We start from the raw sequence: 71,820 nt of genomic DNA on the forward strand, positions 1-71,820 counted from the left end.
CTCCCCACCCCCCGGTCCAACACCGCATGCAGGCTCCGCACACAGCAGCGCTCCGCTCAGATCACACCCCCTATCACAATGTTGTTTTATTATATATGGTGTTCTTATTGTTGTTGGTGACTGATTTGAGCTGTGGCGGAGGTCTGCGCTCTCTGAGGGCCAAATTCTAGTATTATCATGAATATACTAACTTTAAGAACTATTGGCATTTTGGTGGTATAAAAATGCAGTAGACAAAAGTAGGCAAAGTAAAAAGCTGTTTTGGAAGGCCTAATTTAAGGTCATTTCTATATCATGAACGCATTAATAATATCTGAAATAAGTAGCTGTTGAAGCAGTTTTCATAATACTGTAAATATCCTGTTTCTTAAATAACTTTCATGATTAATCTTATTTTGGTGGTCTAAAGTTGAAGTAGACAAAAGTAGACGAAATGGGAATGTTTGCCAAAAAGGAAGTAGACAAACTGGGAGCAGACGGAATTGGAGTAGACGAAATGGGAGTTTTGGTGTAGACGAAATGGGAGTAGACGAAATGGCCACAAACCCTGCAGCTGGAACGCAGCCGGACCGCATCCAGTGTGCATCGGGGGGTAGCACAGAGTTTGTGTTAACTATCAAACTCATTAAAACTCCCCATAATTTAAGACATGTATTCAACATTTCTGCTTGATATATGCCTCTTTACACTGAGCAGTCTTTACTGTTTACAAAGATTCCACTTTTCAAAGAAAAAAATTAAAACATTTTTGTAACGTTTCATCTAAATTAACAGAGTTAACAAGGTTAATTACTCACTTCCTGAGAAGGTTTATTCCAAGCACTTTGTCACTCTTAGGTCAACTTTTGGATATTTTTGCTTGAGTAAAGCTAAAATAGTAACACTTTTCCTTGAGTAAAACTGTTGAGCAGACTTTCCGCAGCTGCAGTTTAATCCTGGCCGTGTCGACGTCAGCCCTTCCTTCCGGTGAAGCTTCGCTCGCCGCCGCTGTGTCACGGTCAGCGTCTCTTCAGCTGTTCAGGTGTCCACCTCTGACTGGTGATTTGTCAGCTGCAGACGGTCGTTCATCACTGCAGCAGGATGATAAACCTCCCTCCTGTCGTCTCCAACATCACAGATAGATTTGAGTCACGGCGTACGTGCCTGGAGAGCTTCCACCGTGCATTAATATCGCCACATGCAGGGGTCACTGAGGAGCGCACACACAAACACACGCACACACGACCCGAAGTCCACTCCCCGCTCCTTACTGTCCCTCCTGAAGCCTGTCAAAGAGGACACAGCCTTGTTTATTATTCTAAAACGTGCTGCAGAGCAATGCTCCAGTGAGAAAACAGTCGTCCCAGGCCAGTGGGAGTCGCCTCTGTCTCACGCTGTTTTTCCCAGCAGCCTGCTTTCCTGTCATTTTAGAGGTAAGTGAATGTTTTCAGAGATGTGAGATTTTTGTTTGATGAAATAAATAGTTTGGGAGTGTTTTCATATTCTGAGTGTAACAAGGACAAATCAAAAGCTATAGAATTGGTTTTGATGTAAAACCGGCAGTGTGGTGTGGAGAATAATTGAATTTGATAAATGCAGAACTCTATATCATTCAGATAATCATAGCATTCCTGATAGATGTCATTTCATTTTGGATTAATGTTCAAACCCGGGAGTTTCAGTACTGAGGTATAAACAGCTGCTTGAGTGAGTTTTCAGTCGGGTTGGTGTTGAATGGAAAACATGGCAAAGGTTTGTTTGTTTCTCTCTCTTTCTGTCTCATCCTTCATTCCTTCACCAGCTCACGGACGCTTAATCATGTATTCATTTCCATTCCAACTGCAATCAACTAATTGTTAATAGAGTGACGTTCTATTTTTCAAGACGGAAACTTCTTTTCAAAAGAAAAGGTAAATGTTGATTTTGATTGGAAACGTTCATTCAAAGTGATTTTGTGAGTAACCTATAGAAGAGACATGATTAGAGAAACTGATGTTTCCCAGCATGCCCTCTTCCTTCTGACCTTTGAGAAGAATTCCAAGTTTTGCAGCAGGATAAATCAAATACTTATTTTTCAAGAAAACTTTTTTTATGCGTTTTAACTGGAAAATACATTAAAATCTTCAAAAGCTTTGTGGTGAAACCAAAAATGTGACAGGTAGGAAAATTGTTAGCAATCAATAGTACTTTAAAAAAAACCAGTGAGAGTTCAAGTTAACGCTTGAGAAAAGGCATGTCAGCATGGGAGCAGAATTTTAGAATAAAGGGTGACTTTAAAGCTCAAAAAATAAGAGTTGTAACCCTGTTTTTCTTTTCCCTCTTACTACAATAAAAAGCTGCTGCCTCTCAGTCTGGACCTGCTACAAGTTTCCACGCTGGTCGTTTCTTCCACTGCCGGCTCTGCTGGAACTGTTGCTACATACAAAATAAAACGGAATCAAATTAGTTTAAGACCATCTGCTGTCCTTCAGCAACAAGTCTCTGTGTGTACAAATGTTCAAATGAGTTGCGACTGGGCACAAACTGCGTAGCTCGGTGCTCATATTTGCTATTTTTTTTTCATAGAAGTGGCTTCATAATGTCAGAATTGTTTATAAAATGCTCGTTTCCTCTCAATATCCATTGTAACTAAAAGTTAAAGAAACTGCAGCTACAGCTTTTGTGCAGCCGAACAAATGAAAGCTCTGCTCTGAATAGTTATGAATTTTCTCCTCTGTAAAACTAATAAAATGTAAATTTGCACATTCTCTTATATGCTTGGTGAAATATTACACAAACACCTGTAGTCTAAAATCATTGCTTTGGGGTTATTTAGTTCCTTTTTCACATTTAGGAAATTATCTACACCAGGGTGTTTTATGCGGACAAAAGACACCCATCTTTTATAGAGCTGTACCTCTGGACTGTGGGAAAACAGCTTTTCCAGAGAGAACATGCAAACTCTGCAGAGCAAAGCCCTGGAGACGGAATTCAAATCAGGGATGTTCTCACCACACCACCATGCAGTTCTTCATCAGAGAGAAATGAAAAGAAAATATATTCTGAGGCAGTTCCAATACTTGAATGATAGTATTAAACACTTCAGATGTCACAAGATGAGGTTGAAGGTTCCACTCTGTTCGTGTTACACTGTGAATGAAACACTTCAACTTGTCATAGAAATACTTAATAGAAGCCAAAACGCGTCATAGCTGTAGAAATTAATCGAATCCTGGCTCTAATAGGAAAGTCCACATAATCCAAGTCAATAAACTTTTATCGCCTGGGCAGAAAAAAGACTCTTTATTATCACTTAGATCACATCTCCTCTGTCAGTTTTTAGGCTAAAATACTTTTTTTTTTTTGGGAAAATCACGACCAGTTTCTGTAATGGTGATATAAGTTGTGTTTTAATGCAATACAAATGTGAATATGATAAAAATAGAATGCTTTAATTCATGCAAGTAACTGGTTAAAAATAATACTTATCCCCCTTTCCCACTCAAATTAGCGGTTCGACCCACTAACAATCGGCATCTGACTCCTTCCTAACTGCCTGCAGACCCGGGGTCTAATCGACTGCAGGCAGGCTGCGTGTGCTAATAGTGTCCCACATTGATGACATCATGAGTGAGACGGAGTAAAGTGAGGTAAACAATGCAAAGGAGCTCATTTCCTGTTACTGTCCTGTGGATGAATCTCCTCTTCCCCACGGATCAAGAGAAGCTCTCTGATCGCCGTCTTGCCAATGCTGGGTCATCTTGAAGGAAATCTCAAGCTGTGTCCAAAAACAACAACTAGCGCGCTAACGTAGCCACGCTACGGTGACGTCTTCACATAAATTACCGCGTCGACCCGGGCCTGCCTTTCTCACTGAAGCCGAGCGAAGACGAGCCAATTAAAACCCAGGTCGCTTGCAGGGTTGATCGACCCGGATCGGAATGCCGTTTAAACCCTTTCCCACTGCCATGAGGATCCGGGTATTAGTGGGTTTATACGGGTTTTTTGGTCAGTGGGAAAGGGGTATTAGTTCATTCATCAAATGTAAAAACTGATTACAGTGAAGCTCAGTGATCTGTTATCGATTACTCTGGTCTCCCAGACAGTTAAGCCAAAGAGGGGTAATCTGTGTTTTAAACATAATCAGTCCCTGATATTATTTTGAAAGATGTATTTCATTCATATTTATCAGTGGTGGGCGCAGTCAGCTAATCAGCTAACCGCTAATTAGCGAAGCTAACATTTTCATTAACGGATTAGCTGTTCAGCTAACTTTGAAAAACATTAGGGGACTAATTAGCTGCCGCTAAATTTACACATTAGCGTAGTGGTAGCTCTGGGAGCCAATGTAGGCTGACTCTAGTTTCCGAGGGTACTTGAACGCCTCTCGTACGTGCTTCTGTTACTGTGCAAAGTAATGAAAAGTCTCTTCTCTGCATTTAAAAAAACGCCGAAAATTGTTTCGAAAGAACATGGATTTTGTAATGCATATATAACTCCCGATCTGTTTGTCCGATTGAAATGATTCAAAAACTGGTAGAAAGCCCCGGAACTCAAGATTCCGCTGTTTTCTCCTCCTGTCCTCTTTTTCTGCATCACGTGAATCTCTGTCGCTGAGTGTGTGTGTGTGTGTGTGTGTGTTTGATTGGGTGTTTGATTGGGTGCGTACATGCGTATGTCTGTTTGTCTGTTTGTGTGTGTGTCCATCTCTCTTGTGATTAGACCCAAGTGACAAATTATAGACGGACAAGCAACACCGTCCGTAACCAATCGTCATTGAATTTATTTTATTTTGAAAATTGATCAGATTCTCTTGCCTTTTCTGTTTCCAACTTCCTGTCTGGTCCGTTTTGCTTGATCCAGCTTGACAAATGGCGCTCTCGGCGCTTGCAGCTCACGTGAAAAATAGAACGGAGCGGGCACGCGCTGCAGAGCGCGAGCCGCGGCGCTCCCCTGCACGTTGTGTGCGGGCAGTCAGATAGGTTAACATGGGAGGCGATCAGAAACTCCGTGAGCGGCGCTTCCGCGTCTAGTGCGTTCCCCCCGTTAGGCCTGTTGCATTGCCTGCAGCGGCTGTGGGTGAGGCTGTAAGCGGTTAGCAGTCATTGTTAGCTTCAGCTAAATCTTTTAGCAGTTTATCGGTTTAGCGTCGTCGAAGCTAACTTTTCAGTTAGCGGAAGAACAGTTATCAAAGCTAACTTTTTGGTTAGCTGTGCCCACCACTGATATTTATTAATGTTTTCTGCAGTGTTTCCATTTCGACAAGTTAATTTCTTTGAAAGTTGCTTCTCTGATCAGTGATCGGGTTTTGATTGCTTATGTCTGAGCTAAACTGTGGAGGGGAACACTGCTTCTGTTCATCCAGTTAAAGGTGCTGTTGGCAGGATTTTGCTAGTCAATGCTAATTTTTCTGTGTTTTCTTTGGATTAAATGTTAGAGTATCCATTGATAATCCTTTAGGAGTGTAGCATAATTGCACTACCGCGAGGGCGCAGCGTTTCCATCTGTCTCTGTTCTGAGCTGAAAAGGAATCTTGACAGCTCCAGGCATCTTTGACCAATCAGAAGAGCCCATGAGGCTCTAACCGTGATTGGTCGGGGGGCGTTCGTTGCACGTTCTTGTTGGAGGGGCTTAACTTGCGTAAGGGCATGATGTCAGAGAAAACAGGACAGGATTGGCTGTGCTCGGTTTCAAATCGCCATCTTAGATGGGTCAAATCGCCATCTTGCTTAGGTAACCCTAAGCAAGATGGCGGAGATGCCGAATCCTGCCTACAGCACCTTTAAGCACTGGATGTGATTTCTCCTTTACTATCCCCTTCACATGGGTGTAACACTTCCAGTATGCCAACTTTGCCAAAGGAACTGATAAATGTAAATAAAAAGTAAATGAATTGTCATAAAAGCATGAGAGAAGGAAATTCTATTTTTAGACAAATTTCTGATCTTGCATTTCTGGGGTCATGTGAGTCTTTTCCCGCCCAAAAACAAAATGTTCCAACTCAATGACAGACGAAGGTCATGCTTCATTTTTTGGGAAAAGGTTCTCCTGTACAGTTTGGAAAAGTTTGGAGGTGCTCTGCAGAGCCGGCAAACAGGTTTATTTAGAAAGAGAGCAACAGGCTCCCCTGGTGTGTACACAGCTTTCCCCACCGGCAGGTTGATATATCAGCAACTGTTTGGATTAGACAGAATGTGATGTATGCAAATAGCAGCACATTGGCAAAAAGCTCATGATGTTTTCTTTTCACGTGTTAATGCGCCACTGACCGGGGAATCATTACATATTCACCAAAGCTCCGCAAAGTGACGCCCGTGCAAACGTTTCCACGAAAATACATTACGGCCAATTACGATGCACGAGGAGCATCAAACGGCCGTCACGTCGCGCACTCTCAACATTCATCTTATATAATAATCAAATGATGGCTTTGTTTCCCCCATATGATGAAGGTGACTTGAACAGTCCGTCCGGGGAACCGCGGCGGCTGCCTTTGTGTCTCCGAGCGCCGCCTGTCTGACTGCAGCTCTGCCTCTGAGGCCGACTGTGCCGATCGATAGAGCAGCCCAGCATGGGAAGTGCAAGTTCATTAGTGTCTAAATCTTGCCGCCAAGAGAAGTAATGATTCGAAACAATTCAAAAGGAGAAGAAAAATAAAAATCACTACAGATTTATTAAGTGTGACAGGCAGCAGGCTAAATAGTTACACGTCATACATGTTTTATTAGATGTGTTCAAGGACGGCGCCGCTGTTTTACATGTTTCAACTTATTCATGAGACACAGAGATTCTGAGCAGCTGTACTTTGTTTAACTCGTCCCCTTCAGGAAAGCTGCTTCATTCATTTCTCTCACCTGGGTGCAAAAAATTCAACTTGTAACTTGCAGGAGATCGATAACCCATCACAGCGAACATCATACAGTATGTGCTTTTGTTTTTGTGGAGCTGAAGTCGGCGCCGAGTGGTGAAACGGCGCCGGCTGCTTTATAGCTACATAAAAATCACATCTGATGTTCACTGTTTTGGATTACTGATCTCAGTCGAGTTCCAATTCAAACTTTTAGAAGAGAACAAGTAAAGTTACTTGATAAAGAGAATAACAACCTGAAAAACAAGTCTGAAATGAAGTAGACAAAGGAGTTTTAATGATTCTCTATAGAAACTTTATTTATTCCAGACTATAATAGACTGTCTAGAATGTGATAAAAAGATGTCAGGGACAGTCTTTTTTTTTTTTTTTTTTAATGTTTCAATAAATTAAACTTTATGGAAAAAGATTGTATGAGTTTGTCTCTATGATGAACCGGTGAGCCTCTAAACATAAAGCTGCCTTCATAAACGGCTTGGACTGGCTTCCTGGAAAACACCTGATCAGAGATGGAGACATAGGGAGGGAGTGACTGGGTGGGAAAAAAAAACAATCCCACAGAGAACAATGAACCGGTTCTGCAGAACGATTCCAAACTGTTTAACGCTCGTCTGTCTGCCAGGTCTCCGCCTGTCTGTCCAGGATCTGAGAATTTTTTAAACTACAACAAAAAAAAAGATAGAAAATGGACTGGTATTCATTCCTGCTGATCACCAGAATGGAAGTCAGCGTGAGGCCCTCACAGAACTGTCAGACAGAGAAGAAACAAACGGACGGTGTTGGTCAGTGGTTCTGTCACTGAGGGGTCAGAAAACTGCAGCCGCACTACAGTTACACTTCCTCCCTGAACGCTGTAGCTGTAAATCTACAGGAAAATACTTTGTTATTCGGAGACGTTCCACAGCTCTAAAGCGCCGGACTGAGCAAACAGCTGAGAGAATTGGTGAAGTGATTAACATCATGTGCTTCTGTTTAGGCTCCGATGCCAACAGGAACCATCTCTACACACTCTCTGTTTCACTCCGGGTCGGTCCTCCATTGCTTCGGTGAAGGAAACAATAAAACAATCCACCTTAAAATTGAGTCCAAGTTCAAGGTGACTACTCATCTGTAATAAGGAAGGAGATTTGATTTATTCTTTTAATCTTGAGCTGTACGGCCACATAATGAAACAGGCCAGTAGATTCTGCAGGCCTCCACAGCCGGCTTCAGTGTGTATAATTACAACAAAATGTCAGGATTTTGAAAACCAGTGATCGTGAAAAAATGCACATGAGGACATGTTTAAGAAACTTAGAATTTATTTTGCTTTAACTTTATCAAAAAAAAAAAACCAGAATGAATCAAACAACCTCATAAGAACACTTGATTCGTTAAATGCAGGAAAATGGCAGACCAACATTGGAACATCGGCATTAAAAGCAGCGTTCGGTGAAGAGAGCTCCGGTGAGCAGTGGCTGAGAGACCAGTGTCCTCCTCTGCACTCTGACGGACATCCTGACACTGTCCTCATTTCCATAATGTCAACTTACATAGTTCACATTCTTTCTCTCCGTTTCTCTGCTGAACCTCTTCTTCCTGCTCCTGCAGCATTAAACTGTTTTTTCTTTTCTTTCTGCATGCAGGTCCTCCAGGAATCTGTCCAAAGTCAATCTAAACATATAATTCTGAATTATTCAATGGCATCTTGCATATATGCATATTTTGATAAGCCACAATCGGGCAATTAAAAATGCGTTGCATGAATGTTTCAGCTTGTTGTTTAGCAGGACGGACATGGTCTGCCTGCTAAAGCCACGACTGGTTAGCTTATAGCTTAGCACAAAACCGTGAAGCAGAAGAATGATTTCCTCTGTGGATCAAATCGTGTTTATTTTAATTATATCAAGAATATAAGTGTGAAAAGCACACCTTGTGGCTTTTATGGGTCTGCACTCTGCACTGCACATGCCAGCGTTATACTGGAGACCTTGGAAAATGACTGCAGCTCGCCAAAAAGTGATTATCTGCATAACGTCTGCTTTGACTAACGTCAAATTTGTCTAAGTCACATTTTGGTCTAAAGTAATTTGAACCAGTAAATTGATCTCGGAGCAATTTTGAATTAATACCAACTTCAATATTTCTCTCGAACTTGTTCCAGAGAAATGTGGCCGTATGAGGAAAACGTTCGTGACAAAATGATAATAATCTCAGCAAGATGAAAATGTTAAAGAATGACAGACACAAAATCCACATTGTTGTTTTTACCAATGATTGCTGAGAAAAATACTGTGAAAATCCTACAAACAATGTCTTACATCTGCAGCTCATTTTTTTATTTTATTTTATTTGAGTTTCAGCTTTATCTGACAAATTTGCTGAAAGATTCCATCTGCTACAGCGTTTTTCTCCAGATTTCAGTGCGTTTGTAACAAAAAGCCTGCTGGTTTTGAAGCATCCCGGGGTTTTTTCCTCACGTGATGGAAGACGACAGATTAACGCTCTCTGTTTTCTGGTCTGGCTGCATCTGCGAGCCGCGCTCTGGGCCGTGAGCTAAACTGTGCACACAAGCAACTCAAGTGAGTTTTTCCTCGACGCTTCACCTCATGTTTTTGTGAAAGAGTGACCCCCTAATCTACCCCGGATCAGAGCTGCGTCCCATTCTGACACGGTCATCTGAGCTGATCACCCTCTCAGCGCCTGTGCTTCAGGCAGACACATCGTGGCACATTTCATAACCTCTCAGGAGCGAACGGTCCGCAGCGCGAAAGCTTCACCTGGGCTGAACTGCCTCGGCTGCATCCGGCAGATTCAACCAGAAAGAAGGCAAACCTTTAGAGTAAACACAGAGGCGCATTCATGAATCATCACATGAAATTAGAGGACAACATTAACAAAAACAAACGAAAACCAAACATTTTGTTCTCAGCCATGTGAGAAGCTCCGAGACTTCAGAGCGGAGTCTGAATTAGAGTCGGCAGCGTCACACAGCCAACACTCCGCCCGGCTTCTGAAGCTCTGCCTGTGTGGAAATCGAAGCAGCCTGAAGGGTGAAACAACAGAGCGAGACTCGACTGAGCTGCAGACCTGCGCCCGGTGCCTGACCTCCATTCCAGAAAGTCTGGGACGGCGTGCAAACACTGTAAACCTTCCAAGCACAAACTCCATTCACAATGTACAAAGACAAGACCCTGGGCTTTGGGTGAAAGACGTTTTACTATCTCATCAAGAACCTCGGCTCATTTTGAGTTTCAGGTTTGCTGTTGTGATGCATCATAACCTGCTGGAGTGTCGAGATGAGTGTCGTCTTCAGCTTCGGTCTGCCTCTGCGGACTGCATGTTCGCTGTGGAAGCGTTTCTGAACCCTGTCGTCTGCCCGTCTTCATGCAGTGATGCCTGCAGGCTTGAAGATCACAGCTCTGACCTTTGACCTCACTGCAGAGATTCCTCCAGATTATTAAACACGTGTGATGATGCTTTATGATCCTCAGATTTAAGTCTTTTCCAATTCATGTTGAGAAGCTTTTTTCAAATGTCCACAGATTTTAGACATGTTTTTTTTTTTTTTTTCGATCCAGTCATGTTGCTGATCAGCTTCGAAAATGTTGCTGCTGTCAATATTAAGCCAAACCATCATATTTCATGAATTGGAGACATGTTTCAATTAAAAAATCTGATATGTTATTGTTTTTCCCTGCATTTTTTTTTTAAACCGAAACAGCGGTTGATCCTGTTTTATATACATTTCAAACATCCTCTGAAGAGTTTTTCATTCGGAGCCACACCATCTGGTGGAAGCTCTTCCTTCGGCTGCTGCTCGGTACGAGAGGAGCTGGTGGAGGAGGGACATGCGCCACATTAGATTGCTTTCTGAAGGAGGTCCAGCAGGTACTGGGTAATAACTCAGGAGTGGAGCCACTAGGGAGAGCTTCCATCTGAACTCTGAGTGTCTGCAGATCCGTCTGGATGACCGGTGGAAAGTCGTGAGAGACGGTGGAGTCTGAGCTTCAATGCCTCCGAATCTAATGTGACTTCATTTGGATTGGCCGCTGATAAGAATCTATTGATAGTTTAAGAGTGTTTTTATAAAACTGCGGAAAGTTTGAAGGTTTGTTACCTCAGGAAAGAGCTAAATGAAGTCGATTATTACCGATTATTACAAATTTCCAAAAAGCAACATGGCCATCGTTTGGATGTCGCTTTATTGCTTCTGTTTTCTGGTTATAACAAATCTAATAATCATTACAATCATTTGCTGCAAAGCTTTACAGTTACAAACATCCAGTTTGCTCTGAAGTGGCAGGAAGGATCCCATCATTTAATAATGATTCCAGTGAGTCAAGGTTATTTATGAACACACTGGTGTTATCAGATCCACATCTGGAGCTCTTCAAAACCTCCCAATTTCTCACAGACTGTGGTCAATACTGAATATTGATTGAACAAACAATCATTACGGGAAACAACAGTCTGCTAAAAGCAAACATTTATTTACCAGCAGCAGTTATGATGTGTTCTATGTAAACACAATATTGTCTCTGAAGTGTGTTGAATTGCAAATGTGTCTTAATAGATTTGTTGGTTTTCACCAGAGGGAAATATGCTGGAAAATTAATATAAGAAATATGTGAGAAGTGCTGCGCTTTATTAGATTCCTCATAAGTAGATTAAACTGCGTCACGTAGTGAGTCCATTAAGGGCATTTCTGCATATATGTTCCATGTTCACAGGCACCAATCATCCTCAAGTTCACTCATTTATTCAGCTGCTTTGAGGCCATTTAATGGATGAGGAAAGTGGATTTCCTTCCTCTGCGGTGCTGCTGTTCAGGTACCTTTTCTCTGCGCAGATGTTGGTGTCGTGTTGTGTGACGGGCATTCAGTATTCTGGGTCAGCGCTCCAACGCTCCATTGTGACTGGAGAATGAAAGGCCATGTACGGGGAGGCAGCAAAAATAGCAGCTGGGCCACAGAAGCCAAAGCTCTGACAAAGACTTCAACATGCATGTATCCTGACCTGAATAACCAAGAGAGTAGCGGAGCGCTCAACCAGGCACACGCTGGACATGCTGGGAAACGGCTTCTTTGCTGTTCACGTCCAGCTGCGCTTTGTTTATATATAAACCCCGAGTTACACTCAGAGAGACGACGCAACTTCCAGGCAGTTCTGCCAAAGATCCAGAACCTAATCATACAGAAATTAATTTGTTTTCACAAATCTGAGCCTCGCTATCATGGTTAATGCGCCGAAACGACTGCTAATGTGCCTCGGCCTCCTCGCTCTCCCGTGAAAGCAAGAGGGTATTTTTTCCAAACATCTTGTCTGCAGAGCCGTGAGAGAGGGTTCGGTCCAATCGCAGTCTCTGCTCCGGAGTTAAATGGAATTAGCGAAGTCGAGACCTCATCATCCTCATCCGTTCCATTTTGTTTGCACTTTTGCATTCACCACCTGCCAAGTTACATCGCCATCCCGTTCTGGAGACACTTTCAAAGAACAACAAGCGCAGAGCTTGCAGCGCGGCCGCGACGCGCCCGACACGGCGCTCATCAGCCACAATTCATTCCTTCACAATACAGGGGGCAGAAGAACTAATTACTTAGTGAAGCACTTTCTGAGTCAGACGGGAGGCTGCAGCGTTTTCATATCTGCTGCAGCAGAGAGACGTGCAGAGCTCTTGAGTAAAATTAGCCTTCTTTAAGTCGTTCCATGATGCCAGGCCTCATATGCGCCGAGACAAACAGTGCTGTTTCACGCCAAAGCCTTCATGTCACACGAGGTTCGCCGCAATCCCATTTCCCTCACTTTCTGATGTGGGAGGGAATCACAATGTCATTCTCCACTCGCCATTACTTTGGCACATCGCATGTTGCCAGCCTGCGGGCGTTTGTTTTCAGGCGTATTAACACCGCCGCCACGTCAGGTCTCCTCACATCATCTTCCAGGACCATTCTGAGTTTCTACGCCTTGTTTTTTTTTCTTTTTTTCATTTGCTGGAAGAGGTTGATTCAGCAGTTGGTTGGGGCGCAAGTGATCAAAATCGGCTGCATTCGTCCTGAAGCTCAGCAGGCGGCTGAGGAGGGACGAGGAGGGGGGGCGGGAAGAGAATGAGTCAAACCAGAGATGACAGGGAACTCGGAGGGAAAAAAAAAAGCCAAGATGCTGAAAGAGAAAAAAGAGAGACTGCTGGTTGGAGAGTGGTGGGAGAGAAGTTGGGTATGTCAGACTTGGAGAAACTAGGATACAGAAAGAACAGCAGCAGCGGAGTGTGGAGGGAAGAGAAAGAAACAAGGCTCGGGGAAGGAAGAAGGGGGGGCTGGAACTTTTCAATTACTGCACACACAGACAACAAAGACCCAGATTTCTAGAGACTATAACAGCATGTAGCCCAGAGGGAAAAGCTCATTTAGCCTCCTTCATTTCTCCTATCCTTTCTCTACACAAATTACAAGTTGGAATATTTAATTCTTTTCTTTTGTTGCGGCAGCTTCGCTATACTTACAGATGTCCCGAATGCCAGGATCAGCTACCTGGGGAGGCAAATCCTCCTGTTGGTAGATTACAAGAAAGCTGCCTTCTGCTTTAAATTTCAAAGAGTTTCAGAGGATTGAGACCCTCCAGACGTCTGTCGGCAGCAGCGACGGAAACTACAGCTATTTAGACTTTGAAGATGTGACCCCCTCATTACTGAATTGACAAGTTGTCTTAATTCAAACAAAAAAAAACAAACGTGAGAGAGATAGAGAAAGAGAGTGAGAGAGAGAGAGAGAGAGAGGGGAAAAACATCCCCTGACATCCTGGGGGGGCGCTTGCCAAATAACATTAAAGCCAAAGGGAATCAATGGAAGCAGACTATTGATTGAGCCCCATCAGGGATAGCAGACACGATCCCAGCAGCCCATTTAACAGGGACGCCTTTGTCAATCAGGTTTTCAGTGTGAATGACAAGCATAATGACAAGCTGCCACAAAGGTCTCTCTCTTGCAAACACTGTATAGAGCCGCTCATGTAAAACAACATCTGGCTTTGGAATTTAGCCTTGCTTTTTTTTTTTTTTCTTTTTTTGTTATTTCTTTTTTATGACTGTAACCTCTGAAGAGCAGACACAAAAGTCCAATTAAAGATTCATCTCCTGTACCTGCCATCTCCACACAAAGAAACGCATCCCTGCTTTCCTTAATTTGAAGGTTTATAGCAGTTTTCCTCTCACATCACTCAGCTTTCACACATCTGAAAGATTCGTCATAAAATAGTTATGATGTTGCTGCGAGGAAGGCTGGAGGGTGAAAACCAAAAAAATCACAATCAGCATCTGCCCTTACACCTGTTCCTCCCGGCAGAGACGCCATCAATAATGAGAAATCACTCTCAAATGTTGGGAAAGTTATAAATGAGCTGCATTATTTACAAGACACAGGTCAAAGATTCCTTCTGCATAATTTGGAGTTTAGGCGTCCTGTTCAGGCTGAGCAGGAGTGTTTTTGTGCGAGTCGTGCTGCTTGGGGGACGGCGGAGAGTGAGGACACTCCTGAACTCCAACCACACAAACCAAGACAGCCGCTCTCAGATAATGGCTCGTAATTATGCTCACCGGTGAATCCTGCTGCCCGGGTGTCACGCGGGAGCCGCTGCGTGGACCGCTCCACGCGCCGCAGGCGCGAGCTGTGGCGCAGGACAATGGGGAGGGAGAAGAGGGTGCGCCACTTTCAGATAATTAGCCTATTATCACACTCTGTTTAAAAGTTTTTTAATGTGAAACAGGCGCGCGGAAAGGTACAAGCGGTGACTGGAAGTAATGAGTGTAAATGATGTGAAGGTGATGGAGAATGATGGAAGCAGTCTTTTACGCACATCATCATCATCATCATCATCATCATCGCCCTCCGGGCTGTCCTCACAGCTGAAGTTCACTCAGTGATCGTCTTCGCTGTGTGTATTACCCTCATCGTGATGCACTTGCTCGCCCTCTTGCTTTCTCTCTTGAAAAAAAAGGAGAGCGGGGGAAGAGAAGCTCTCTTTGTGGAGGGAGGCGCTCATTCATCCAGCGGCTCCGCGAGGGGACAGGAGCGGGAGCCCGCTCTCTGAGAAGCAGCCACTCTCAGCATCGCGCGGTGCGGCAAAGAGGGAATCCAGCCAGGGTGGAGGAATCTGTCTTTTTTTGCGTTCAGCCTCTGGAAATACCCCGGACTGGACCGCGCGCGGACGTCCTCAGAATGAACTCCTGTCGCCGCAACTTGTCACCGGGGAGCGGACACCGGAGCATCCTCTCCAGAAATAAAAGTTGAAGAACGGCAGATCTCATATTGGAATAGCACTCGATGTAAAGGACTTGGTGCAAATCACTTTTTTTTTTTTTTTTTTTTTTTTTTTTTTTTTAAGTAAAGGAAATCGGACCAGAGAATCTTCGAGGTTTTGTTTCCCGCTACGACGCGCAGGATCGGAGGAGTTTACTCATTCTTGAAAGCTGTTCCTGTTGCACCATCAGCTTAAGGTGCTGTTAACACAGTCCAATGTGACGCTGGACATTTCATTTCTGAAGAATCGGTGGGTTTAAGATGAATTTTCGGCGACGGTTCAAATGTGCGCCACGCGCCAGGCCACTTTCGGATTCTTAAGAGTTGCTGTTCTCCCGGTCCGGAGAGAATGAGGTGTCTCTGGGTGAAGCATGAGCGGTCAGAGAATCGGTCATAAGCGGCTGTCTCTGCTATGGGAGGGGGCGGCTCTCAGCCTCTGGCTCTGCTGCTGCTGCTGCTGGACCTCCGGGACCGGAGCCGCCGCCGGAGCCGCCGCCGGGGCCGGGGCCGGAGCCGGACCGGGAGACAGCGCCCCCGGCTCTCTGGCCTGGCTGCTGTCGGATAAAGGGCCGTTCCAGCAGTCCCTGGAGTTCACGGAGGCTGCGGAGAGGTACCAGCAGGGATTCAGCACCAGATACAAAATCTATAGGTGAGACACAGCACGCGCTCCCAGTCACCGCCAATAATTGAGTGAACGTGTGCGCGTGCGTAATAGCATTCGTGAGATAGCGGCCGATTTCGGGGGCTATAGCTGTTTGCAGTCATTTCCTTCCCTCCTTATTTGCTACTGGATCATTTTACTGATGAGCAATTTGAGCCCGAGTGGAAGTTATCAGCGCCGGCAGCTGCTGGAGTGTTTGGAGCGAACACCTGCACGCGCTCACAATTGCCCTCACAGGTATCTGCACCAATTTACCGGCGAGCTGATGAGCAAGTCTGAAGAGCTACTGTCGCCACGGAAAGTGTGCCCTTTGCTCCCGAAGCGCTCTGAATGCAGAACCATCAGGGATCTGAGTAGCAGGCGGCTCTCGGCCCTTCTCTTCTCATGCAGCCTGTGAGATGCGATGGGAGTGTTATTGCTGATCTTTCAGAATGACCTCTGCAGCAGGAGGTAATCCAATGACAGCATTTATGGCATCTTTTCACTGAGTTTCCTGCAGCATCCCCGAGGTGCTCTTAACAGCTGCTGGTGCAACACCAGCTTTCACTGCCTCTGCTGTTGTGGAGTTTGGTTGAAGGATGTAAAGTTTCTTTTCAGCCGCCAGCAGGCAGAGCTACTTCTGAATGTATAGGTGTGTAAATCAATGTCTCCACTGTAGTTTCTTTTAAAGTAGACTTGCAGTCCGAATGTCCCTCGAAAGGCTTCTTGTTTTCCACAATTACCAAGAAAAATCATTGCTGGGGACAAAGAGGAGGGGAGCCGGGACAGCCGGTCTCGCCTCCTGAGGGACTTTCACCCTGCAGCACTCAGCCCTGCCCTGTAAGCCGGCTGCTCACATTTTTAACTCAAAGGCTGCTTTGCAGATTAGGGATTTTCGGATTTTAGGATGGTTCCAAAATGAGACCCAGCTGAGGTAAAAGCCTGCTGTAATAAGATGATAACTGACAGCAAAGCCCTTTTGAGACTCTTTGCACATTTCTGCACCTGATGTAAGCCGCTATTTAAATATTTTGAGATAAAATCTGGAAAAAAAAAGTAGAACGATTCAGTGCAATTATTCTCAGAAATGTTTCCCAACTCTTCCCACTTCTTGCAGCATTGCGAGCTCCTAAGTTTCTGAAACAGCCTGGGGCTGACGCAGCTCCTCCACCCCTCACACCGCGCTGATGGATGCAGTCATGTGGCTGTCAGTCATGTGGCAGCGTGTGATTAAGTTGTCGATTTGCTCTCCACAGCTGCTCCCGCTATCTTTTTTCTTCTGCACCCTTTTAAGAAACATTTACATCAGGGCTGATTGCTTTTCCGTGGTGCGGCGTGGGGTTCGGCGGTCGGGTGGCGTGCGCTCCTCCACCTCCTTCATTTGTCACAGTGTGAGCAGCGCTGATGGAGTCGCCGCAGGCTGAACCCAGATGTCCACTGGATACGGACACTCGGCCTGTCCCCTCGTTATGATGATTGGCTGTAATAATACACTCCACACTCCGTCCCGGTCCCCCAATTATTTCCCTGCCGACGGTTTCGCTCGTGGCGGCGATTTGATGGCCTCCTGGACGGAGGGAGGGCCGCGGAGCGGCGGGCGGATGCTGTGGGAGAGGCAGGCATTAACTGGTGCTCCACGGACCGACGGAGAGACGGTTTGTGTCTATCTCCAGCTCGGCGAGACAAGTGTCCAAAGGGCACAAGATAACAAATGAAGGCGGCCGATGAAGTGGGGACTTTATTTTGTGCCATTCTGAGGCCGAGCGAGGCGCAGCTTCGCATCCCAATAAGTTCTTCCTTTCTGCATGGAGAAGTTTTTTGGAGCTGTTCTCTTTCTGTGAGCCTGATTCTCAAGCAGGGGTCGTCCAGGGGTAACTACAGTCTGGAGAGAGGGCCAAAAAAGTGACTTGGTTTAAACACATTTCTGATTTTGCTGAGAGTTGATGTTATTTTTGTCACTGTTTCTGCAGTCTTGTGGAGTTTGACTGAAAAACGTAGAGTTTCTTTTCACTGAGGTTTCCTTCCAAATGGTTTTAACAAAGTAAAGAGGAATCCAGAGAGCAGACTGCGTTTGGGAGTGAAGTGAAGAAACAGGCACGATTATAATCCAGAGCGATTCTGATTCACAGGACGGACTTTCAACCAGCCTGAACACAACAAGCGCGATGTGAAGATATTCCCCTTTCCAAGGCTTCTCTTTTCAGTCATATTGCCCTCGTTGAGATGCGTTTGAGTTCCAACTAAAAAGCTACCGCCAGCAGCTGGTTGACTGGAGCGAGAGACGGAAACAACAAGGCTTCGTCTGTGTAAAGGTCAAAAAACCGGCTCATCAGGACTGGCTGTGATGAGTGCTTCAGAGGAGCAAGTGAGCAGAGTTTAAACTGAGCACTGAATAATTCCTCATAATATCTCCTTTGTGCTGATCTGAAGAGTAGTAGTAGTGGTACGAGGACGAACCTGACTGAACCCACCGGAAAGACGAGAGCAAAGCATAGAAGCACAGTAAAGCACTTGTGTGAAGTACCCACTTGTACGAAAACTAACATCTGAGTCGGTGTATAGTAAGTACGTCAAACGGAAAAATGGAAGGAAAAAAAAAAACAATCCTTGTGGTTTAAAATCGTCTTTGTGGAAATCTCAGGTCACATGTAGGTGAAAATGGAACAGTAGTACATGGAGATGTGATTTGAATCAATCACCTCAGATGAAGCGGGCCTGGAGGTCCTCCTCCGTGTGTATAGACCGACCTGCCAGGACCCCGAGCAGAGTGTGTGTTCATGTGTGTGGTTTGTGCTGTCGCCGTCGCGTTTGCAGGGAGTTTGGTCGATGGAAGGTCAACAGCCTGGCGGTGGAGAAGAGGGATGGCGGCGGCGGTTTGACTCCGCCCCTCGACCCGGACTTCACGCACACCGTCCGCCAGCTGGGGAGGCGGCCGAGCCTCCAGGCGATCACGGAGAGCCTAATCAAGAAATACGGCACCCACCTCCTCCTCTCCGCCACTCTGGGAGGTACGGTAGAGCTCAGTGATTCACCAGCTCCTCCTGTCCCCGTGTCCCCTCCCTGTCCTCTTTTTCTTTTTTTTGTTTCCTTTTTCCACCATATGGGGCCTTGATTTTATCGCCTGCTGCTTTCTGAGCAACAAAGCATATAATCGTATTTTTGGATCAGTGTGCTTTTTGGCTCAAATCACATCAATTCTCTGTTGCTTAGATTATAACAAGTACATAGTAGGAGGCGGGAAAAGACAGCAGGGTTCCACAAACGGAGCATCCCAGCTGTTTTACAGCATCGTCTCTTCCATGCTAATTCCTCACTTTCATCAGTTATGTTCACAAAAGTGTCATTTGAAAATGTGGTTCATGGAAAAGGAATGTAACTCAGGACTGTAGGTAAACAATCCATTTTAATCATTCCAATCAAAACTGTCATTTCTTTTCACCAAGTAATTTCAGGATTGTTCTAGAGATTGAATTGCTTTTATCCCATTTTCACAAACACCACGGCAGCCAGCGCTCCCTAAACGTGCCGCTCGCTTGTCAGTATCTTATAAAATCATAATTCATTCATCAAAGAAAATTCTAATAGAGTAATTTGGAAGTGCACTCAGCAGACTGCAAAGCAACTGAAGATTTAAATGAAAATGAAGCCTTTATTGCTCAGCTGAACTTGGACTCTTGAATTACTGCGGTCACCCGGCATTTCGTCTAATATACTGCATATAAAGATAGACGGCATGCCTCTCGTTCTGCCTATTGTACAGAAGTGAAGCCAAAGTCTTTGGGATCTATAGTGTAGGCTGCCATCTTTTATGGGTGACATATTTTGGGAACATGGTTTCTGCTGCAGCGGCCAGCAGTGGAGCTACAGTCCTGATGCGCCTCATGGCAGCCACAGACGTCAACACGCACCCCCATTTATCACCTAAAAACACACCCACAGACCCCCGTGTAAGTCCCAGCCTCAGCGTCCGGGCTTGGGAGCCTGTCCATGTAGAGTTTGCATGTTCTCACTATGCATGCATGAGTTTTCACTCAGTTCTCTAGTTTGTACAGTAACAGACATTTTAGGTTGACTGGTAACTCTAAATCGTAACTGTGAATTTGGCAACCAGACAGATAGATAGATAGATAGATAGATAGATAGATAGATAGATAGATAGATAGATAGATAGATAGATGCTTTATTAATCCAGAGGGAATTCAGGTGTTCAGTAAGGTTACCTACAACTACATGAATACGACAGGCAGGTTAAACATCACTGCTGGGTTAAGTATATTATACATAAAACATAAAAAAAAAAAAACACTGCTACTTTAAGCATCTATACGCACTGTTCGCACATTTCGAGGCACACAGGCTTCACAGTGACAGTCAGATTGGTGCAGATGTGAGACCGAGGGTTGGGTTCTCCACCAGTCCTCCACCAGGCCCCTGGACTCCCTTCCCGTCCAATCACAGTACAGTCCGAGTGCCTCTGCATGTGGCCCGATAGGTCAGAAAATCACCCAGATTAACAGAGTGTGAGTCTGTAAAACACTTATTCCATATCACAACATCACAATAGTGTCATTTGACCAACTTCCAGCCTGATCAACTCATTAAGGCCAAACACTGAATAAATTAACAGCTGGACTACCGTATTGTAGTGATACAAGCTGGTAAAGCTTGGATATGTTTTATGTTTCAGGTTCATTCATATGGAAGAGGCTTTTAATTTAATTTGCACTGATTTTGCTTTTGGCCATTGATGTTTTGGCTTCGCTGATCAGAAGCTGTTCCAGTGCCCATCGTTTGCTTCCTGCTGTCATTTGCTTCCTGCTCAAGTACCAAAGGCGTGAATTCACGAGGCCACCCAGCAGCCCTCCGTGTTTCTAGTCCGCAGCTTCTTTGAGATTAGGACTCTGCCTGTTCAGTAATTCACCCATGCTAATACAAATTCTGTTTACCTGACAAGGGCATCGAGCAGCAATAAGAATTACGACTAACGGCCGTCAGAAACAAAGGGTGAGGTTGTTTGGCGTTGTTATACAGCTACAAAACTTAATAGGGAGGAGGTCATAGTCAATAAACACGTCAAGAATAGAGAAACAGCTCAGACGCTGAGGAATACTTTTTGCTCCAGGCTTCCTGCTGAAAATGAAGATTGTTTTCCTCTTATTATTTTTGCGGGGAGCACAGGAAACTTTTGCGGAAAGCACTGATAAACAAAGTCATTATGTCAATCATCCTTGTAGGATATCAGATGACGATTACTTTTCTCTTTTTTTTCTTCTCCGGACTGGCGTGATGAGGTTTGGCCATAATAACCAGAAAGGTCAACAAATTGTAATGGAAATGGCATCTGTTCCCGGAAAAAAGGGGAAACAAATGGCACTAATCACACGCGCCTAAAGGTCACCGTGATAGATCCCCTTTTCCAGCCTTGACCATCAGCAAGTGTTCGACACGACGGCGGCGGATTAGAAAGCAAATGCGAAAAATGGAATGTGACGTTTGAGAAAAAAAAAAAGCCATTGTTACCAAAAACATGTTGGCAAAAACATGCTTATCTATTTCTATGAGAGCAGCGGGAAACGTCACGTTTTAACTGAACTTGTTTCGCCAAGTTCCGTGCTCTGAAAACCAGACTGCACTTTCAGAGCACTGCGGTTTGTTCATTTCCCCGTAATGAATAATTTGTTCTCCCCAGATCCTCTTAAAAACTCCCGACTCAATCCCCATCAGTCAACAATGAGAGTGAATTTCTGTCTTTGTCCATACTGTAAGTTTTCTGTGGGAAAACCTTGGACTTGTTAAATTGACTTGGCACTTCTGAGACCAGCTAAATCCCATCTGTAGGGAAATCCGAAGGACTAACAGTGAAGCTTACGACAACAGAAGGGTTTTGGAGTTTGTCCTTGCCGGGCTGGAACGTGTCTGGAGGTTGGTGTGTTTACGTACGTTGTTCTCCTCCGCACAGCCGGGCGTCGGCTGTAAATATATATGTTTTGTGTAATCAGAAGATCACACAGGTTTTCATGCGCGGCCTTCAATTTGAGGTTGCTGCAGTTTCACCTGCCATGAAGACGTTCTTCAGAATGTTCTCGCCGCTCGTGTGAGCGAAGCCTCAGACCGAGGCGTATGTTCCTGAAAACTCAGCCGGCTGGAAGGAATAATGGGCCTTATTGATGACCTCTCCACCCGAAGCGAACGCAGCAATTTTACACCTGCTCTCTGGGGAATACAGTAGTGGGAAGTTGCGCCCAGAAATTGCGCAAAAATGACCAATTGCGAGAGGAGAAGACGCGACAAGTTGTAGAAAAGTGAGGCGCTTTAGCAGAAGGAGTAAATTACAGCACTTCATCACAGAGTTTTCGAAGCTGACTTTCCCTCCACCAAACAGCTAAAATCTGTGAAGCTCCGGCTCGTGTTGCGGCTCTCTTCTTACTTCTCCGGTCCAGTGTTTGGCTTCCATCCCCTGAAACTGAAGAGACTGAGAGAACAGCTGTGCTTTTTGAAAATCTGCGTTTGACGCCGTTCATGAGCAACGTTTGTGACGACCCAGACAGTTTGGAGGATGTTTCTGGTCCCAGATACAAAAAATGCACCTGTAATGTGAAATTCGACACCATCTAAATACTGTACTTCTCATATGTTTTACGTTTTCTTATCATTACTTCAAGAAACTGTGTTTTTTTTTTTTTTCTTTTTTCAATTAGGAGCTGTGAGGTTTTGAAAAACCATTGAAATGTTTCTCAATTTAATTAAAACTACGGAAAAAAGTTTTCTGTTACGTAAGATGTTTTAGGATAGGACTCTAACCAGTGTTTGAAGAGAATCTTTATTGAAACTGAGGGCTTTCGAGGCTCTCCTCAATATTAACACAGTGCAGGAGTAATTTCTTGGAGAGCCTCAGTGGCAACCAGAGACCTGCTTTGTTTCATGTGTGATTTTTGGCCATTATAATTTAAGATAATTAAAATAATTAAGGGAACTTGATCAATGATCTTGAATAAGCTCTCTTTATTCATGAGGAGTTTAATAGATGCAGAGACCTTGTCTGTGCCTTTTCCTCCAATCATCCAAACCATCAGTTCTCCCACAGCACTTAATCACTGCTGCGCTTTTCTCTCCAATCTGAAAAGATCCTAATGAAAGGTGATTAGTGCTGCTCTGTCAGAGCTAATGAACCTCTCGTTGCCTCTGCCTGGCTGTCACCAGGGGAGGAGTCTCTCACCATATTTGTGGACAAAAGGAAGCTCGGCCAGGAGTCTTCCTCCCCGGGCGCCGAGGGCGGCCGCGGCGGCAACCGGACCTCGACGGGCGCCGTGACCCTGGAGGCCCTCCACCAGCTGGCCGCCTCCTACTTCACGGACCGGGAGAGCACCCTGCGCAAGCTGCACCACCTCCAGATCGCATCCACCGCCATCAGGGTACGTGGAAGCCAGAAAAAGTGTCAATACGACCGCGATCCGCCGGGAAGCGGAACGACGAGTCGCTCTGACGTCTCCTGGTTTGTAAAGCCTCCAGCCGCTCCACATCAAATGCAGCTCAGAGTTGAGTTTTTTCAGTTTCCTAAAAACTCGCTGTAGATTCATAAAGGATGTATTCAGAGAAGAAAGACGACGTCAGACTGTAAAAATCAATGCAGGCTTCATCTGCCTCTTAGTTTCAACTTTATTTGAAACTGGGTCCATGAAATTAAATTAATTTTGGCATTCTCTTTTCTGGAGTGATGTTATCTATTTTGATATCTATAAAGGGGATGTTGAAAATATTTCTCAGTGTATTGATATTTCTGGTTCGCTGTAGTTGTTCTTGTTGCATCAGTAAGGCTAGAAACATCCTGAAGATCAGCGGCACCGTAGATATCTGATCTGTTTGTCTTCCTACGGAGCAAAATCCTGCAGATGTTCACTGCACCACTGCTTAGCCCTGCTATTATGTAAACGTTCATTTCAACAAATGTTGGTTGCAGGAAAATCAAACAGTAAGTTCAACTTTAGAAAAACTGCAGCTGCAGGAAGCCTAAAGACGTACGGAATGGGAATACCTAAAAAGACAATCTTGAGCTGCAGCGTTACAGAGGTTCATGTCAGGGTTCAGACCGATGATAACGGATCAGGAAGCAGATGAAGGTTCAGACAGTTTGCTCGTGGTCATGCAGACAGAGGTCAGAACACGTGTGATCAGTCAGAGTGGCAGATGAGCGCGATGCAGGAACTCCAGGTCAAGAACAGGGCCACCGAACGTGAGCAGACTGGATTTGGAGAATAAGTAATAAAGTAAAGATGGGCAAATGATTCTGCTGTGAGAAACTCGGCCTGTTCCTCTCAGCTCACCTCCAAATGATATAAATCTCATTAAAAAACATGCTGCAGTTCACTGATTCAGCTCAGTGTCTGTCGAGTTGTTGTATTTCTTTGCATGGTTTTTAAGGTGATGGTGACTCAAATTTGAAAGACTTAAATCCTTCAGTTAAAAAAAAAAAAAATTATCAATTCGCCCACAAGCATGAGTTACGTCCACTGTTAAAATAAGGCCAGCCGCCTCGGAATAGAAGGAAAACACTTGTATTGCATGCATAATGTAGACTCGTCTTCATTTGATTCATTCTCCATCACTGACCCTCTGTGGTTCAAGGAAATGTGGTTAAAATCTCCGATAAAGTCCAGAACAAATACGAGGCGCATAACGCAGAGAGACAAACTGGCGACTGACAAGACTGAGGACGGCACATAAATACACTCCGGGAGCGGAGCGTTAACGAGCAGCGCCTTCGTACAGTCCAGGGCGAGGAGGCGCCGAGGAGCAGCGCAGAGTTACGGCCTCTTCGTACTTCGCAAGAACGGAGAAACTCGTTCTTTCTCCAGGGCTGCAAGAAGAGAGAAACATCATTCTTCTCCCACAGCCGGTTTGGATGTTTTCACAGCTTCTCCTCAGAACGTCGTGAGGCCCGAACGGGTTCCTCGTGCGGTTTCTGACAGCGAGCACGTGATTGGTCAGAAACCTGAAGAGATCAATGAGACATACAGACTCCAGAAAGTACGGAGCGCAGAACGGATCGCGACTCTGGCGACAGTTCAGGATTTACCCGGGAGGGCAAATTTAAGGAAGTTGAAGATAACTTGCAGGAACACATCTCTAATACCAGCTTAGGGACCTTCTTTCACCGTAATTACATAATCAGGCCGGATTAAGAGCAAACGCTTATTTCCAGAATTGGCCTGCCGTGAGCAGACTCACCTGGAAGCAGACGGGCTGCCGGCGGCTTCTCCAGGTACGGGGAGGCGTTTTCCTCCAGCGGCGAGTTTATTTTGGTGAAAATATCCTGAAGCCGGGAACAAACATTTCGCTCGATCTGTTATCAGAATATGATAAATGAAAGTCTGGAAAGTGTTTATAGCTTGCCGCCTCTAAACACACTAATTAGCAGCCTGTTTTCAGGCTGCAGAAGAAACAATGCCGCGCGATGCGAGGCCTCCGAGACGTCGGCTGCTCGCTGGCTTCGAAGGAAGCGGCGGAGCAGCAGTTGTGCTTCCTGTAGTATGAAACACCGATCATCCATTTCATCATCTGAAGTGGCTATTAGAGCGCCGTGCATTAATCAGCCCAAGGGGCAAACGGAGATGCTAAAGTGAGTAGCCACTGATGAAGACAAGTGCCCCCCCAAAATGAGAACCTGCTCCTCTGGTTATGCATCAGCTTGATGGATTAAACATATCATTCCATTTATTTCCAGCCGGGCCGACTCCCGTCCGTTTGGCTTTCTGCGGCAGGTGCAGAGTCGAGGCTGATTGAAGATCAGAGGAAGAGAAAAGAGCGGCCGAGGGAGATGAATACTGCACTTTATGAGGGACGTAAAGCGGCATCTGCAGTGGACGGCCGTTCATTAAAATCACATATGGTTCCGGGAGTCAGAGCGAATTCACAGCGACTGTGAGAGAAACACAATCGCTTGAGCTTTGGGAGTTTTTAAACTGAACATCAGACTTGATTACTGTTGGAAATGATGGAAGATGACAAGTGGATCAGTTTAAAGTTTTTCTGTCGGATGCAAGCTGGTTTCCTCGTTTCCATCAGAGGAAATGATTCTGTCTGTCTGTGGAGAGAATTCGTTGTAATCGAGGATCGCTTGAATATCAGTTGCAGGGTGGTTCTCTGTATGTCCACATTTTGTGAAGCATAAGATTGTTTTCCTTAAAAGACAAGAAATGCTCCAGTGGGATGAGTCAGTGTGCACAAAAACATGCAGGTCATGTCAGGGAGACAAGAGACAGAAACAGACTTTTAATGTTTTCTTTGTATCAGCAGAGGAAATAAAAGATCTTTCCACAAAGCCTGGATGGCTCCAGAACACACAAACTAAAGCTAAACCCTGCTGTGTCCCGTCGGCGCCTGCAGGTGACCGAAACCAGAACCGGTCCTCTTGGATGCAGCAACTATGACAATCTGGACACCGTGAGCTCCGTGTTGGTCCACAGTCCGGAAAACAAGGTGCAGCTACAAGGTAAGCCCCGCCGCGGAGGTGCAGCCTGACATTCTGGAAGGTAATCTGATTTGCTTTCATGTCAAATCAAATGAGATTACGGAGACTAAATTCAGATCGAGACTGATTGAAGTCTTCTGAAGTGGTGCTTTGCAAAAAGAAGTGAAGATGCCTAATCCGAAAAAAAAAAAAAAAATCAAAACTATTGCTTTAAAGGGCTGATTTTTATGTTCTTATCCTTATCTCGTTCTCAGATGAATCCTACAGCTGCATGCTGTCCGTCTGCTAATCCTGGCCCCTTTATTACTTCAGACAGAAATCTTTGAAAATGCTCTCAAATATACACAGAAATCCGTTTCTGAAGGTCATTAATTAAAGTGAAGATGACTCCCTAGTCCGTTTTACTATTATCTGGCTCACTAGTGAATAACCGAAGGATCCGCGTTATATCGATGTTTTCAGACTACAAGGAAGCAAGTCGCTGTTTATGTTAGATTTCTGCTCCTCAGAGAGGAGGGGTTGCTTTAGTTCTTTCCTCTTCCTGGAATCTGAGGAGTATTTCTCGTGTTGGATGCTGCAGGGCTGCAGGCCGTCCTGCCGGGCTACCTGCAGAGCCGCTTCATCCAAGCGGCCCTGGACTACATCGGCTGCAGGTCCGAGGGCCGGTTCGTCTGCCGGGGCGGTGACTGCTGGTGCGACTGCAGCCCCGACTTCCCGCAGTGCAACTGTCCGCTGTCCGACCTGGACACCCTGGAGAACAGCCTGCTGCGCATCAGGGACGCCTGGAGGCTGGCCAACCGGGAGTTCGAGGAATCGGGTGAGTCAGAAAGTCATTTAACGCGTCCCTCCACAATGGGACCTGAAAATGTCAGGCTGAATGGAGCTTTCAGAAAGGCCGCATGTGGCCCGCCGGCTTTAGAACCGTCCCCGAGACTCCGGACATCAGCGCCGGTCACCTTTTCTGAGAAGGGAGGGGAAAAAAAAATGTAGAAATGTGTTTTAGAGCTAAAACATGGCCTGTTGTTTTTTTTTCTCTTTCTAAATGCGTTCTTAGCTGTCAAGCCGTGGCAGCTGCCTGACACCGAATCAAGAGAGCCGTCAGTTATTGTGTCAAATCAAATGATTGTTCCGCTGCTCTCAAGGTGCTCCGGGCGGCTTTTAGGGCCTTTTTTGTTGTTGTTGTGTTTTTTTTTTTTTTTTTAAAACTCCATCTGTTCTTACCAAAGTGCTGTGAAGAGTCACGGAACACAAAGAAAAAGAAAAATATCAAAAAGAAACTTCAGAGTGTAAGAACAGTGAGGAACACGGTGCGAGCTGACCGCCGAGCTCCTGAGGTCTTACCGGACAGGTTCTAGGGCTTTTAGTTTCCATCTTGTTTTGTTTCCAGTGTTTTCAGTTAACTGAAGCAGGAAGTGGGATGCTGCACATATGAGTTTTTTCCATTTGATCTTAATATATATTTAAATTCCAATCTGTTTCAGAGTCTATTGTCTTTTCTGTCACTGGATAAATGAATAAATAAAACCGAGTCAAACATTAAAAACATCTATTTTAAACCTTTTTTACTGATAGTATCTGTCTGTGTTTGGTCATGGTTTAAAGAAAAACAGATATATTCTTCCAGATGGTTTACTTTTGAATAATATCTAATGATATTTTATCCTACCTAGAATGGAATTTAAGAAAACGTCTTTGTAAAGCACAACTCGTGTTTGATATCTGTTCTCTTCTGTTATTAATTATCCGTCAATCCCTCTGATTTCTGTCCTCACAATGAAATCAATCCTAATCTTAATAAAGTTAGAGTATAAAGTATTAGAAGCCTTATCTTAGTAGAGGGGCGCTTCCCAGAATGCCAGGTTGTAAGCTTCACCTCATCAATAAAAGTCAGAGTCAATATCTTCATGTTACTCTCATCCTTTTCTTCCAGGTGTCAGATCCTGTCAGTTTATTCTTATCAGTGTTAAAATCAGCGAGACTATAAAATTAACTCTGAAATCTCCGGGTTGCCTGCTGTGAAATTTGCTCTCTCTGTGGGCGAAAACGCCGAGATGGCGCCGATTGAAATTGAAAGTAAAAATAGTGTGTCTGAAATGTCAGCGACTTCTTTTTGAAAATATGAGTCTGAAATGTACTATCGGTGTGTCTCACACACACACACACACACCGCAGTGAGCAGTTGAAACTGTATGATCCAGACTACGCTTACAGGAGAAACCGCCTCAGTTTGCCTTTATTCAGGCGAAAAGACTGAATAAACATCAAATTCAAAATCGCGCTATATATCCAGATCTCCAGGTTTTTTTCCCGCCCTCTCCGCTCTGAGCTTTCCACAACAAAACAAAGCATTTACACACACACACAGACACACACATAAATAAACCAGCAATTACACCCAACCTGGCCGGTGTCCAAACACGGACTAATGTATAATTGCATTATTTTCGAGACTGTGCTATAATTACCGTAAACATAGGATGCATCTGCGGAGGAGATTAGTCGTCTCGCCTGGCGCTCACAACGGTTTACACAACGGGAAGACAAACCGGCTGCCGGAGGAAACAAAGCCAATGTTATGGTGTCGGATAAGGGAATATGCACGACGCGCATGTGGCGGAGAAACGGGAAACGGGAAATCGTCCTGAGCGTGTTTCAGTCATCTGTCTCTTCTCCTGAAGCCCAAATGAAACGCGCTGCTTTTCCACTTCAGCCTGAGCGATTAAGTGATTAGTTACCATGGAAATGTGTCTTTTTTTTTTATTTAAAATTCACTCCATTAAGGACACGAACTGCACATCTACTCGTCCCTGATTAGAGACGAGCGGCTCTGAAGACGAGCGGCGCCGTTTGCCGACAACAGGTGTGACGTGCGCGAAATGTCTCCACCAAATACGAAAGCAGTTTGTTTGTTTGAGATCAGCAAAACCTCCCTCCAAAGAAGATCTAAATAACAAAACACACTTTGTGGTGGCAGCGTGGCAGCTGTTATCCCTCCTCTTGAGCTGTTTAATTTTCTGGGACAAACAATGAGGAATGGAGGTTTTTTTTTTTTTTTTTTGGGCGGTGTTGCCCCGCGGCTCGTAGCCACAGGCTGAGTTTACTTATTCATGTTCTCCTTCCCCACCAGAGGAGTTCCAAAGCTTTGTTGGGAAGCTGCCAACCCATTACGCCGTAAACACATCTGTCGTGGAGCACTTGTGGAGGACGGACGGCGGCCTGCTCCAGCGCTACAGGCAGCTGGAAACCAGCAGCAGCCGGCTTTTCGCCAAAGCCCGCCGCACCACTAACAAGCTCTTCAGCCTGAGCAAGAGGTGTCGAAAACAGCCCAGAATAATCCAGCAGAGGCCGAGGTAAGAAGCGAGACGGGGGGAGGGGGGACGGGAGGGGGAATATTTATACTGCAGCCTGTTAACCCAAGGTGCTCCCCAAAACTTATAATTATGAGAATGATTTATGCGGCGGGCGGCGGGAGAAAGCAGCCGAGCGAGACGGTACTTATTAGAAGGCACTTTAGGAAAAGTAGTGGTGGAGTGAGGTGAAAAGTGCTGACAGGAGCAAAGCGGCTGCTGAAAGACAAACGGGACGGTGTTTGGCCAAACCGACACATTTAGGCGTCCGCAATTAATCCAGCATTGTTTCTTCTGTTTACCCACCGTCCCCGCTGAGGGTGCCCAGTCTGATGGGCCGCAAGGTTTCACTCTGAAAGTCATGCAGAAATAAATAAATCAGTGTATTTACTGTCACTCTGTAACAGAACAAAGCCTTTTCTTTGGGCTCAAGCTTGTGTTTGAAAGTCCGCCTCTCCTCCTTCACCGACCCCTGACTGGCAGCGCTTCGGGGGAAACGTTCCGGGGTCGGAGGGCAGATGGGCCGACAGGTGGAGCGAGTTCTGACCAAACTCAGTTTATCTCAGCCAGGTGGAGACGGCATCACGTAACGCTACAAACACAGCATGAAAGCAGCCAATATGGACTAGTCTGGTCCGGTCTAGTTTAGGATAGTATTGTTTGCATTCAGTGTGAATGTTTAATTGTTTGATAGATTTGTATTTATTCAAATAGGCACTTATCTGAAACGATCATCTATAACAAAGCAGACGTCCATAAACATCTGGGGATATAATATATAATAGATCAAGTAGAAATGTTTGATCAATGTTGAGGCGAGAGTCATGTGATCGGTGAAGTCGTTCCGTCTCTGTTGCGCGGGATGCAGGGAGACGCCGGGCGGCGGAGAAGGCTGCAGTAAAGGCTCATGGACTCTCCGTATATCTACTCCCGGTTTTACTGTTCCAGCTGCGGCTCCGGCCACACACTCCCACCTGGGCGCTCTATTTCAGCGGCCTATCAGAGGCCGGCGGAGTCATAACTCCAGTCAGATTTATGCCTCTCTCATGAACACTCTGTGTTGATAGCTATTTCTGGCAGGGAAATTAACTAAATGACACAATCCATCAGCTTACTACTGAAATGCAGGCACTGCCTCCTCAGTCCACAATCCAATTACAGTTCTTTATCACACCCCCTTCTGCTTGTAAAAAAAAAAAAGGAAACTCAATAGTGGCTCAGAGTATCTGGAAAGGATGTCGCTTCATTTCTGAGTCACAGAGAAATGAAATATTAGCATTCTTTTATTGATTTGGTTTCTTTTTCTGTTGAACCATTGTAATTTTCTTTTAAATGCGTGTTTGTCACCTTGCTTCTGTAGGCAATAAAACCTCCAGAGAAAAGTTATGTGAACAGCAATACAGTGAGGGATGGGGATTCCCCCCCAGGTCTCATAATACTTAAGTCATAATCAATGTTATTGCAAATTTAAGCACCTTGAGTCCCGAGTATTGCAGAGCATTAAAATAACACATGATTGCAATTTGTTTAACCCACCAAAAGGAATAGATTTTCACCTCAGTTCTATCATTTCGATTGCAGCCAACATTGCTTCTACTGCAACAAGCAACGTAAAAAAAAACATTCTCAGATCAATATTTTCCTATTTATTCTAAGCAAAAAGACGTTTCAACAGCAATCGGCATCACCAGTGTGAGTAAAACCAACAGAAACAGCTGTTTACAAAAGCATGCAAGGTTCAACTGCCAACATGAAGAGAAAAGTTTTTTTGCATAATAGCAGATGGTGAAGAACTCATGCTGTGTCACAAAACCCTCAGATCTGAACGCCACGGCCACAAACGGATGTAGAAAATTCATTTTAAAGCCATTTAAATCGGTTCAGCAAATGAAAATGTAGGTAAAGAGTCCAACACTCAACACACAGAGATTGTTGGAACACCATGTATAATGCATTAACTCTGCACAAGCACAGTTTCTCAATGGAACCTTGGTAAACTGTAGGAAAAACACGTATGCCATGAATGAATAATGAGTCAAACTCATGCATGAGTCCAATTACTTACTGAAGCTCCAGTATTTTCATAATGAGAATGAAAATACATTTCAAATTAATTCTAAAGTTGTAGGGCGGCGATCTATGTAAACAAATTGATTGACACGGTGGGAAAAAAAAGTGTCATAAATGTTGCATCTGACAAACTTATTTATTTATGCCGTAAAGCATCAATACTCAGCATCTGTCATCAATAAAGTATTGCGTTGCAGAACATGCTGCACTGTATTGATTTTACCCCCCCAAACACACACACACACACACACACACACACACACATACACCTTAAAGCCCATTGACAGTGTGTATCTGTTAGCATGTATGTGTGTGTGTGTCATCACGGCCCATCGGCGCCACGGGGGGGAAATCCTCCGGATTGAAATATTCATTCTGATCTGATTTTGCTGCCGAGGCTCCAGCTGAGTCGAGCCTAAATTGTTTTCGCCGCACATCAAAAACAAGACGTTTTTCGGGCAGAAGCGGGATTAATCTTCTTCTCAGGCGAAACATTTGTCGTCGTATGTTCACCAAAAAAAAAAAAAAAAACATTAAAATGACACAAAATGACAAATAGAGATGCGATTGAGAGACTAGGGTAGCTGGAGGTGTTCTGAAAGGCGTTGTGTCTCGTCCCGCAGGCCGCTGCTCTTCTGGCTGAGCTACGCTCTCTCCGTCCTCTACTGCAGCGAGAACAGCCAGCTGGGCGTCTACAGCGACGCCAGCCGCCGCTGCTCCTGCCCCTACAGCCAGCCCGGCTGCCAGGGCGTGGTGCCCTGCTCCGTGGGCGACGGCCCCCGCTGCGCCTCCTGCTCCGCCGAGAACCGCACCCGCTGCTCCAGCTGCAACCGCGGCTTCGCCCTGACGCAGGGGGCGTGCCGGCCCGCCGTGCCCGACCCCACCGACCCCTACCTGGGCCTGGAGAGCGACCGCGACCTGCAGGACCTGGAGCTGCGCTTCCTGCTGCAGCGCCGCGACCCGCGCCTCTCCCTGCACGCCGTCTTCGTGAGCAACGACGTGCGCGTCAACACGTGGTTCGACCCGTCCTGGAGGAAGAGGATGCTGCTCACGCTGAAGAGCAACCGGGTCAAGTCCAACCGGGTCCACATGCTCCTGGGGGTCGCTCTGCAGTTCTGCCTGACCAGAAACAGCACCCTGGAGCCGGCGCTGTCGCTGTTCGTCAACCCCTTCGGCGGCAGCCATTCGGAGAGCTGGACCATGCCGATAGGCCAGCACGGATACCCCGACTGGGAGCGCCAAAAGCTGGATATCCCTTTGGACTGCTATAACTGGACGTTAAGTCTGGGAAACAGATGGAAGAGCTTTTTTGAGACGGTTCATTTCTACCTGAGGAGTCAGAGCAGGGAGGCCGTGGGAGGAAGCAGAAACACGACTCTGTACAACGAGCCCCCGGAGGCGGCGGAGCCGGCCAACAGCATCGGCTACATGAAGGTCAACAGCATGCAGCTGTTTGGGTACAGCGTGCACTTTGACCCCGAGGCCATCCAGGACCTGATCCTGCAGATAGACTACCCGTACACTCAGGGATCGCAGGACTCGGCGCTGCTGCAGCTGGTGGAGCTGCGCCGCAGGGTCAACCGCCTCTCGCCCCCGGGGGCGCCGCACGTGGACCTGTTCGCGTGTCTGCTGCGCCACAGACTCAAGCTGTCCACCGCAGACGTGACCAGGATACTCACTGCCCTGCAGGCCTTCAGCGCCAAACAGCCCGACTACGTGCACTACGAGGCAAACAAACTGTGCAGCTAATGGCCACTGCTAAATGTTTTGTACTATTTCCCGGCCGCAGACAGGACGGCGGGATACATTGGTGTCACATGTGTGATTTGTTGTTCGAAACTGTGCTGTACATACACAGTGTGCAATTAAATTTGATGTTTTATTTCCTAATTTCAGTGTGGCGTTCTGAATATAAGCCCATGGAAATGGATTGGGGACGAAAGAAAATCCATTTCATGTTCAGCAGAAACCTTTTTTGATTAGAAATAGTGAATCGCTCAGAAATTCTAATCTGCTCCATCATTACAGATTCATTAAAAAAAAAAAAAAAAGTACTGTTCGTTTTCACTGATTCTCAGTTGCATGCAGCAGAAATTGTCCCCACAGTCTTCTCAGCTTGTCTCGGCGGAGAGTCCTGGTGGTGTGTGCCGTGTTGTTTGTGCCCATCTGGAGCCTGAGCGCACAAGGTCTCCATTCTCCATTCAGGGAGCCGCGCTGGCTCAGATTACTCAGTATATAGTGAGAGAAGGGAGGGTCGCAGTTCCTCCGCCGTCCCCGTCCGCCATTCACAGTTACGGTGATAGATGAGGCGGGGAGCCGCGGGGACATGTCCAGCATCAAACAGGAGCGAGCAGCGTATCGGCGGCCGGGATAGCAGCCTCACCGGGCGCCGAGGTGAGTCGGACCCTCGCAAGAGTGATCCCGGCTCAAAAAAACAAAAAAAAAAAAAACATAAAAAAAAAAGAGGAAATCAGCATTAATCCCCGAAGGGCTGTCGACGGCGCAGCCGCGGGCGAACAGCATGGCGCCGCTTTGATTAGGCTAGCATCTAAAGAGCTGGTAGCAGAGGCCTGGCTTCATCAGGATTCACCAGACATCTCCCTCCCGAGATTAAAGCCAGACACGATTTGCTGTGATACCGTCATTCAGGATGAATGTGAACGAGGCTGCTGATCCCGTTTTGATTGTGAGATGAAATGCCGGGTGTACAACCGCTTCCGCCGCTGCCCTGCGCTGTCAGTCACATTACTGAGCGATGCATCATGCTGCAGCGGCGCTTAGAAAAAAGAAAAAAAAAAAGTTCATTCAGTTTGTGTGGCGCAGAATAGATCGGGGAAAAAAGAGCTTAAAATGGTGCTTCAGGCTACCTGTGAGCTTAGACATTGATTTTGCAGTGTTAGGACCCAGACTCATTGTCTCCAAGTTTTAAGTGCTATCAGACATTCTTCTCGTATTGACTCGTCTCTTCACATCATCTCAGATCATCCTTTAAAATTCTCTTTTTACAACCCGTCCTTTTGGTTTTCCTCTTGCTCTCGTTTTCGGAAAGTTAAAAAGCAGCTTATGTGCTGGAGGAAGCTGCAGCAGTAAAACGTAACACGCCAGAATCCACCAACTTGTGAGTTTTAACTGACTGCAGGACAGAAAGTGTGTGAGGGAGATATTAAATCTGGACCACAGCCCGGCGAAGGGTTAACTCCTTTGGCTACACAGTGAACATCTGCTCAGATTTTAAAGTCTTTTTAACAAGCAAATATTCTGTGTCTGGGTGTGAAAATGTGGTGCACTTTTATTGGAAGGAGTCCAGCTTACCTCTGGGGGAGAATTTGACACGAGGAAAAAGAAATAGAAGGGAAAGAGTTTGTTGTTATGAGCGGTTCAGGCTGGGAAAGTTGGTTTTTGGTTTGAGGATACACACCTTGTCTTATAGATCAGCTCCAAACAGTTTCCGCCTAATTTCACTTCGTCTCGACTTGCGTCCTTGAGATGTTAGGAGTCAAGAAGAACGAGGACTTTTGGGAAAAGTTTGCAAAAATGTGCTCTAATTTACTACTGAAAAAAATAAAAACAATCGGCAGCTGTGAGTCAGCTGGTCGCGCAGCTCGTCTTCAAACCATAAGGTTACAGGTTCAAGGGCGTTTTTGAATGTGACTAATGATGTAGAGTCTGTCAGTAAAAGACTCAGTTTATCAGTTAAACACACACATATATGAAGTAACAGTGGAGAAAATGATTAGAATAATCCTGTCAACTGTCGTCTTCCATAAGTAATTTGATCATTTTCGCTTAAATTTCTAAATAAATCATTCCATTTGCCTCCTAATGCATTCAGCGTCTTATCACTTGTAGGGATGAAGTTACCGTCGTGTGATTTTTCTCATAAAGCCTCAGAATCTTCCAGATGTAGTAAACATTTAAAAGTGAGTGTTCTGAGGTGTGTTCTTCGAAGCTGCTTGTCCACAGCAGCGCGTTGTGTGTCCTTAGCGTGGGCGGCGCTCGCTCACCTCCCCGGCTGGTTTCCTGCTTTAAACGTTTCAGATATGATCCAGCAGCCACGTTCAGAGGAATACTGGACCAACGGGAGGCCAAGCAGGTCTCAAACTCAACATTTTCGTATGCAGATGAAAGCAGCCGCCCGCATAAAGCAGCTAATGCTTCTCCCACTTTTTGAAAAGTTTCTGTTTTATGTCCTAAATTACAAGTGACTGATAGATTTGAACATGTGGGCAGGCTTCAAGAAGGACATTTTTCTATTTAATGAGTTTCACTTTATGAGTGTGTCTCACCTGAACTCTCAGATCTGTGCTACGGATGCCTGCTAAATTTTAATTGCTCTCTCTTTTGTTTTGCTCTCAGATAAAGTGAGCGTCTCTCACTTTTTTTTTTTCAGCGTCAGTGCCTTCAGTGATCTGTGAGCATCCCATTTCACAGATTCTTTTCAAAAATAGATGCTGTGGATGTGCTTGCTATTTAAAAAAAAAAATCACTTTAGTCAGAAAAAAAAAGAGAAAAACATTGAGGAAATTGACACAGAGGACTTCTTTGCACGATGCAGTCACCCGTCGACAGAGTCGGAGCTGATGTTTAAATAACGGCCAGGATGCGGCGCAGCAAAGAACCGAAACTGCAATGAGAAAATCATTAGTTTAAATGAGAGGAGATTTGATTGAGACAATGAGGGGTCTGATCTGTTTGCTTTCTGTCTAATAGTAGCGTAATGGCCTGTTCCTGGTGTCCAGCGGCGGCCTGCTGCTCGGCTCCTGATTGGATGTTTGTTCCGATGAGTGGAAGCAGGCGGCGTTCTCCTTCACTCACTCATCAGCTGGCATCCTGTGCTGAACCCGGCCTGCTCTTTCTCTGCACTCATGTTTTGATTTGCTTTTGCTGAGCGTTGCGTATAGCTAACCCCGGGGAAAATCTTCCGGGTTGATTCTTCAGAGTCGTCTGGATGTTCTCGACCTCCGTGCGTCTTGTATTATGCAGATTCTCTGATGCTGTTGACTTCAAACTCCACTTGACCTGTACAGTTTTAAGCATCAAAGACGGCGTTCCTCTTCATGCAGATAACTTCAAATATATGTTGCAGTAATGAGTTAAACCTTTTTTTTTTTTTTTTTTACAAGCCTGCTTTATGGGGATACTTCTATTTTTATAGAAGTGGGGAATTTGCATATGTCCTCCTCAACTAATAGATTCTAGGTCGAATAAAACCAAACAAACGAAGCCATTAAGAGGCCGGATGCAGGGATAAAGAAAACGCTCACACTTACTGGGAGAGGTTTTATCTGAGGCCAGGGCGCCGGGATAAATGTGCGCGAGCCGCTCTGCACACAAACAAGGGGCAGAGAGGCTGAGTGATAAGCAGCAGCGCCGGCCTGGCAGGCTTGTGGGCCTCGGAGGAAACATGAGTTAGACTAATGCGTGTGTCTGTTTAACAAGCATGCCGGTGATGGGAGGCAGGGGCTCGGCGGAGGGAAAGAGTTTATGGAGAGGACGACCCCACGGGAGGCATCAGGAATAATAGCTGACGATACGTCAAGAGCGGCCCAGACAGCTCGCTCTAAAAGCCAAGTGGGAGCCGTTGGCTGGGAGCGAACTGTGAAGCATCAATTCCTTTTTTGCCCTTTTATGATAAACAAAGCACACAAAAGGGAAGGAAACAGGTTATTGATCAACATTATTTTCATTCAGGGTCATGTTTCGTGTTTGTGTTTTAAATCACAAAAGCAAAGTGCTTCTTTCAGCGTCCCGGCAAGATTTAATTAGGTTAACTTAAATCATTTAAAGACCTCTCTGAAATCATTAAAAAGGCAATTAACGCTCGATTTCTCATCAATAATGGGCAAAAGAATGGAAGATATAATTGAAAAAAAAAAAAAAGGAATCCCAGAATTGCAAGGTAAATGCATGAATTTTCAGGTTTGTCAAACACCAGGACAAATGGATCATACTTCATTTCAGATGTTCTGACCGAACTGTTTGTCATGCATTCATGTGACGCTAGTGGATTTTAGTTTGAAAACTGATCTTCTGCAAAACCAGCAGGATCTTTCAAAAGTTTATTTTTTTGAAAATGAAAATGAGGAACTATGACCAAGCGCTGAACAAGAAACAAAACATCGATATATTCACTCCGCTGGGATAATGTACAACCACATTCACCTCAAGCGTTCGGATGTTAACCTGCTCCAACGGACGCCTGCTGCTCGCCACAGTCGGTGGTATTCAAATATAAGCTCTTACTCCACTTCATCTGGAAAAGCGCCGCCATAATGACACAGCAAGGTGTGCTTCACTGAACTTGCTTGTCCGTAAAAAGGCAACAAGAGTTGTTGAGAGTGAAACCAGCATGCTGGGACGCCGGACGATAAGCTCCATTATGCTGCTCGGCTCAGAGTGCCTCCACCTCCAGCGGCATTTCAAATGCTTATTTAAGAATTATCAAAGGCTTTGGAGGGCTCTCGTCTGGATGCATGCAACGCTGTTGGAAATGCAACCCTGTCTCCACAAAATTACGTTCTGAGAAAACTAAACTGCATTCTCAAATACGTTTCAGAGGAACCTATTATGTCCCTTATTATGTTCGTCTTCAACATATCTTTTTTTTTATTTTTTCATTACGCTCGGTCTGAAACGGATTCTTTTCCTGCTTTTTCTTCATCGTGTTGGTGGGTAAAAATGAGCCTGTATATTCATCTGGGATGCATTTTACTCTTCTGAAAAGACATTATGTTTATTTACTCTTTTTTTAGTGATGTTTGAAGGTTCCATGCAGTCTTTTTCAACTTATTCTTGCCGTTAATTATATGCACGCACACCTAGCTCTCACATTGTGTAGTGACGAGGGCTGTTTTGGAGCTAATAATTACCTCCTGATGTATTTCTAACATACCTGTTTTGGGGTTGTTGTTTTTTAAGAGCAGCTCCAACAAGATCTGCCACCAGAGAAGACAGCTGGAGCTTCTCTGACGCTGCACTGCGGGTCTTGATCACCATGGAAACCAAGACGCGGTTCTGCGGTCATCTGAAAGTGATTACAACATTATCGTTCTTCACTGTTGTTTATTTCTGATAAAATAAACGTGTATTTCCCATTACAGCGGTCTGCATGCTCCTCGTTACTTCCACCTTACGACAAGTCCCAATATGAAACGACCACATGGCTCATTTATGATCCAAATATTAATTCATGGTCCAAGTTATGACCAAGATCTATATTTTAAAATCAAGTATCTCCTATTGGTCCCGTAAATATTATCACGGAGAATCACGGACTGAAGGAGTGTTTTTTTTTTTTAATTTAACAGATCGCGTTGCTCCGAGAAGTTTGAGCACAAATACAATTCTCTGCATTAAATAATGACTTCAGGTAGACTTTCAAAACATAACAAAATCACTAAAATAGTTTCTGAAACAGATCAGAAGCCACAATATAAAACATTTTAAAAAAATGACTATCGAACGGAGAAGTCTCTAAATTAGAATTTACACAATGCTTCTCTAGCAATAAATGTACATTTTTATCTTCATAGTTTCCACTCGGTTTATGGATGTGATCTGCAGTGTTTTTGTTTAAATGCGCAGTCTGTCTGTTTTGTCTTCTAAAATGCCGCCCCGCTGGTTGCTAGGCTGTTGCTATGGACTCTGAACTCTGACCCGGAAGTACGTCACGGACTGATTTTTTTTTAAACGGAGCGAGTTTTTGATCTTAAACTAATTATATTTGTCTACAAATACGCTTCTGTGCATTATATAACATTTCTGTTTAATTTTAGGAGTAATATTTATTTTGAATCAGATGTGTTTTCATCTTCATACATTTGCTGAAACAAGTTTGTTATAAATCAAGCAATCCTTAAATCGATCACTCTGTCTGCAGTTATGTGTTACAACATTAAGATCAAACCATTTAAACTGTTTTAATAGTATTCCAGTAGATTATGAAGTATTGACGTAACGACAACAAAGAAGAAAAGGGTGACAAATCGACTGATTTCTTTAAGATAGATAGAACTTTATTCATACTTTTGGTGGGACCTGATGATAAAAGTCGATCTAAAAGCAGCACAACACCAGCGTCACGTGCGCGTGTGCAGAGGAGAAGGAGCTCCATCATGAAAAATGGACTTTTAGATAGATACTTTTATTAATCCCCACATGGGGAAATTCAAGGGTCATTTAGTAGCAACACATAAAACGGGACAGAATAATAAAAAATAGCATTTAAAAACAACAGAAAAAAAAGAAGAATCCCGTGTACAAACCCCAGCACATAATGTTACATTAACAGTGCTCTTTCTAAAATGGAATGGCAGCAGGAATGAATGATCTCCTGAAGCGCTCCGTCCTACAGCGCACTGAGAGGAGACGGTCTGATCTGTGGCTGCTCTGAGCAGACAGAGTCTCATGTAGAGGCTGCCTGGTGTTACTGAGGATGGATGGACTGTAATGAGCTGTTAACATGGTTAGTGTGTGATTGGCTCACAAAAACTTCTTTTGGCTGATGTTTCTCTTCATTCATGCGTATTTGAGTATTCTGTAAGAATAATTAGTGCAAGCTCTAGCTCCCTTCACACGACTGATGTGCAGCATGGTGGCGTACTTCAGCATGAAGGAGAACCTCTCAACACAGATGTGCTGCACTAGATCCACCAGACGGAGCTGCAGAGGCCTTCTCTCCAACTTCAGTGTAAAATACACACTACAAGGCCTATTTCTTTCTTTCTTCATGCTGTGAGAGCTGGATTATTGTCAGACAGTCCTTTAGAGGTGCCCCACAAGGTCATTAAACCCTCTGAGGCCTCGCTGAGACATGAAGCCTGTTATGACCTTTGACCTCTGTTGCTCTATTGCTCTTATTTGACCTCCACAGCAGATACAGACCTAAAACTTGAACTGCGAGGCCTCTGGGAGCTATAAAATCATGAACCGTTGGACTTTTTTCATAAGCTCCTCCCAAACAGGAAGTAGCTTCAGGAAGGAAGTGGGGCTTCCAAATTCTACATATGACTTTCTGGCAGAGGTGTGAACACATCCCACAAATCTCAGCTTATTTGGAGCAAATCTGACCAAATGATGATGCTTTATTGATTCTTTTAACTGGACACGGCGGCGCCCTGTATGGGCAGCAGAAAGGACTTGATGGAGTTAAACCACCGCAGATGTGATCCTGAGGGAAGACAGAACAACATACTAACATTTCAACTTCCTAAGTTGAATGGAAACAACTTTATCAGCTGATGACACTGGAGGAATCAGAGTCTGTGACCTTTACCCTCTCAGAGCCTTTGTGAGCAGTCTGGAGGATCAAATCCAGGTTCTGATATAAAATGTTGCCTGTCTACCCAGAAAATTGAAATTGTAGGAGGGGAGTTTAGGAGACCACTTTGCCAGGGTTTGAGGAGCTGCTTATTGGAGTTGGGGTTTGTCTGAGACAGCGCTCTGGCCTCTGATTTGATCCCGACTCCAGACTGCTTACAAAGGCTCTGAGAGGCTTTATCATCAGCTGATGATAAAGCCTAAAGAGTTCGCCAAATAAAGCGAATCTGACCAAATGATGATGCTTAATTGATTCTTTTAACTGGACACTGTGACGAACATTTTATATCAGAACCTGGATTTCATCCTCCAGACTGCTCACAAAGGCTCTGAGAGGGTAAAGGTCACAGACTCTGATTCCCCCAGTGTCATCAGCTGATAAAGTCGTTTCCATTCAACTTAGGAAGTTGAAATGTTAGTATGTTCTTCTGTCTTCCCTCAGGATCACATCTGCAGTGGTTTAACTCCACTCAGTCCTTTCTGCTGCCCATACAGGGCGTCGCAGTGTCCAGTTAAAAGAATCAATAAAGCATCATCATTTGGTCAGATTTGCTCCAAATAAGCTGAGATTTGTGGGATGTGTTCACACTTCTGCCAGAAAGTCATATGTAGAATTTGGAAGCCCCACTTCCTTCCTGAAGCTACTTCCTGTTTGGGAGGAGCTTATGAAAAAAGTCCAACGGTTCATGATTTTATAGCTCCCAGAGGCCTCGCAGTTCAAGTTTTAGGTCTGTATCTGCTGTGGAGGTCAAATAAGAGCAATAGAGCAACAGAGGTCAAAGGTCATAACAGGCTTCATGTCTCAGCGAGGACTCAGAGGGTTTAATGACCTTGTGGGGCACCTCTAAAGGACTGTCTGACAATAATCCAGCTCTCACAGCATGAAGAAAGACAGAAACAGGCCTTGCAGTGTGTATTTTACACTGAAGTTGGAGAGAAGGCCTCTGCAGCTCCGTCTGGTGGATCTAGTGCAGCACATCTGTGTTGAGAGGTTCTCCTTCGTGCTGAAGTACGCCACCATGCTGCACATCAGTCGTGTGAAGGGAGCTAGAGCTTGCACTAATTATTCTTACAGAATACTCAAATACGCATGAATGAAGAGAAACATCAGCCAAAAGAAGTTTTCGTGAGCCAATCACACACTAACCATGTTAACAGCTCATAACAGTCCATTTTTCATGATGGAGCTCCTTCTCCTCTGCACACGTGCACGTGACGCTGGTGTTGTGCTGCTTTTAGATCGACTTTTATCATCAGGTTCCACCAAAGGGATGAATAAAGTTCTATCTATCTTAAAGAAATCAGTCGATTTGTCACCCTTTTCTTCTTTGTTGTCGTTACATCAATACTTCATAATCTACTGGAATACTATTAAAACAGTTTAAAAAGTTTGATCTTAATGTTATAACACATAACTGCAGACAGAGTGATCGATTTAAGGATTGCTTGATTTATAACAAACTTGTTTCAGCAAATGTATGAAGATGAAAACACACATCTGATTCAAAATAAATATTACTCTTAAAATTAAACAGAACTTGTTATATAATGCACAGAAGCGTATTTGTAGACAAATATAATTAGTTTAAGATCAAAAACTCGCTCCGTTTAAAAAAAAATCAGTCCGTGACGTACTTCCGGGTCAGAGTTCAGAGTCCATAGCAACAGCCTAGCAACCAGCGGGGCGGCATTTTAGAAGACAAAACAGACAGACTGCGCATTTAAACAAAAACACTGCAGATCACATCCTTAAACCGAGTGGAAACTATGAAGATAAAAATGTACATTTATTGCTAGAGAAGCATTGTGTAAATTATAATTTAGAGACTTCTCCGTTCGATAGTCATTTTTTAAAAATGTTTTATATTGTGGCTTCTGATCTGTTTCAGAAACTATTTTAGTGATTTTGTTATGTTTTGAAAGTCTACCTGAAGTCATTATTTAATGCAGAGAATTGTATTTGTGCTCAAACTTCTCGGAGCAACGCGATCTGTTAAATTAAAAAAAAAAAAAAAAAACACTCCTTCAGTCCGTGATTCTCCGTGATAATATTTACGTGACCAATAGGAGATACTTGATTTTAAAATAACTTGGTCATAACTTGGACCATGAATTAATATTTGGATCATAAATGAGCCATGTGGTCGTTTCATATTGGGACTTGTCGTAAGGTGGAAGTAACGAGGAGCATGCAGACCGCTGTAAGGGGAAATACACGTTTATTTTATCAGAAATAAACAACAGTGAAGAACGATAATGTTGTAATCACTTTCAGATGACCGCAGAACCGCGTCTTGGTTTCCATGGTGATCAAGACCCGCAGTGCAGCGTCAGAGAAGCTCCAGCTGTCTTCTCTGGTGGCAGATCTTGTTGGAGCTGCTCTTAAAAAACAACAACCCCAAAACAGGTATGTTAGAAATACATCAGGAGGTAATTATTAGCTCCAAAACAGCCCTCGTCACTACACAATGTGAGAGCTGGGTGTGCGTGCATATAATTAACGGCAAGAATAAGTTGAAAAAGACTGCATGGAACCTTCAAACATCACTAAAAAAAGAGTAAATAAACATAATGTCTTTTCAGAAGAGTAAAATGCATCCCAGATGAATATACAGGCTCATTTTTACCCACCAACACGATGAAGAAAAAGCAGGAAAAGAATCCGTTTCAGACCGAGCGTAATGAAAAAATAAAAAAAAAGATATGTTGAAGACGAACATAATAAGGGACATAATAGGTTCCTCTGAAACGTATTTGAGAATGCAGTTTAGTTTCCTCAGAACGTAATTTTGTGGAGACAGGGTTGGGAAATGCCCAGCTGTGAGTCAAAGCATCACTCTGTTCTCTTGGTTTCCTTTTTCTCCACTAATCGTCTGAAATTATTTAACATGTAAAGAAAAATTGACATGTTCTTGTACGCTGTCCCTCCAAAAAACAAAACGTTCTTCTTGACAGTGAGGTTTTAAGTTCCAGAAAACTGAACTAAATGCCCAGTTTAGCCAATAAAAGTCACATCAGTGGATTCTGCTGTGCAGAGCGGCTGCAGGACCAGACTTTAATACCAGGCTATAGATGAAAGCTTTATATATTTATAACGCTACAGATTCATACAGAAATACTTACCTTGAGCATTTCCTTGCAGTAATTTAAGATTTTTCACTTTTATTTACTTGACTTGTTGTGTAACTTTGTGTTTTGTTTTGGTGAATAAAATATGTTCATGATTTATATAGTTATATTTTCACAAAAAAAAATCATTATTTTATTGCTATTTCTGATGCTATGTGTATATTTTTATATATATTCATGTGTAGTGGACGCGTCAGGAGTCCGCATCTCCGCTTAGGTTTACCTAAGCAAGATGGCGAGTTGAAACCCAGCACAGCCAATCCGGTCCTGTTTTCTCTGACATCACGCCCTTACGCAAGTTTAAGCCCCTCCCACAAGAACGTGCGACGAACGCCCCTCGACCAGTCACGGTTAGAGCCTCATGGGCTCTTCTGATTGGTCAAAGATACCTGGAGCTGTCGAGATTCCTTTTCAGCTCAGAACAGAGACAGATGGAAACGCTGCGCCCTCGCGGTAGTGCAGTTATGCTACACTCCTAAAGGATTATCAATGGATACTCTAACATTTAATCCAAAGAAAACACACAAAAATTAGCATTGACTAGCAAAATCCTGCCTACAGTACCTTTAAGGCGTGGCACAAGTGAGCGTCTCTCCCTGACGAAAACTAAGTCCAGGTTCCCCCAAAAGTTGGCGTGTGAAAATTAAAAAGAGTAATAACCAAATATTGTAGCTTGCTTGTTGCCCACAATCTGGGAAAACTGGAGCCCATCGACAATCAATAACCGGTTTCACTTTACGAGGCTGGAACCAAACACTAAACGCTCCAATCCGGGCTGAAACTGTGATTTTAATTAAAATAAAAAGTCAAATCTTGCGAGACTGAACAGTTAAAGTTGCTTGTTTAGTTCATTAACTTCACCGCAGCTGAAGCTGTTTCCCCTGAAGCACATCGGGAAGTCCCCCGGATGTTTATTTACATTCAGTTATCAGAGGATGGTCTGTGCAGCGGCTCCTCTGAACAAACCTCAGCTCAGCTGCTCTAAATGTGAGGCTTTTCTGCGTGGTCTTGATCGCCTGCAATAAAATTCAGTGTAATTTCCATGATGCAGTGACACTGAAACATCCTGACTATTGAAATGGAGACATTTTAAGACCTGTGGGAACTCTTTCTGGCCGCCCAGCCACTGCGTTTGTTTGTTTTGCGTCGTCCCCCAGCGTCCACCGGTGCCGTTAAAGTTTAATATTACACCTTTCTGGGTGGGCAACGGGGGCATTTTTCCCCTTTCATTTGAAATGCTGTCTGCTGAGAGCTATTAAAACCCCATTCAATTAGCATAAGGACATGTTAATTTAGAAAATTAAGAGTGGGGCTGTGTTCCGCCCGCGGTAATAAGGGCCTAATGTCGACCGGAATAATGATAAGACATCAAATAACGTGGCACTACTGCGGCAACGTAATACGACAAGGAGATCCGACACGCCGCAGTGTGAATGTGGAGATATTCACTGCTGCCTTTTTCTATTGTTCTTTATAATCATGACGGATGCTTTTTTTAATTCAAAAGTGGCTTTTTTTTCACATTGACTGCATTTGTAAAATGGGACTATTTCCACGTCAAATGTAGAAGATATTAAGTGCTTCCTCCCCAAATCTGACTCTGACAGGGTGGAAAATCCTCCCCAACCAGATCGACCGTCGACCATCGTTTGGCACTAAAAATAACAGGAAATAAGCGAGACTGATGGCGTGATGAAACACTGTCAGCCCAGGCAGGGCGACCGCCGCCACGCTCAGGAACTCCGAGATGCATTTAGCACTTAATGAGAAATAAGTTGAGGAAAAGCGTGACTGATGCCGCCGACATAAAAACAAAAGGCAAGAAAATAACATGTCACTTCAGATCCTGGCAAACTGCATATGGGGCTGAGGGGGAAACGTCATAAAGCAGTGAAAGACAACAACAACAGCAGCAGCGGCTGCTGGAAAACATCGCATAACGGAGGCATCATCAGCATATATATCAGCAAAGCAAAATATTGGTTTGTTTTGCCACCGTGGAAGATTATTTCATTGGGCGATAAAACAAAATGAAGTTCCTGATGAGACGCTTCAGAATACTTCAGACCGGGCTGTTTGCTTCATGCCATCACCCGTAATCAACATCATCATCTTATTTCATTCTGAGAGCCGTTTGCAAGACAATAAAAACTCTGAGGGCCGCTTCTTTACCGAGATTAACAACAGCCGAGGCTTCGGGATTTACACAGCCTTTTATAATGAGTAACACTGCTGCGCCTCAACCTCACACACTCATCTGTTCACACCTTTCAGGAACATTCCAGTGATGAGCGTTCGTTTTCTGCAGGCTTACCTCACTGAGTTTTATCCTAACCCTGATCTGTAACCTTTGTCTCACTATGTTTTAATGTGAAGATTTAATGGATTTCTGTATGGAAACTGCTTCAGGTCCCCACAAGGTAAGAAATATGCATATATACACACACACACACACACACACACACGCACAGAGCCACACACAAACTAAATAAAAACAAATGCCAGCAGAAGGTTGCGATTCTTCACTGGAGTCTCTCATTATTGGCGCAACACTAATGAAGCTGCGACGATCAAGGTGCTGCGCGGAGATGAAAGAGGAGATGCGCAGGATTTACAATGCTTCCCAGATCACTGATAAAGCGCGGCGTAAACAGAACCTGGCCCGGGGTCTGCACCACCGGGGAGCTGGGATTTAGTCTCCTGATTCGCCGTCATCCTCTTTAAACTGGCGGCATTAGAGAGGCGCGGAGCAGAAATCCTGATGAGGCCCACCGAAGCTCGGCGCCGCAGCAGCAGAACGCCACCGCCACATTCTGAGCGCTCAGTCTGGGTACTCATTATCCCGGTGCCTGTGGAAACCCTGATGTTCCCTCTAAGTGGCTCTAGACCAGAACATACAGTATAATAGTCCATTAATCAGTGGCTTGGGAATTCTTGTCAGCGTGGAACTTGTGCATGCTTGAAGTGCAATCACAGCTAATGGTAATCATCAAGGCTACTTTCTCTTGCATCCGAGGCCCCTGTGGCCGCGCGGCGGCGGCTGGGAGAGCGTTTGTCTTTGTTGTTCGTTGTGAATGACGCGCAGTTCATTGAGGAGGATGTGCAACGTGCTGTAAACTGTTGGAGAGCATTTCATCATCTCATTAACGCGAGGCTCTGCCTTCGCTGGAATCTCCGGCAGTTCCCCCCTTTTAAAATGTTTACCCCCCAAAACTTCCCCCGAAAAACATTATGTAAGACGTTTTAATTATAAATAGACACAGTTTTCTCTTTCTTAAGGGAACGATATAATGACATCAAAGTCCAACCAGTCGAGCCTGAGAGTTTCAGAAGCCAGTGTCCTAATGCGAGGGCGGCCCGTGCAGCTTCTATTAACACTTTAATGAAGCCACGGAAGCCGCGACACGCGTTCGTCCCAGACGGCGACTCCAGCCGACCGCCTCGCACTTCCACCGCCATTAATATTTCAAATCATAAACAAACAATTAGTTCTGTTCATTTATTCAGCAGTGTTGGGTGACACCTCTGCGCCCGGCAGCACTTCCAGTCCTCCCAGATCGCATTAATCAAACTGAGGCTGACTCGCGAGACAGAAAAAAAAAAAAGGCATCTGGAGACCGCTTTGCGATTAAGAGAGAACAAGTTCTCTTGTAAAAGTACATGCAATCAGCACTTCCAGGCCTGCGGGGACTGCTCGAAAGCAGAAGCTGCCATAACCGGACAAACAGCAATCTCACAGCCGGGAGTCCTGCGGCCAATTATTGAGAGGAAACCGCCGTATTAACGGACGGCTCCCAGAACCTCCGCTGGACGCCGTGATCGCGTCTCCCAATCACCAGCTGCTCCTTTCTCTGAGCACAATTCACAGTGAGTCAGCGGATCAAGGCACGGACTGCCGATTGTTCTGAATTCGATTTTCCACATGTGCCGTTGTAAGGAGGGCTCCGGTCGGCGGTGATTCCGGCCCTGGCCTCCCGGCTCCCGGAGCAGATGGCGGCCGGACGAGGCCTCGTTGCTGATGAGTAAGCAGTGACTCAGCTCACCTCCGGTGGAAACAAACCAGCTACCTAAATGCCCTGTGAGAGCTGTTGTGTCTTCCCTCGCTAAGCTGTCTCTTCAATTAAGGGGGAGTTTAGCAGAGCAAAGTCAGGCCTTCTGTGAGCGGCGGCGGCGGCGGCGGCGGCGGCGGCGGCGGCGGCGGCGGCAGAAGCAGCCGACAGTTCAGCTTAACTGGGTCACAGTAAATCCAGTTGGATGGTTGGAGTGCTTCGTGTCTTTTGCTTGCAGACTGAGAGGAAGGCCACTGAGCTTTAATGCAGGAGTACACACTGACTCAGACATAAGAGTCTATGTGTCCAAACTCCCCCCAACACACACACACACACACACACACACACACACACACACACACACACACACACACACACACACACACACACGCACCAGTAACAAACCAGGTTCAGATCACCAGAGGAAGACTTTTATTCTATCTTACCACTGCAGCTTTGTGCTCATTTCATAAGATGGTCAAACCTGATACAAACCTGATAAAAAAGTTGTCCCTTGTTACATTTTATTGTATTTTCTCCTTCAGACGTTTTTTGTTCAATTAGCCAAATTTAAAACATGTGAACTGATGCAGACTGAAGAAATAAGTTCAGTGTAGCAACGTCCATGTATTTTACTATGTTCACTGAAAAAACTGAACTGGATCATTCGACCGAGAAGATCAGAGGCGTAGATCAGGTTGGAACGAAGACCAGCAGCTGCTTCTAGCTTTTTGGTAACTCACTCTGTGATTGAAACCATGGAAGAGACTGAAAACACACAAATATGAAACTAAACAACCAGAAGATGCACTAAAACATGATGAAGAGGATTTCTTTGTAATTACAAGAAGAAATGGGTTCAGGATAACTGTGGTGTTTGCTCACAAATAATCTATCATTAAGATATTGGATATGATACTTCATTCCAAATGATGTTCTTATGCCACGTATTACTTTAAAGAAACGATGGAGAAGGTGGGATTTTATAAATCTGGACACATTTTGCAAAATATTTTCTCTTTCTGAGAATTTTATCCACCTTTTTTAACCTTTGAAAGAATTTGAGTTCATTCATTGCAATGAAGAATTGAGGAAAAAGAGTTTTCTTTTGGAAAAGCCCAGGAGAAGTGCAGCAACGTGAAATAAAGTTAGTTGAAGCTGAAATCTGAACTACATGTGGACTTGGAAATCCACATTTTAACGAAGGAAATGAGAAGCAGCAACATTCTCCTGAGAAAAGAAAGACCAATTTTATACTTCCAGCTATTGAACAGAATTGAAACAATACCAAGTATCAAGACTAATGATTTTATTCTACTGACCACAGATTGTAAAGTAGAAAAATAACTTGCATTTTTAAAAGCCATGACCCCAACCACGTTCCCAATTCAACGGGAAACTTTTCTGACATGAAACGTATCGACTGTGGCATGAATGGTCAGAAGTCGACCAAACTTTTCATATAAACCCAGAGAGCCGGCCTGCTGCAGCGCTGGGGACAGCGCCAAAATAACAGTGAATTCATCCGGTGTGGTCCGAACTGGAACAGGTGGAACTGACCAGGCTCTGCAAGCACTGCTAACAAAATACAACTGACTTGATGTGACTTGAAAATGACGCCAAACCAAAAGAAAATCACAAGAACGAAGCTCTCCTCCCTTCAGATATATTCAGCTTTCAAAAACATACAAGGAGTGTGTAGCTGCTCGCGTTGCTTCCTGCCATCCTGATGAGGGACTCTTCAAACACTCCCCTGCCCTTGTTATGCTGCACCGCCGGGCTGCCGTTCGGAGCTTTCACTCCTAATTTCCACACACATTCATCATGCACAATAACAAGGCTAATTTCAGGGTAAATAATTGTCACCTGCCTGTGTCGCTCACAGTGGGTGTGATTCGTGTCTTTAATGACTCTTCGCTCTGCTTCCAAACACTGCAGGACCTGAAAAGCAATTCCGAGAGGGAAAGCGGGAGCGCGTGCTCTTTGAAAGTGAAATGTGTGTGTTTCCTCCCCGCAGGTGAGAGTGTCTATGCTATGAGCATGCACATTTTTCAGATGATGATGATGAAGGAGGGGGTTGAGTTCGCCCGGAGATGAAAGAGATGTCTCTGCTCCTTTCTGGATTCATTACTCTCAATTCAGGTGTCTTTTACACACTCCACTCCTCTTCCTTACCTTCCTTCCACCTCTCCACTCGCGTCCCGGCACGTCCCCCATCGCCATTCCGAGCTGTCAGATTCCCCCTTCGCCGAGGCACGATGAAGCCATCTTCGCCCAGAGACGTCCGCTAATGGCGTGGCGGTGAAGCTCGGCGGACTTTGATGGGCAAATTGAGACAAATCGGTGGCATTTCAGAGGTTGCTGGATTGCGCCGCCCTCCTCTAACTGATTTCCTTGTTGCTGCTCTCATCCTGCATGTTCAGGGATTAAACAGAGAAATGAATGTGTATTAAAATGCGTGCAGTCACACACACTGATGCACTGCGTTGCTCGGAATGCTTACGCTTTGGTTTATTTCATTCTTGCAGGAGAGCAAAAACAAGCCTGTCAGATATTTTGTGTGTTTTCCCGACATGGCTCACGCTCTGCAGCGGTCATGCTGGGTAAATTGAGCAGGGTTAGATGGGCCGGGCTGCATGTTGAGCTATTTCTCTTTGTTTATTTCTTCTTTTGTGTTTTGTTTTGCTTTCTCCTGCGTTTTTTTTTTCTCCTTCTTCTTCTTTCTCCACTGTGAATGCCATCATTATTTTCCTGTCTCGCTCCTCATCAGATTGTAGGTTGACATATATCTGCAGATTTGTTGCAGAAGATTCTCCCATCAGGACTGCAGAGGATAAATGAATCTGACTTATACATCAAAACTAGCTGAATGACTGGATTCCAGCTCATGTGCTTTGTGAGTTTGTTGACAGTGCAGTGTTTACTCCGGCCTGTCACGGCTTTCTAAAGAAAACGCTTTTATAAATTACGCTCTCGCTTGGAGAAAGTGAAGGATTGTGACACTGTACATTAGATGAGTCCCTTTGAAAGTAATGAAGACAGGATGTAAGAGGCATTTACCTCCTTCACCTGTTGTTGCCGCTCTGACAATGTGACAAGAAAAACAAATTACAGGGAACAAAGCTCAGGAAGGAGAGCCTGAGCTGACGGCGTAACGTGACGCCGCAGCGCCGTTCGTCAGCCCGATCGGCTCTCTGACAGAGTTGATAACCTCGCGTCTTCTCTATCTGTCTCTGGCCGTCCTGCTCACGAAGCCCACATGTCAACCTGGCAGCAGCCGAGAAGAGAAGAGAAGAGACGAGAAGAGAAGACGCCAACATCTGCGGGCTCTATTTCACAGATCATAAAGCATCAAAGACACGCAGGGTGACGGCAACAGGTCTGACCAGAGACGCCGCCTCCATAAATCCTCCAGAAGGAGAGGGAGAGATCTCGGAACAACGCTCTAAATTTTCTGGGAATCGCGCTTGACGTGTTTGAAAGAGATGGATGAAAGTCGAGGGAATAATGTGTTCTCAGAGGTGATGGACTGTGTGAATATTAAGATTGAGTCCTGCTGCACCTGTGAGCTCCAGCAACTCACATTTTCAACCGAGTGAAGAACTGCTGGAAAACATGCTGTCGCCCCTCATTGGATAATCTGTGTTACAGGTTTTTCTACACTTTGATGGTGTTTATTCCCTTTCAGAGAGTCTCTGATCCACCTTTTGCTCGGGAAAATGCAGATGAACACATTTGCACCTGTACACGAGCAGACTGGCTGTGACAGTCCCCCAGAATCTCTCTGAACCTGCGTTTCATTCCTCTGGGAAATGGAAACGTGGGCAGTGATCCAGGAAAACACAAAATCTCAACGAAGGGAAAGATTTGTTCTCCGTCCTCCAGACGTCTGCGCCTCATGGAGGTAAAAACTGAGGGAAGTCAGCAAGAACAGGACGGAGCCTCAACCCGGTAACAGCAAGGAGGAGCTGCCGTTTCACTAGCAGTGAATTTCCTTCTTTCTTTTCCAGTGAAAAATATGCGCTAAAATGTTGGCGGACAGTGTGGGATGCATGAAGAACAGTTGCAGTGCACGAAACAGAAAAAAATATAACATAATTGGAGGGAGCGGGAGATTGACACGGAGCAGAACAATAAAGCGAGTGCTCGGCCTCTCAGTGCACGTGAAATGTCTGCATTCATTTGCTGTCTTTGGTCTTGGGTATGAAGGGCTGTAGCCAAGACAGGAACCAGAGGATCCAGAGGGAGAACATGCAAACTCAACGCCGGAAGGTTTCCTTGCTGTGAGGCATGAGAGCTAACCACTGTGCCACCTGTTCAAGTCCACCAGCCTCCAGAGATACTGATAACAAATTAAAATTCACCCAAAACAAACAAACCTTGGACACAATATGTGAAAATGTTCGACGATAATAACAAGCCTATTTCTGTACAGTCGTCAAATACAGTCCCACTATGTGATCAACACCGTCACTACAGAGGGTGTTCATGCGCCGCATCAGCAGTCCCACTCCTGGCTGTGCGTCTGGAGGCGCCCAGTGCAGCCGATCATTCAGCCAGTCCTGCTGGTTCTGGTGAGAAAAGCTTCTCTCCCTCAGACGGACCCCCTCCCCCCTCCCCCCCTCCAGGATTCACCAAAACCTGGCTGTGACAGGATGATTACAACCACACATTCATAATCGCCACTGTTGTATTGTATGTGTATTGTATGGTCAATTTACCGGGTAAATACTATCATTGAATGCAGCTCAGGTTTCAGTAATGTGCAGAGAGACACAGCTCCCTCTGGTCTTACCAGCCAAACACACCTAAACCGCCGCCACGGGTCTCCCAGCACACCTCCCACACATGAGCCCAAAAACAGAACAATCCCAGCGGTCTGAGAGCAGAACAACAGGAACCGGGAGCCCAGAAGCAGGGAGGCTGAGCGAGAAGGACCCAGGGACCGTCCCCACTGCCCCCACGCCAAATCAGCACAACTAATGGAGTTTAAATGATAATCATCTGTTTTTCCCCAGAAATGTTTCATCAGTGCCCTATTTCCTTACGTCTGCCCCAGACAGACAGTCGTTGCACTGTTACTCCATCAATACACACATTTCACAAACACTGCCACTGTTTGCCACACACAGATTTCTCCTCTAAAGCTGTGATATGCCTCATAACCTGCCACAATGTAATTGCTTTTCCCATGAAATCAAAAGTAAACTGAATAAAATATATTTTTCTTGGCATATTAGCTCAATCTGTAGTCACCCCAAAAAAAAAGCCTCTGCAGCGATGCAAAGTGTTCCCTGAAGACTCCATCGCTGAAATCTGAGTAAAGAGAAACCAGCAGGGCACCGTATGAGTATCTTATTTACACTCACAACTTGCTCTGTTGTAAAGTTCTTCTTCTTCATTTCTACTGTTTCAAACCACATGCGCTGGACTGTTATCTCTCCGGAGCTCAGCGTTCAGACGGCCAGCGAGCAGGAAAAGTGGACGGAGCGGCGGAAGGCAAGGTGGGCTGTTGTGTGGAGGCGTTTTCACATTTGGAAACACACCGACATGCGGACACCTTCTCTCTGTCTCACAGAACAAAATAGTTCATTGGTACAACAGCATTGTTTTCCTGTGTGGTCATTTTTGCTCTATTAGTGAAGAATAAACCCGGAGGACAGACTGAGATGATCAGCTCTGCCTTCTTTAAATGTTTGTTATCATTTATCCACGAGCTTTTTGGTGCCTCAGGACTGATTTGACTGAGTCTTTATTACAAGGTTACCAGGTAAATACAGGTTTAATGGATATTTATTGCTGTATTATTTCAAAACGTTGACTTGACAAGGCACATTACCTGCAGCAGCTGACTGATTGTGAACTGGTTTGGAGAGATTTATGGTCCGTCCGGACTTGGAAGCGATCTACCAAAGCCGAAAATGATTTATGAATTACTGTGGAACAAAGAATTAGGACCGACGTGCCCCTTGTTTTTCTGAGCCACCGCTACCCTTCGGATGTTTTTCGGCGTGTTCACAGTGCAGCGGAGAAGCCATTAGCGTGACGGTAAACCATCAGCTTTGTTCTCTGACTACATTTAAGACTGGTGAATTGCCCTTCTATGTATAGGTTAGTCAAAAAAAAAAAAAAAAAAAGTTCCATCGAGTGCGAGTGAGAACCTTTCACTTCGTTTTCTGTGCGACTGCACACCCTGCACGGAGAGAAAATGTCACTGAAACAGATTTATCCTGCAGGACGTTCGCCGAAGCCGCGCCATCGCTTATGCATGCTGTTTTAATTAAATGAGTGGCTGCTATGATTAACCCGGCGATCACCTCCGCACTCCTCATCAGGAGACAACTCTAATCTAGTATCACAGTCAGGAGGGGTGTTTCCGGAATGACCCGGGCCTCTTAAGACATGTTATCCTCTATTAGCGAGACGTTAGACCCGCAGAAGCCATTCACTAGTGGTTCTTAATTAAACGCGATCGGCGCGGGGTAAGTCTTCATTTCTGTCTCGATAAGCCATAAGAGCCCTCCGGGGTAAAGCGAGCGCGAGCGCGCAGTGAGGAGCGGATTACGATGAGCTTTTACGCTGCGCTCCGTTCCCGCTGCCCTTGTTCGTCCTTAGCGGTCCGTCTTCCGCGGTGCCGAGACGCCCCAGCGAGTGCAGAGAACATGCGGTTATATCGCCGACGCGGTCGTTAAAACTCTCCGGAGTTTCCGTCTCGCCCCGGCCTCGGAAACTGACATTTTAAGCTGCGCCTGCGATGAACTGCTCGCATTTGGTTTGGGCCTCGGTGAATTCCGTTACCATATGCTAATTTGGCAACTGAAGGCTGCGTGAATGACTTAAAGGGGGGGGGGACTATATCTAACTTTTATTGCTGCTATGGCAGATGGTTAATGACCCTCAACTATGATTAAATATTTTATAATGATCAAACTCTTAAAAACTCCGGGCAGGGGTGCAGAGAAATGGGCGAAGGAGACAAATAATTCAGCAGGCCTCGGTCGGCACGGAGCGCCGAAACATTTTAAATACATCATGAGGACAGAACTGCAGGAGCTGCAGGAGCACTCATGTCAGATGTTTCTCTGTGGCCTGAAATATCTGCGTGTGGTCCTGACCGACAACCAGAGACCCGGGAATGTTTTTGCCATCCAAAGCCATTATCAGCCTTCTTTTTTTTCCCCTACAGTATAACCATGAAAGTTCAACAGAGACGTGAAATAGTGGAACCGTTAGCGATTGTGCAGGAAATTAGGAAATTTTTAAAAAAGTTTTTCGATTGTTCATTTTACCAACGTGAGCGCTGAAGGATAAGTCATGCCGGTTTTCTTAACAAAATGACGCTTTTTTAATGAAAACATCGCACCTATTATCTTTTTTATTACCTTTAGTGCGGCACTTTAAGCATAAATTTGTTCATTATTGTGACATAAATATGATAAGATTAGTGATACTCTTCGTGTCGGCGGCCTAAAAAGACTTCTTTGTTGCAGCTAATGGACCTATAAGAGTGCAGCGCTCCAAATAGCTCCCTCTTACTGAAAAGACGATCAAAATCTCTTTGGAAGGAAGACAAATCACTTCAATGGCTTTCATCTCCATTTATGAAATTACCCTTTTAGCTTAAGTGCTCTGATGAATTTGCTCAAAAACGAACATTTTGCAGATGTATTTTTCCCTTTTCTTCCTTTCCACCATGTAACTCCAATTTTCCTTTAACATTAACGTGTTCACAAAATTGCTCAGATTTGTCCTTCAAATGGCAGTTTAAATATACTATAAAGACAGAAAAGTGCTGCGCGTTCTAAACCTGGAGGTCAAACAGCGTGACTCTTTACGGCGGAAATAGACAAGAAGATAATAATTATAGTAGAGCAATAGATTGTGCGAAGTCCAGGTGAGTTTATTTGATGAGAATTATTTTCATTTAAATTCCCAAACTGTGTCCACTGCCCGCCCAAAGCTGCTTTACAGTCTGTGAAATTTGCTCCTTGTGGCTGAGTACAGTCTGAAATCAAAGATGGCGTTCATCTACCCGGAGCTGAACCTCGCCCATCTCCTTTGTTGATTTGGGATGAAAACATGCCCCATGATGCAGTTCACCTCTGTGTTTATGGAGCGAGGATGTGGGAGTCTGATCGAACCAAAGTGTTTCTGGTTTTCCTGTTTGAACAGCAGTAAACGCTGCACGCCTCTCTCTTTACGTCCAACAGTGAAACAGCGGAACAATCCTGTGAGACAACAGACAGCGTGACTCTGCACCGGTAAAACATTAGCTATAAATAGTTTTGTGCTGCCAGTAGCTTTTTTAGACTGTGTGTTACCTTCATATTGATTCTGATTGCTCACTGGTATGAAGAGTATTTTTTTTCCTGTCTGATTTTTCCACATCGCCGCATATTTAGCTTTAAAGTTATTATTGTGTTTGACACAGACTGGGAGGAAGCTGCACCTTCTTAATTACACCGTCGTTTCCTGTTCATGAGCAAACACAAGCGTTCCTATAATCATCAGCTTCACTTATGATTTAGTCCTTATTGGCACATCAGTGTAAACTGCTTCAGTATAATGGTGGCCATGTCAGACATAACCTTCTCGGCGTTCCTCTGTCGCGGTGAACGCGTTTAGCTCCAAGCGCAGCTGTGCCAAAAATACAGCTTCAACTTTCATCCTGGTGGATCCTTAATCCTCAATCCAAGCCGCGTGCAGAACGGCACCTGTTTCAATATATGAAGGGTCGTGGAGGACGAGCGTTTTTTTTTATTTTTTCAACATTGAAAAAAAAGAGGAATTGGGAAAGTGAAGTAATCGTCGGTGGTTTTGAGAATGTCTCCCCGTTTCTCTGTATTCTCCACAGGTTCACACGATGACGGTGCCAAAGTTAATGTGATTCCAAAAGATTTATAACAATCAGGGAGTGAATCGGCTCAGGAGATTGAGCCATTTCACAGGCCAGGGGATAGACACCACTGCTGCCTGAACTCCGGCTCCCATTTCCACTTCTCATTGCAGGAGAGAATCCCGATTTAAACTACCGTCCTCAGACAGGTGCTCTTATGGCCGTCATCCATTCCCATTAGGCTTCAGTCACGCCCACTGATCAGTAGACACAACAGATCGAGAAGGAGGCGACCTTACAGGAGGAATCTATGGAACTCACCTACATTCTGATATGGACGAGCTCTGTGCTGCGCTCCTGTATCCACCTTGTTTTTGTTCAAGTGCATTCAAAGAAATGAGAAGCAGCGAGAGATACAGCCAAAATGATTGGATTTTTTTGTTTTTTAAAGCCAACTAATGGCATACATGATAAAATATGCTTACACATGCACATCTGCTCTCTCTGGATAACACATGAAAGCATTATAAACACTTTCTCAGTTGTCTGCTATGGAAATATGCGAGATAATGTGGCCCTTTGGGGGGGAAGATGCAAGACAAAAAACAATACACAGTATCCTGGGGTTTCTGCGGGGAAGGAAAATTGATCGGGGGGAAACAAAGCAGCATTTTTCTGGCGCGTTTCTATTCTCCCTCCTATCTGCAGAAGATGGTGCATGTATTCAAATAAATGCACGACGCCTATTTACACTGTTTAAGACACAGTGAGTAGCCTACAGGCTTCAGCACTCGCTCAATCCTATTATATAAGACAAAGCATGTCTCAGTGTATCACAGACCTTCGGTTTAATGGCTCACTCAAAGCTCAGCGCTCAAAGCATGCAGTCTTTATGGCTGGAAGTCCTTTGTGAGGCCTGAGTGACGGCGCTCACGTATATCGAACACGTTGACTCGGGAGGAAACGAGAAGTTTTGGATTCTCTCCTAAACCTTGAATAAAGCGCCGCATGCCGCCGTTAATGTGATGCAGGGAGTGGTGCTCCGGCAAGAGTGGCTGCAGGGTTATTAGGAGTTAAAGGAGATTACGGGGAACAGGGGAGTGTGTGACTCTGCCTCCATCTGCTGGAGTCGGGCTGGATCGACTGACCGGGAGAGGCCGGCTGTTCTCAGCTTGACTTTTCAGCCAGTTATAGAGTTAAAGCTTGTTTCACAAAGGCCATTAGATATTCAAATACTCCTCTGAGTTCAGTAAAAAAACAAATTAAAAATAGCTGATTTTCAATCATCAGGTCAACTAAAGCTAATTTCCCTTTGTAATTTCTGTGTTGTTGTTTTTGTTTTTTGTTTTTTTTTTATCACAAAATTATAACCAGTGGAGACATGAGAATTATTTGGAGTGAGGGGATTTTTTATTTTTTTTATTTTTTTTGTTGTTTTTTTTTTTTGTTGTTCCTAACTTACTCATCCAAGGGAAATTTTTGGGATGATTGCATAATAAATAAACAAACATCTGTTTGTGGTTGTAATTTAGAATTCACTTTGACATGAACACACGGAAGATGAGATGAAAAACTCTTCACACTCAAAACTCCGAGGTTGAGCAACAAGGCTCCCGGGGGTTGGCCGGTGGTCTCCAGGGTGAACTCGGGACTGACAGCACAGACGGCTTCTCATTATTTTTCCGTTTGTCAGCACCGCTGTGTGGAAGACGTCTCCGCAGTGAATGGAGACCAGAGACAGCAAAGGCAGAAAGGGAAATACAGTAAAAACTGAGGAAGCATCGGGAGATTTTATCGTCCCTGCTGCGCCGGAGCGTTTTGTGTGTGACGCCCGGCTTCGTCCAAACCACAGCAGAAGGACGCGTTGCGATAAGTCACAGAGGACGGGAGTGGTGAAGCTGTCTCGTCTCACTGGACCGGTGAGGCGCAGCTGCTTTTTCCGGCAGGTGAATAATGTTTCAGGTGCTTCTTTGAGTTTTTGGTTCATTTTCCCACTCACAAAGAAAACATCTTCCTGCAAATGGAAGACAGCAGGCGGCGGGCGGTCTGAGCAGGCCCGGCGCCAAGAGCGCCATGTTTCCCCTGAGAGAAAACCCAAACCCTCAGAGGTCAGCGCGATAAGGCCGGATGTGATGTGCGCAAAGCCGCAACTTTCAGATTAAATGGACCGTCAGCCTGGTGACAAACGCTGCTTCATGCCGCTGCTGTCGTGGGACGGCACGATTCCCACACATGACTCTGATTCGCTGTGGGACGGGAGGCCGTCCGGCGGCGCAGGAATGAGGCAACATGGGGAAGTTTGAAGACCATCGCTGACAAGTTCAGCCTCAGTTAAGTGATGAAGAGCAGCACTGTCAGTCTCTAAAAGCTTTAATGGGTATAATAGCGAATTTATGACCCTTGTAAAAGCTTCAAAGAAACATAAATCATTATTTTTCCATCATATTACTGGCGAGTTGGGAAATTCAGAATCACATTGACCCCTTCATAATATTTTTTTCTGGCTTGTTTTATTAACTGGCCTCCTAGATCCTAACTGTGGAGGCTGAAATGATTGATTCTGATAACATCTAACTGTGCAACAAGACTTAATTTACAATTCTTTATAAACACGGTTCAGTACGCAAAACTTTATAATTGAAAACAAGCAAACAGATAACATAAAGCTTCACTTTTTTCATAAACTAAAATATTCAGCTCCACTGCTCTCTGAAAACGTGACACAATGTAAATATATTTTCTATTACAATCATTTCTAAACAATTCATCAGTCAGAGTTCTGAGTGAAGAGTGGCCGCAGGACGGATTCATGTCTGAGAGGAGCTGTTCGCCGTTTGGAGGATCGATCAGTCTGTCAGGTTTTAATGACCACTGTGTGCTTTCACGGAGGAGTTACACCAAACTCTCAGGGCCTCTGGTCGCACTCTCACTCAGCAGGACTGGGGGGGGGAGGAATATTTCGAAGCTAAAATCAATCAAAGGAACATTTGGAACATGGAACAAGGAACACACACACACACACACACACACACACACACACACACACACACAAAATACATTCAGTAGGGACATTGATCAAATATCCAGTTATATAAAAAGACACAATGCTGCAGGATATGCTCATTTAAGTAAAAAAAAAGCTCATTTAAGTAAAACGTGCTGAGATAATTCAATTTTAACATTTTCTTCATGTAACCGAATGTTAATATCCAGGAAACGACAGTTTTATCCATTAAAATTTCAGTTTTCTAGCATAATGACCGTCTTTATTTTCAGTTGAAGTCATTATTTTTTCCTATATCAAGACAAATTCTAGGTCAAATCATCTGTATATGCGTTGCCATGGTGACAGGAGGAAAGTATGTTCCGAGCCATCTCCCGTTCTCCTCTTTTATACTGTTTGAATCCGCTGCTAATGGCGGCCCACTGGTCGAAGCGCTGGTTCTGGGTAATTTTCCCTCTGATGACTGTGGGATCAATAAGAAGCAGAAGCAGCCGAGGCTGCAGAGTGAAAGCAGGAGTGTGTTCGGTGTGTAACCTTTCCAGCGCCCCTCTGTTAGCCCCGTTCGTCCCCTCAGAAAGGAAATGCAGGGATGTGTGAGGGTTTCAAGGAGGAGAGGAGCTCACCTAATGCTCCTTTAATCAGCACGTATTCTTAATCCACGCTGTCTTGTTCAAGCGATTACAGTGGTAAACGCTGCTGATTCACCTCCATCTCTTTCTATTGTTTTTAAAATCCTCCCACTTGCGTTGGAAGGTTGAGCCATCATGTAATCCTTTCACGGCTGCTTTTTGCAAAAAAAAAAAAAAAAAAAAAAAGACATGACGAGGAGCGTTTCACACGGGGAGCAGAGGTGGCTTTACTCAGTGAGCACCGTGACAGCTTCACAGCGCCGTCTCCAACCGGAGGTGGAGGACGACGGAGCAGGAAAGAGTCTGTAAAACCTGCTCAAGGCCACAGAGCGCCGGCGTGAAGCATCGGCCCACGCAGCAACTCACGCTCCGCATTACGCTAAGAGGCTCAGCGAAGCTGCGTGAGTCATTAGCAAAGGTAAAACGGCTCATTAAAAAACAGCAGAGACCAAAAAAAAACAAAAAAAAACACAAAACTCAACTGCTGGAAGAAGCACAGATTGGAAAGTGACGTGGAAAATCAGCTCAACGGAAGAGAACGTCCTCTTTTAAAGAGCTTTATTCAACTTCATGCCGTTTCAGCTGATCCCAGCTGACTGTGGACGAATCACCAAGAAAAGCTACACACACACAGGGAGAACATGCAAACTGCACATCAAACCGAAGGTTGATGTGAGTTTCTTTAGTTTCAAGGTGCAAAAGTTTCACTCTTCAGTTTTATTCATAATGTAATTTAGCTTTTTTAATCCATTGACTTTCAAAAAAAATATGTAGAACATTTAATAAAAAATTCAGGCCATTTTAGGATATTCATAAACCGTTTAGCTGAAAGGAGGGAAAAACTCATAGGACCTTAAAGTAGGTGTTGAATTTTGCTCAGAGGACTCAAGATGCCAGAAAACTGCTGTAGCTGCATCAGAAGATCATTTCTATCCCACAATGAAAAACCCCAGAATCATTAAATCCTGGAGATTAAAGCCCGATAAGAATGACACACTGCAGAGTTCAAACACAGACTGAGAAACACAGACAAACAACCAGAACACACACAACACACCCTATTTATATACCACCACCGCCAGGTGAAGACAGTCACACAGTCAGGCAGGTGAGAGACTCAGGGAACAGCGATCAAGTCGATCTGATTGCCGATCCTTCGGTGAAGTGATGAAACCGTCTTGTGCTTCTCGGGTCACAGTTTACAGTAACTCACCTTCACTGGCTTTCACTTGTGCTTTTTGATTTCCCAACATGCTTTACAGATAGTGGTTTCACATCCTACATTTGGCTTCTCTGCTTCAGAAGCTGAGAAACAAAAGGGTCACTAAACAACGCTCTGCATGCTGCCTGGCCTGAAGGCACTCTGTCAGAAAGAGGCTGAACGTCCTGCCTGCAAGCAGACTGTGAAACATGGAAATACAATAATTAAACTTTAAGAAGCGATGTATATTTCCACCCTTTTGAAGAAATATTTCACGATTTCGGTAAAAGTAGGTGAGCATTTGCAGTTATGTGAACATCGCCCCCTCCACCCCCCCCCACCCCACCCCACCAGCCTCCCTATAGCGGCGGCGGAGAGCCGACTATTCAGGGCATGGTAATGTATGGCCGTCTGTAGCTGTGGAAACCTCCGCTTAATAAGTAACGCGAGCTCCGTGCTTCACTGCTCTCAGGCCCGGAGACGGCCGGGACCGGCGATGAAAATTAATGATTAATGAACATATTTAGAATCCATGGTATTTAATCTGCACTCTGTTTACCATCCTGTTTGGAAAAAAAAAAAAAAAAAAAAAAAAAAAAAAAAAAACAGCTGAGAAAGCACCGGCTGGACAAATGAACAAGTGTTCTCACACTCTATGCACAAGTATCTGAACTTCTGACGGTCCGTTGGGTTTGACTGGTGGCTGCGTTTTCATGTGAAGCTTCTTTAAACATCTGTCAGGCTAAACAGGAAGGGATAAAAAGACTCCCTAATTTCTTTGTACAGTGAAGAGGAGGACGACTTTTTGACAGATTTCCTGCTGCAGATTGGAATTCACTGTTTTCCTCTCGGCTCAGATTGATGAGCTCCACCACCTGCAGTGCAACGCATTTCACAAATGCTGCTTTTTTCTGCTATAACCTTGACGTGCACGCTTCTTTTTATTGGCTTGCTTGTGCTCTTGACTGCTTGACTCTGTTGTTAGACTGATTATCATCTGGGTCTATTCATGCACTGCAGTAAAGTTGTGCACATAATTCATACTGCAAAATGTGGACCTTCAAACTTTATGCTGTCAAAGTGAAAGAAGAAAAAAAGCCATAGTTGGATTTTTTTGTAAGACCTTTCTCCTTTCTCTGTAAAATAAAGCGCATTTCCAATTCTTCAGTCGCTTGTGCTTAATTCTTATGAAGTTTATTAACGATTCCTTGTTGTTTTCCTGGATATAAATGTTAAGAAATGCAAGCTTCTTGTGTCCTGTGAGTTCCAGGCAGCGCCACCAGCAGCGCCTGCAGCTCTCGTCTCGTCTCCTCACATCCTCTCTCACTTCAGCTCTGTCTGAATCTCAGCCCGACTCCCTGCAGGATCAAACCGAGCACTAGTAGAAACACAATCAGCCGAGTCCCAGCGTCCTCCTCGTGCGCGAGCAGGGCTCGCTTCCGCAGGCCGAGCAGACGTCTCATCAGGCGCACAGGCAGAGGTCTGGTAATTACAAAGCATTAAACAAACATTCATTTGCACCGCATGATTTCTGTTTATTTATCTTCTTTTAATATCAAAAGTATTGATCTAATGTTAATAGGCCAAACAACGTTGATTACCCTCCACCTCCCGCTGAACCCGAGGAAAGAGGCAGGCTCTGCTTTCCATTTAAGATGAGCTCCAATTCTCACGTTCCATATATTTATTTAAAAAAATCTGTAGCATGAATCCAGAAACTGTTACTGAAGCATCAACATTTCCAGCAACATAATCACGAGGTGGAGCTCCTGAAAGTCGAGGGCTTCATGGAACACAGTGCAGTAATGAGGTGAAGCCCAGGCGCTGCTGGGCGGCCGTGGAGTTCGAGCGGCTGGATTCAGATGCGATTGGGTCGCCGTGTGTGCGAGCAGAGCTCTGCTGAGGGTTGAACTCCGGCGTTGCCGAGCAGACGGGGCTCTCAGCCCTGCGTCTGCCCGGATACTTTCAACAGGCCTGTCCCAGAATACTCTTCACCTGAAGCCCAAAGTCTGCCAGAGAGCCTAAAAGCAGTCAAATATTTACCTCCTGCTGTGATGGAAAGAGGGGAAAAAACCCGCTTACTTTTGGGTGAACGTGGCATAATCGTGTTACTGATGTAAGCTGTTTTCATTATCTGTCATTGACTCTCTTGTCCGCCCGTTCTCTTTGGAAGTGAAATATCCGCCTGAATTATTTATGCTGTATATCTTGGCAATATTGCAGAACTGATAAATCAGGTAGAATTGCTTCCAGTGCCGTTCCTGATGCTCAACCGCTCCGTTGTTTTAATTAAATTGTACGATCCGTTTTTTTTTTTTTCCAACGTGCTCTTTTGTTTCCGACAGAACATGTTGACATTTTGCCAACCTCCCGTCAGCTCGCATTCGCAAACGCAATAAAAAAACTATCGGATATAAACAGGGATAGGACGGCGGTGCCCTCATCAGGCCGACGTGACATTTCTGTCTTGTTTACAGTCACCTCATTAACCTCCTGTTCCCGCTCACCCCATTGTTTCGCGGCGAAGCCGTATTTCAGAATGAGGGACGGCGTATTAGCGTCGCTGATCATTTCCTATAAAACTCGCTCCTCACGCCGGCTGCTGGAAATCTGGCAATGTACCCAATTATCCGCGTGTCTCCCAGCGTCCTGCTGGCGCGTCGCTGGCCTTGCTGCGGGCCGATTTGTTTCGGTGCTAGCGAGTGCAAACTTATTAGTCTCCTGCAGAGATTTCTTTGGAAAGCCCGAACTATTTTTCTTCTGCCTACTCTCTGTAATTATTCCAAGAAAAAAAAAAAAAAAACAGAAGCTCTGCCATCTTACCAAACATGAATTTTCATCAGTTTGAGATAAAACGAAAAGTCTGGTGTGCCAGGAAGACGGAGAGCAGCGCGGCGATGACCAGGCCGACCGGTTACCGAATCAAGTCTGTAAACACGCATTTCCTTCGCATCGCAAACATGCAGCTTGATATGTTTTGGATGAAGAACAACTCATGCATGCATTGATAAAAGGCGGTGTGTGAGAATTAAACATGCATTCGGCTGCAGTGGGTGGCGGGACGGCGGGCTAATGAGACAGATGGAGGCGTCCCGGAGCGCCGCGTGCGGCGGGGCTTCGTTTTCATGCGCGGTCATTGATATTCCGCTGAAGCTGAGGCTGCTTAACATTGATTTGTCATCCCCGCCGCTGCAGCTCCAGATGTTCGATGGCCGGTTGACATTTGATAACACACAGATAGGATCGTGCGCTGCACCCGCGGCCGGCGGCGGTCTTCGTTGGGATGCATTAGGTGAGCCTCCACCTGCTCCGTCAGATAGAAAGCAGCCTGAATATGCAGATGGCCGCATCTCCGCTGGCTGCCAGATGGAGCCACTCAAACCGTACCGGCAGCCTGCGCAAACCAGAACGCCGTCCCATAACTCCCTGCTCGCCGCCACCTTACAACCAAACACTGGAGTCTTGCTGAAGGCAGAGGAAGAGGGAGGAAAGGAAGCGGTCAGGAGGAGGGGAGCAGCCCTGTTTTTGGAAACCTTCCAGACAAAGGGTCACATCGGCTGGGAAACCGAGCGCTCTCTGGGATTTCCATGGTACTGCGGACTTCCCGCTTTCAAAACACTCTTACCGAAACCAAACTCTGACTCTGTGTGTTCGCAAAGCGAGGCAGGAAGCAGCGGCCGACTCTGTGTCACAACAATGACTTACAGCGCAGTTCAGTCAGGAAATTATTCCAGCTATGCAACATTTATATAATCATTCCATCCATTCCTGGAGATTATCCCACAATAATTGCATTTGTTCAGTTCATCAGAATAATTTTTCAATGTTGGAAATGAAGAACTCTTTACTAGGAGCCGACTGTCCTCTGAAAGCTGACAGATGCAGCACTCTTGTGTAACGCTGGGAAAGTATTTGAACCTAATTTTTGTTTTGTCCATAAACTTCACTTGTACATGAAAACAAATGGGCAAAAAATAAGAAAAACTTGTCATTGACTTCAGACATGACTGAAATGGTTTCTGTCCCACATTCTAAGCCATATGTTAGAAACATTTGTTTCCAGCAGCGGAAAAGAGGAGAAAAGAAAAGCCATTCACTCTTATGATGTTGGTGCAAGAAGAACACAGTGTGCTTTCTGTTAACAAAGCATCAAATACGTGTTGGACGAACAGCTTCCAGTTATCTAGAAGTGCAAAACTGCTGGTAAACCTGAATATGAGTTATTTGCACCACTGAGTGTGTGGTTATTCCATTGATCAGCTGATTGCCGTCGCTCTCTGTCGGTCATCTTGCATTTCAAAGGGTTTTTTCAGCTGAAATTAGATTTTGAGGGGTTTTTTGGTTGTTTGTTTCTCTACTAAGAAACAAGAAGAAAAGTTGTCTCATGGAAGTTATATAAGACATAGATAATAATTATAAATTACAATAGTTCTGAGACATGAGATTTGTATATAAATCATTTTGAAATGATTAAATAAATAACAAACATTCTGCCTTTCCACTCAGATCTGTGTCAGAAAGCCTTCACGTCACACTGAGGTCTAATGTTCCTCCTCTTGACATTCAAGCGTCCTCGTGAAGATTGTCAGAGGCAGAAAGGCCTTTGAAAATGAACCAAATTAATTTTTAGTATTCATTTTTCTTTCTTGGGAAATCAGTATTTTTGGTCCGGAGTTGTTGACCGCGCGGTCCGTCACGCCTCGCCGCCGCGTCACACACGAACACAGACACACAAAGCAGGTTTCATTCAGTGAAATGACAGCTCCATGTTTTCTTTCTTCTATTATTTTTACTTGACCCAGTTTTTTTCCAACAGTAGTTATGGCCTATTACATTCGCCAGTGTTACCACAGAGTCCCCGTTATGACATCTCTGTGCCGGTTTGAATCACCCATTATCTTTATGTAATATCTCAGTGTGCTTCTTCACCTTGTGCGACGACTGCCCTCAGAGCTTTGTCTTCATTGTTGACTAACCTAGATCGCAAACCACATCAATATTCTAATTATTACACACAATGCTGCCGGTCCGACTGTCAAAGTGTCAGTGTGTCAGTGTCACTGTGCCTCAGCGAGCTGGAGATGACAGCAGGGCCCAGTTCTGATGTTGTGCAACGTTAATGTGATATAACTATCCAGTGATATAACAATAATTAAATCATTATTGTCACTGAGAGCGAATCATACATATGCATGAGTTGTTAGTATATTAAATGCACCGACAGCGACTTAACAGCAGATTTAATCTGTCTAATTTAAGCGAGGTTTACACATGAAGTGTGCCAGCAGCTGCATTCGCAGTTGAATGAGGATGCAACATGAAAGCAGCAATTACAAGTATTAGCAGAAATAGCACAAATATTATTTCAGTTAGAGATAGGTTAGGCCGTTTAATGAAATGTCACAAGCACAGTGTTTGGTATCTGTCATGCATGAATGGAAAGAGACGACAACATGTTTTGCTGGCAGGACCACATTCAGTGAAACGACCGGTGAAAACATGTTTACAATATGTCATGTGCCTTCAGAAGAAGAAAGCACAGCTTCACAGGCTCAGGACTGGAACACGTTTGAGCCGCGATGTCCTGAAAAACACAGAGCCACGAGTCAAAATAGACGGCGGGCTCTGCAGGCGGCGAGCTGGTCCCGGCTGCTGACGGATCGCAGGACAGTGCAGAGAGAGAAAACACAGAGGCTGAGAGAGGCTGGCTCCCACTGACTCATCCGTGGAAAGAATAAAAAGCTGCAGCAGGTTATGTGCTCGTTTGGCTCTGCTCTGAAGTGCAGAAGTGAACGCCTGGCAGCATCATTTCATCTAAATGTGTTGTTTTCAAGCTCATGCGGCGCTTCGCTGCTTTGCTGAGCTCTGAGTCTGAGTGATGCCTTACATCGCACGCCGTGGCGAGCAGTTTGGCGTCCGTGGGCTGATTCCCCAATCGAAATCAGAAGAGGAACGTTTTGTCACTTTTAGTTTTGTATATTGAAATTTCTACCCCAAGTAAAACTCTTCATATTAATTAACTTTTTTGAAAAAAAAAGAAAGAAAGCTTTGTTTCCTGAACTGAAACATAAGAATTGGCAAAGACAAAGATTAACAGTCAGTTCTTATAAAAACCCTCCACACAGAACAGCTTCAGTATTTCACCATATTGATTTTTTAAGTCCCTGAAACAGTTCTTCCTCATTGTTGGTTTTGCCGGTGTTGGACTATTGTCTGGCTATCGCCTAAATCTCCCAGAGGATCTCATTTCCTGCGGCTGGAAGGTCAGAGGGTAAGAGTGTGGTAACATGGAGCCTGGTTTTGAATGGAGGGCAGGTCTGCCTCCTGATAGCAGCCACAGGAACGTCTTATCGCTGGAGGAACCCCATCAGGTCCCTCGCTGCCTGAAGCAAACGCTAGTAAACGGCCGGCATGAAAGAGAAGAATCCAGGCTTCTGTCTTTTTCTTCATGCGCTCATCCGCTCACTCTTATATGAATATTGGTGCAGACCGGAGCTGATGGGGTCGGCACCACCTAAACCTCAAGCTGCCGCTGGTACAGCAGGGTTCTGACGGAGTAGGCTACTCATTTCATTTTCTTTTTTTGGAATTTGCAATGAAAGGAGGACGTGTTCTGAGATCTTTGAAATCAGTCTGAATTACACTGTCACAGGGCTTTCACCAGAAAATGGATCAACATCAGATACTGGGCTCCACAAAATGTTTGAATTTTTAAGTTATTCTCCAGTAATGTCTGTAAAAGACTCAACAATCTTTTCACCAAGCCTGATCATTTTCACAAAGCTTAGCCAACAGAATGATTTATCCAGAGAGTGACATTACAGTAAAACACACCGGCTTTAGTTTGGAAGAAACAGGAAGAGATGGAGACATTTCTTAAAATATTAACTTTCCCAAAATAAAGTGAGACGGTCCTGACCTGATCTCTGTTCATGCTCTGGTTTTCTCATTGCTCCTTTCACCATTTTTAAACACCACGATGAGTCTGAGTCTTCTCTCAGAGCCACTCCGATCTGTTTCTATTTCAGCTTCTTACAAAACGGGATTCGGACGGGCCTGCTTCGTATTGCAGCCACCGAGTGGAGTGGATGATAATACCTTCAGTGAAGTATGTAACTCTGCAACAGCATGTGCTAAATGCTCCCCTCCTGGTGATTTATGACTCTCTGTAGTCTCTGCCTCGAAGCTATAGGATGCCATATTTAAACATGCCTCTGCAGGGACTTCCTCTCCGTTACGCAGGCCTCATTAGCTGGAAGAAGCTCGTAATTTCAGGTTTCTGTCGGTGACCTGCCGCTGACTCCAGCAGCTGAGCGTCCGGCGGCGAAGCCGAAAAGGAAAGTATTGTTCGGGCGTGCAGGCAGAGGAAGTCGGCTCAGGCATTTCCAACGAGTTTTCTGCGTCTCCTTCCGGCTCGCTGGTCTTCCTGAGCATTTCGTGAGTCAGTGAGAAGCGGCCTGTTAGCGGATCTTACCATTAGCCACCTCGCTGCTCAGTCCAAATATAGCCTCAAGAAACAATCGTCTTCTCGGCCCGGAGGTTATATATAGGCACAGGCAGCTTTATGCGGTCCTGCAGTGACAGGAAACAAAGCCCCAGATTGACAGTCCAGACAGTGACGATGCAAACTCAGAACTCAGAACAGTTCAAACACACGTTATTACTGCTTCACCTGTGAGGAACAAATCCAATCTTTATTATATTTCTATTAAAGAAATGTATAGTAATGAGAAGTGTCAGAAATGGAATTTAATTACTCACTATAATACTTATTTGATTTCAGTGTCTATTCATTTCCCAAGTGTTACATTGTGTTTTCATTTTTAATTCTGAGCTCCGGCGTCATTTAGCTGATGTTCTCTGTGCCGCGTTTGTTTACCGAGAGTTTAACACTCAGCTAATTTGCTCCACTGAGATTGTGTGGATTTGGTTTGATGAGACGGCAGCAGAACATTCCCCACAAGTGTGGCTCAACTTCAAGCGCAGAACAATCAGACATCCTATTTTCTTCAAGCAAGTAAAAACGAAAACAAAGACAGACAAAGAGCAAGACTGATGCCGGGACACACAACCCAGATGAGCAATTAAAACGATCATTATTAGAAGAAATCCGACAGAAAACTGAGACAAAAGCCTGTGTCAAAATCCAAAAGAACAAAATCCAGATAGTAACGACTTTAAGGGACATAACAGGTAAATAACAGACATCACAGGTAACAAAGACAAGACTCAGAGCTGTTAAAAGGACTAAAGACTAAAACCATGAAGGACTCGAATCAATGCATAAAACTCTGGAATAAGAGAGAATCAGACACGAGGGAAACAAAACTGATCGAGACACAAAACAAGTGCAGGAACAAAAGCAGACAGCAGGACAGAAATCTCAGAAATCTCTTGTCAAACAGCAGATATGCAGCGGCATACATTAGTTTTAGGCATTTGAGAAGAAGTTGAAATACAAACTGTCAGAGCAGTGAGAAAGCTAAACACTTTATTTACTGTGAATTTAGAGCATGGGTTAGTTTTAATAAACATTCTTACAGATCTTATCTCATTTACCTGAAAAACAGTAGCTTTTGTTCTTTATTTATTTCTCAGATCTTTATTTCTGAAAATAGATATATGACTGATTCTATATGGCCAAAAAACAGAAGAAATGTTTAAAAATAGTTAAAATAAGTCCACCTCAACCAGTTACAACAATTAAATGTTAATCATATCATCATAAATATAGATCAGTCATATAGTTATAATAAAGCAGTTGTTGAAAATCATTTTATCAGTAGATGTTTTCTTTCCCCTCACTTTTAAAACATGAACCAGGATGTATTTTTAGACGAGTTCATAATTATCTACATCACTTTTCCCCACAGGATGTTATGATTCTGTCTGCTAAACCATCCGTTTGGGCACGTTCACCAACAGGCATCACATTTGATTTAAAAGTTAATTGACCCACCAGCCTCCATTAAGAAGCTCAATGTTTCCACGTCAGGGAGTTCCCGTACTTTGCAAAGATTTGTGCTCCGGCGCTGAAAGCCTTGAAGCACGCACACACTTGCTTTCACACGCCCTAATTGACCGTATTCAGCGAGCGTTCATCACACACGCCGGCCTGCAGCGAGGAAGTCGTCTGGAGGAGTCTCCTCATCCTCCCACACGGCTCACGCCATTGGCCGGGAGGCGTGACGACGCAGAGGACCTCCCTATAAAGAGCCGCTCTCCCACACAGACCGCAGACCAGCTGGGCGCTCCGCACTCACTCACTCACAGCAAGGAAGCCTCCGGCTCTGCGAGCACGCTCGAGTAAATCTCTGGATCTATTTTCTGGCAGAAAGCAGGAAAACATCTCATCATGTGTCGAGGACTGGATTCGCTGCCCATCACCTGTCTGGAGAGGTGAGCCGCTGTGGAGGGCAGAGAGCTGTTAGCCGGGGGGGGGCTACAGGTGGCTGGATCTCTGTCTCTAACTCGTGTCGTGTTGTTCTTCTCAGGGCGAAGGAGCTGAAGGCTCTGTTCGGAAGTTTACTGCAGAAGTCGGATCACAGCATCACGGCTCAGGCGAAGAAAAGCGACAAACTGAAGTAAGTCTCACCTCTGGGATTTGATTTCGCAGAGTGTTCTGGTGATGTTTCTGGGTTTTCCTGACGGTGTGATTTCCCCTGTTTCTGCAGGCTGAATGTCAGCGAGCCTCTCAAGTGGAAGGAGTCGTTTGACAAGCTGCTGTCCAGCCAAAGTAAGTCTGGCCGTCCGCTTGGCGCTGAGCGAACCTGAGCCGAAGCTGGGCGGCGATGCTGACTGCTGCTTCTTCCTCCAGACGGACTGTGCCTGTTCAGAGCCTTCCTGGTGTCGGAGTTCAGTGAGGAGAACATCGCTTTCTACCTGGCCTGCGAGGACTACAGGTCCACGAAACCCTCAAAGCTGGCCGCCAAGGCAAAGAAGATTTACGACGAGTTCATCGGCTCGGACGCGCCGCGAGAGGTAACAGTCAGAGAATTCACTGGACTACAGAGAATCAAGCGGTCTTCTC

The 71,820-nt window shown here is 44.9% G+C and overlaps 2 protein-coding genes across 2 annotated transcripts in view; both read left to right on the forward strand.

Moving 5' to 3' along the window:
- Nucleotides 1–15,284: 15,284 nt before the first annotated feature.
- LOC115405861 (BMP/retinoic acid-inducible neural-specific protein 3-like) lies at nt 15,285–33,507 on the forward strand. The gene is made up of 7 exons (XM_030115612.1): nt 15,285–15,748; nt 18,554–18,747; nt 22,940–23,151; nt 26,123–26,228; nt 26,788–27,024; nt 29,335–29,557; nt 32,248–33,507. The coding sequence occupies exons 1-7, from the start codon at nt 15,471–15,473 to the stop codon at nt 33,371–33,373; spliced, it is 2,376 nt and encodes a 791-aa protein (XP_029971472.1). The 5' UTR covers nt 15,285–15,470; the 3' UTR covers nt 33,374–33,507.
- Nucleotides 33,508–71,031: 37,524 nt separating this feature from the next.
- rgs5b (regulator of G protein signaling 5b) overlaps nt 71,032–71,820 on the forward strand; it is a 1,349-nt gene continuing 560 nt past the window's right edge. The window contains exons 1-4 of the mRNA XM_030114963.1: nt 71,032–71,189; nt 71,285–71,374; nt 71,465–71,526; nt 71,608–71,771. Of these exons, the coding sequence (XP_029970823.1) occupies nt 71,146–71,189; nt 71,285–71,374; nt 71,465–71,526; nt 71,608–71,771 (360 nt within the window). The 5' untranslated portion in view covers nt 71,032–71,145. The remainder of the gene's footprint in view (nt 71,190–71,284; nt 71,375–71,464; nt 71,527–71,607; nt 71,772–71,820) is intronic.

The sequence above is a fragment of the Salarias fasciatus genome, chromosome 18 (genome assembly GCF_902148845.1).
Source record: "Salarias fasciatus chromosome 18, fSalaFa1.1, whole genome shotgun sequence".
In the NCBI taxonomy this organism is placed as follows: domain Eukaryota; kingdom Metazoa; phylum Chordata; class Actinopteri; order Blenniiformes; family Blenniidae; genus Salarias; species Salarias fasciatus.

Bases quoted from the DNA above. Each gene is read 5' to 3' on its own strand.
- LOC115405861 (XM_030115612.1), top strand. From the start codon at position 15,471: ATGAGCGGTCAGAGAATCGGTCATAAGCGGCTGTCTCTGCTATGGGAG. The intron at 18,748-22,939 runs GTACGGTAGAGC...GGCTGTCACCAG, and splicing joins CCTCTCCGCCACTCTGGGAG to GGGAGGAGTCTCTCACCATA. The intron at 23,152-26,122 runs GTACGTGGAAGC...CGGCGCCTGCAG, and splicing joins TCGCATCCACCGCCATCAGG to GTGACCGAAACCAGAACCGG.